Below are 72,089 nucleotides of genomic sequence, written 5' to 3' on the forward strand. Positions count from 1 at the left end.
AAGATGCAGCAGACTTTTCATAGCAGGCTCTCAGAGCATCACTCAGAAGCCTGAAGAAAAGTGGGAGGAAACAGGAGTTAGCTGTATTTACTCCAGCTCTTTAGACTTGAGTTTGAAGGGGAGATGAAAAGGAAGTGGGTTGGGGAGATAGGGTGGCTGGTAAAGTGCTTGCAATTGTGATGGCTGAAAGTCACATGCCTAGGACCTGCATAAATGCTGAGGGGATGTGGTGGCTCATCTGCAATCTCAGCATGAAGGAGGCAGAGACAGGATTCATCACAGCAAGCTGGCTAACCAGTGTAGCAAAAACAGCGAACTCTGGCCTCAAAAGAAACCGTGCTTCCATAATACTAATTAAGTAGAGAGCAATCAAGGAAGGTGCTCGAAGTCAACTCCAGGCCTCTACACACATGAGTACGCAAATACATCCACACAACACACAAACACACATACATACCACACACACACACATACACACACACACACACACACACACACACACACACACAGAGAGAGAGAGAGAGAGAGAGAGAGAGAGAGAGACACCTGAAAAAATAAGGGAAGGGGAGACCCTAAGTGTTCACACTATCTTTTTGACTGTTAAATTAACATTAAGTCTGACGTTGGCTACTGCACAATGGCACCCATAATGAATGCTTGACCACCAACAGCACATACTCAGTTTCTGTTTACCTCATAGAACAATGAAACAGGTTTCCATTAGAATGTTCTGGAAATGTGTACTGGGACTGTGCTGAGGTGGCCTCAGAATTCAGAGGCAATCAAAATCTAGTTAGCAATATCTGCTATTGGAATCATGGAGTGGCAACTAAGATTACATCTTCAGTCTGTGAATCGAAGTGCCTATAAAACAAAAACAAAAACAAAAAAGTACCCATGCTAAAAATTCTATAATGCTGATTGATTGTGTAAGAATATCTAGGAAAGACACAGGGATCACCCAATGACAGAGAAATGGATGAGATCTACATGAACAACCTGGATGACAGTGGGAGTAATGAAGGGCAAGGTTTGAGGGAAAGAAAGCTTAGGGGAGCAGGAGATCACAGCTGGATCAAGAACAGAAAGGGAGAACAAGGAACAACATACCATGATAAATGAAGACCACATGAGAACACGAATAGGCAGAGTGCTGGAGAGTTCCCCAGAAATCCACTGTAGTTGGAGTTTTCCTGCCTGGCCCAGTCAGGACAAATCTCTTACCCGCCAGTCCCACAGTCGCTCAGACCCAATCAAGAAAGCACACAAAAACTTATATTGCTTACAAACTGTATGGCCGTGGCAGGCTTCTTGCTATCTGCTTCTTTTATCTTAAATTAACCCATTTCTGTTAGTCTATACTTTGCCACATGGCTTGTGGCTTACCGGTGTCTTTACATGTTGCTTTTCATAGCCACAGCTGGCGGTGTCTCTCTCCAGCCTTCTACTTCCTAGAATCCTCTTTTCTCTTGTCCCGCCTATACTTACTGCCTGGCCACTGGCCAATCAGAACTTTATTTACACAGAGCGATATCCACAGCACTTCCCCTTTTCTTTTCTTTTTTTTAAGGAAGGTTTTAACTTTTACATAGTACAATTACATATAACAAAACAATTATCAAGCAAGAATTACAGTTACAATATTAAAGAAGATATCCTATCTATCTTATTTTTGTGAGTCTAAGGTTTTATATCTAACTTATCTTTTATCATAACTGAGGAAATTATAACTATCTAGTCTTCAACCACATCAAAGACCTCAGAAGGATATAATATTACCTGAGAACCGGGAGAAGGATGTAAGCAACTTTCGGGAGTCTTGCAAGAGTAGACAGAGACAGCTGGCAGCCTGGACAGTCACCTAATGTTCCTTTGTAAAGTTGGGGCATCTGTCTTTAGCCCACAGGGCTAGAGTCTCTTGGTCACTTCTCTCAGTGTCCTGTAGAATGTCTGGCCATTTCCTCTGCGAAGCAGGAACCTGAAGGACCATTTTGTCAAGCAAAGTTTAGTGGTCACCTTTCTATGGGTCCTGCATGTCCAGTCGATCAAGTAGTCCAGGCAAGAACAGTTTCTTGCCCAAATGGCTATTTTTGCCAAGGTGAAGATAAGATATGAAGTGTCTTCAATGCCCATCCTCGTCTCTGAAGTAAATTGGTGCTGCCAGGAGCAGACATGTCTCACTGTCCAGAAAGTGTAAATTTTAAAAATATTTTAAATGCCATATTCTGAAGGTCTTTGAAGTATTTGAAGATTACCTATCTATCTGAAATATCTCTATGTATACCCAGAAGACTTAACTAACATGGCTATGAGTATGATTATCACAGATGATTAATTATTAATCTATTTTTAATTATCCATTATAATTTTAAATGAGCTATACAAACATAATACCTTAAACAAGAGTAGAAATATACACACAGTATAACAAAATTAACTTTAAGTTTGTGTCAATAGACTAAAATCTATACCAATGTAAAACATTTTAAACAAGTTGTTGCTCTTTAGAAATAAGTTCCTTCCTTAATATACCCTTTCATCCTATTATATCTATATCATATCCCCTTTTCTTCTTTAGAAAAAGATCGCATTTATAATCAACCTGCTTTAAAAAAAATATTGGTTTTTCTCTGTCCCACACCAGAGGGCTCTTCTGATTTGGGACACAAGAATCTCTTAACCTTTTCTTTTAGCAATATGTCTGGGTTTAGAGAAGGAGTGAGCCAATTCCATCTCCAAAGCCAGCTTGATAATTTTGGGAATATGGGCGTAGTTTCTCTTACTACTTCCTGCTGGAGTGGGGTGCTGTATCTTATGGGGATACAAAGAAAATTTTAGGATTATAGAGTAGTCCATTAGGGTGAACCTCTGAGCCTGTTGCCTTGAAACCATTCTGGATGTCAGATCATCTGGGCCATGGTGTCATCGGAGACCTTTCAGGTGGTCTTGGCTGATCAAACCTGATATATCTTAATCTGGAACAAATCCATAGCCTCTGGCTTTCTGTGGAAACAAAAGCAGAGACTCTTTTCCAAAGCAACATATCCTTATATCCAAATTTTGAAGTCAAGGTACCTTTAAAATTTGCGTATTTGTTTAACTCAACAGCTTTTATGATCAAATCTTTTTTTGTAGTTAAAAATCCCAAAGACAACATAAACCAGATTCTCTGTGTAATATCCATCTTTGTAAGACTGAAACGCTGCTGTGGCTGCTGGCTCTGCCCACCTCTGCTTCCCAACATGGCGGCGGTACAGTTAACTGCCAGCTCTGGGTCTGGAGCCATGTGTACCATCAACTATCAGAAGCAGTTCTATCAAAGCAGCGCATAGCCCAGAAACTTTCTTTTCTTTTTTTCTTTTTTTCTTTCTTTTTTTTTTAACTAGCAAAGGCTAAATCTACCACGCAGCAGAGTAAAGTGTCGCTTGTAGATTCCTCATTCCCACCACACTGCAGGTCAGACGCACACGCCAGGAACCCGCCATAGTAGCTTAAACCGGCAAGCTGCCACTAACTTGAGAGAGACAACTAGGAAGCTGTTTTTTAGCTCCGTTTAGAATCTTTTTTCTCAGGTTTTAGGTGGAAACTCTTGCCCCACGTTGGGCGCCATTTGTAGTTGGAGTTTTCCTGCCTGGCCCAGTCAGGACAAATCTCTTACCCGCCAGTCCCACAGTCGCTCAGACCCAATCAAGAAAGCACACAAAAACTTATATTGCTTACAAACTGTATGGCCGTGGCAGGCTTCTTGCTATCTGCTTCTTTTATCTTAAATTAACCCATTTCTGTTAGTCTATACTTTGCCACATGGCTTGTGGCTTACCGGTGTCTTTACATGTTGCTTTTCATAGCCGCAGCTGGCGGTGTCTCTCTCCAGCCTTCTACTTCCTAGAATCCTCTTTTCTCTTGTCCCGCCTGTACTTCCTGCCTGGCCACTGGCCAATCAGAACTTTATTTACACAGAGCAATATCCACAGCAATCCACAATGATACATCCTCTGTAGACTGCTGGCAATGGTCGAGAGAAACCCTGGTCTGACCTAGTCTAGTGATCAGATGGCCAAACACCCTAACAGTTGTCTTGGAACTCTCATCCAATAACTGATGGAAGTGGATGCAGAGATCCTCAGCCAGGACCCAGGTGGAGCTCCAGGTGTCCAACTGTCGAGAAAGAGGAGGGTCTGCAAGAGCGTGAATTGTTGACCCCAAGATTGGAAAAAGCACAGGGACAAATAGCCAAACTAATGGAAGCACAGGAATTATGAACCAACGGCTGTGGAGCCCCCAGCTGGATCAGGCCCTCTGGATAAGTGAGACCATTGAATAGCTTGAACTGTTTGGGAGGCTCCCAGGCTGTGGGACTGGGACCTGCCCTTAGTGCATGAGCTGGCTGTTTGGAACCTTGGGCTTACACAGGGACACTTTGCTCAGCCTGGAAGGAGGGGACAGGACCTGCCTGTACTGAATCCACCAGGTTTAAATGAATCCCCAGGGGAGTCTTGGCCCTGGAGGAGATGGGAATGGAAGGGAAGGGATGGGGGAAAGGTGGAAGTAGGGGCGGAACGGGGGAGGACAGGGGAACCCATGGCTGATGTGTAAAATTAAAACACAAATATAATAATAATAATAATAATAATAATAATAATAATAATAAAAGAATATCTATTAAGGACAGGTAAATGCTAAATGTCCAGATCTAAATTATCTTGAGTTATCTTTAGCCTCCTTAACTGCTACTTATCATCTATCTCCATTTTTTGACCTCATATGCGTGTGACAATCAGGTAAAATACTGTTTGGAATGTACACACAGAGCACCCATTACCACCGACTCAGAGGGCATCTGTAGCATCTTCAGACAGCATCTGAAGCTTGTAGCAAAGACTTCCCTGCTCTGTTGTAACCCTCCTATCTACCTGTCTGACGTTTTTAACCAATGTATCTGAAAAACAGCTTTAATTTTGACTTTCTTTGTTCTGTCATTATAAAAAGTTCATGAAATCATTATCACAACGGAACTTAAGGTAAGATGAATCTGTTTCCCCAGCACATGGCAACTTAGATTTGGCTTCAGAATAAACTCTCATTTTATCTTTCAAGTAAGAGCTCTGTTTTTGCATGGACAGTTTTAGCACCTGAACATGAGAACTCAAGGATGATCCATTTTCATTGGAAGAGTCATGCAAACACGTGTGTGTGTGTGTGGGTGTGTGTGTGTGTGTTCGAATGTAGACTTCTTAGGGTGAGTTTTTACTGTTCTTTTAAAAACAGGTTTTTCAAGATCCTTATCTTAATCAGACCTAGTTAAGATATAACTCTAGAGTATGGGAACTAAAGAAAAAAAAAAAAACGGTCATTTAAAACCCTACTTAACCTACATAAAGGCTTACAAATGTATGACAAGGTTTACAGTTGATTTTAACTTGTTTTAATATTTCATAAATGTTATTTTTCTTTTACAGTGTATTTAGGACAATAACTAATCTCCATGCCTTTAGCCTTAAGAAAGGAAAAACCACTTGAGTAGAATGCTATTAAATGACTAATATTCTTACCACAAAGTTAGAAGACAGCTGACTTAAAGCGAAAGAGATGAAAACTGGGTAGAGACAGAAACGCCTGGTTCAAACGAGAAGGACCCCTCCACCCACACACCTTTTACAACAACAGTAACTTCTAAATGTTGGTTTTAATAAGATTTAGATGTTTAAGAAATAGTTCGTTGGCCAGGCGGTGGTGGTGCACGCCTTTAATCCCATCACTCGGGAGGCAGAGGCAAGTGGATCTCTGTGAGTTTGAGACCAGCCTGGACTAAAGAGAGCATTCCAGGAAAGGCGCAAAGCTACACAGAGAAACCCTGCCTTGAAAAACCAAAATAAACAAACAAACAAACAAATAACTAATTAATTAGTTAATTAAATGAATAAATAAATAAATAGTTTGTTTAAACTTGTTAAAAGAGCACAGAAAAGGCTCACTGTTTTGCCTGTATTTATAACTTCTAGATATTTAAGATACAATGTATATATTTTCAGTTGCTGTAATTAAAGGCCGTTAAAAATTCCTAAGGTCAAAATTCTATACTCTGTAGAACTGGTACCTGATTCGTTATTTAAAACAAGCATGCAAAAATATTGGTTTTTCTCTTAATAATATTTACAGAAAAACTAGCTTAGAGAACCAAGGTTTTATTAAATAAATAATTTATTTAAAGATCTTAGATTCATTGATTTTATTTTCCAGGTGTGTTGCCTGAATGTGCATGTATGTACCACAGAGGCTAGAAGAAGGTGTCAGATCTGCTGGAACTGGAGTTACAGACAGTTTCGAGCCTCTATGTGGGTGCTGGGTACCAAAACCAGGTTAAGAACATCAAGTGCTCCTAGGCATTTAGCTATCTCTCCACATTCAAGGCTTTTATGTTTTATCCTTTTATTGAATGGTCCATTTAAAACTTGATTAGATTTTATCCAAATGTGATGCTTGTATGTTTTCCTATTGAGTAAAGCTGGATACGCACTACCTTAACAGTAGGAACATTTTTATTTAAAAAAAAAAAAAAGTTCCTTTATATAACAATCATGTTATTTTGTGAGCAAATGCTTAAATCTATTTGTAAAATTTGGACTACTGCACAAAATTGTTATTGTGTTTATTATCTTAAATTTTCTTCGTTGGTGGATAAATTAAACAAATGTCACTAAATGTCTATATTAACTAAAGCGTTCAGCTTCCTTAGCTGAAGACACTTCTGAGGAAGCTAAGATTTACTCCCCTTTTGAAAAACGTCCGTGTCTCCTGATATAATAAGTACTGGGTAGCCTATACATTTTTTTTTTTTTTAAGGAATCATGAGTCACCGATATTAACAGGAGACATCATAAAATGTTATCAGAGACTTCAAGGTGATCCCTGTGAACTAAAAGATGAAGAACTTGGAAAATGAACTATGACTAAGCAAGTTAATCAATTTGTTAAAAATAAATACATAACATCAAGACCTTCTTTAGCCTAGAGGGGGAGGGCTGTATTGGGCACTTTTTTTTGTGAAAAAAAAAAATGAAGACTGTATTTTTTTAATCTGTGGAACTCAGAAGTCTGAAAGCAAAGGACACAGTTATCAGAAGAGCAATTTCACCATTTATGGTGAGAGTTGCAATATTAGAATAGAATTAGGTCATGTATAGTCAGAGTCCAAAAGAAACGGATCTTCAGGAAAGTACAGCACAGCATGGAAATTTTATGAAAGAACACACTTGAACAAAAAGAACACCATGCAAACTTCAAATTTAAGATTATGGGATGAATGTTTGTCAAGAACTTTAAACGCATGCTCTGTTCAAATACAGCTTTTTCTTACATGTAACAAGATGCATCTGTGTCTGCTGTATGAAGCAATTAAACCTACACAGACAAATGATTTCAGATATGTGCTAATTTAAATATGCACTCTGGATTTATCATTTTTCTTTATCCTTGCCACAGAAGGAAGAAGAGAAAATAGGCATTAAATACATCGCAGTATTTAAAAGCTAAAAGGGACAAATGAATCTTTCATCATATGTAAACAATTTAAATTCTTCAAAATACGAAGATGTATATTTCAACATAAACTCTAAATTCACAATTGTTCCTCAATTTCATAAGCATACCTAAAACCAAAGGGAATCCCTCCTTCCAATGCCTTTTGATATGATAGGAGTTCACAAGTGTAAAATTTTAATATTTAAACAAGCAACCCCATGGCCAAGTATGATATCACAGCTGTGACAGGTATGACTTTACAATTACCATATGTACTATATATGAAATTAAACTAGCAATAAGTATGCTTCCACAATTAAACTGTGAATGATAGAACTGATGATGTTAGTGAAAAAATACAGTCTTTAGCTCAAGAAGATTCAGAGGAGGACAAGCGGATGGGTATTTTCTAATAGGAAAGGTCATTTTTGACAGAAACATAGAAAGCACTCTTTTCCCATTATGTGGGAATGCTATGGAACATTTATTTGAAACAGTGACAATGGCAGAACTAGGTATTCTAACTCCACTGTAACACTTAAAAAATAATACAAATACAGATCGCCCCTGCAGCACAGTGGAAGATTGAAATGCAGTTTACCAAGGTCAAACAAAACCTAGGACCTGCTGCTACTCTGTCCAACCCTTCAGTCCTACCCAGGTCAGATCCAAATATTGGTGGTCCCAAGAGATTCACTGAAATAGATCATTTTGAAATAAAACATTAAAAAAAAAAAAGACAAATCAAGATGCTTCAGTAACCATATGTCCAACTCAGTCAACTTAAATGGGTTTTATTTGCTTCCCACTAACAAATCTTTATTTCCATTTGTGAGAGCAGTAAGTCAACCATATTCAGCTTCCTTGCCCAGTAATTCAAAGTAAAACCCCCAAAAGATTAGTGAAGAAAAATGTAGAAATTAACACCCCCTAAATTTTTTAAAGATATGTTTAAGGTTGAAAAGGCTTGTACTTCCTAGTAGGAAAACACTATCTGAATGAAGACCCTAATGGCAACCACTGTAAAATGCATCAGCCACCTTTGATGCAGAAGGGTAGGGAGAATCTTCGAAGCACCCCAGCTCTCCCAATGAGGTCAGAGGTACACTGGTTTGTATTATTGCAACACCCCGTAAGTGAGCTAAGCTGTTCTTCATTCAGCAAGGGCTCTGTTTAACATTACACTTGACCTCCAAACTTGGCTGACAATTTACTGATGAGATTCATAGCCTTTGGGTTGCTCTGATATTTTGACAGATTTGCTGGGTTCTGGGCCACGTCCTGGAAAGCCACCATGACTTCTGGATCCTGCAGGGCTGCAAGAATCTCTGGATCACCGAGGATTTCATTGAGTCCAGGCATTCCTGCCATTCCAGGCATGCCCCCTCCCATTCCAGGCATTCCTCCAGGGGAATTACCAGGCATTCCCCCTGGAGAACCACCTGGAAAAGAGCCATATTGAACTCCAGACTGTCTTCTGGCTTCTTCTTCCCTCTGGTCTCTCTCATTCTCTTCTCGAGCCTTCTTCACCTTTTCTATCCTTTTCTTTTGTCTCTCACTCTTCACGTTTTCTCTCATAATTTTCTCCAATGTTCAGCAATTTTTTGAGCTGGAGGCTGAACCTCTTTCAGCATTGCACTGGCATACTCGTTGTCATCCAGTTTACAGGCAAGGGCAAGATCCTGAGCTGCTTCTTCCCGGTGACCCAGGAGTCACTGTGCTTTCCCTTGCCATTTGTATGGTTGAGCTGCATCAGGGTTTATTTCAATGGCTTTGTCCCGGTCTCGGATGGCAGCATTTGGCTCCTGTAACTTGGCGAACACACTGATTCTCTGGGCATATAGGATTGCCAAGCGAGGATTTAGCTTGATGGCATCAGTGAACAAGTCAATGGCTTTCTGCAGCTCACCGTAGTTTAGGGCTTCCATGGCTGCCCACTTCTTTCCATTTGCTTGATCCCTCATCTCCTCAGTGATCTCTGCATTTTCCTCTCCCATCTCTTGAGGGGCATCTGTGTCAGGCTCACACCCTCACTGTCAATTTCTAGATCACTCTCCTCACTTGATAGTTCATCCGTCTTTATGTTTTCCTCTGTCTTAGTATCTCTTTTTTCTTCCTTGGTATTTTCTTCTGACTTAGTTTTATGAGTAGCAGATGGTACTTTACCCCCGCCCGCCCCCATGCTCTCCAACCACTCCCTAGGAAACGCATTTCCTCGGTGTGCAGGACACTCCACTCAGATCCTGCTTACACATCTTCACACAGGCTTGAAGCTCGCTCACTTTGCAGGGATCTGTGATTGGGAAGTGGGAGGCTGGAGGTGGTGGGTGGTGGTGGAGGCCTGAGACCTTTTAACTAACTTTTGTGCTGTAAAACTTTAAGAGATAAATTCATAGACTCATATGTCGCACCTCAAATTGTGCTAATTTCTGAAAACAGATCCACAGAGACCTCAAAAAAACTGAATGACACCTGTCTTCGACTGTACTGGCACATTCTTGTTAGAACTGATTATTTGCTGGACCTCTTACCTTACTAGAACAATGTTATCATGTTTGAAAAGACTCAAGTATTTTCACTGCCTTTGTAAAATAGTGTCTCTCATTATTCAGTATAATTTGGATTTAAATTTTTAGTCTATTTTTTTCATTGATAACTTATTTTAGATCTTCCATTAGGAACTCTATCAATGTAAGTACCTCTGTTTTGACTCAAAACTCTTAAATCAAATTCTTCCTACTTAAGAAAAAAAGAATACTAACTTGGTCCAACTAATTGGATTATAAGTTCTTAGTATTGAGATAAGACATTAAGATAATACAAACTGAACTTAAAGCATTAAGATACGACTCGAAAAGCCCTGCAGTATTTTCAGATATTTGATTACCTTGAAATAGCTTCAACTTTTAAAACTGACTCCTGATAGACATATTTGGATTTAATATGTATTGTCCAAATTACAAAAAAAGCAATCACTGTCCAATGGCACAATCTCTATGGTATTTCATACCTCAATAGAGCTCCCCTTTTTAATGTTATACTTCTATTAGTTCTTTGAAAATTTCACACTGTGCCTTTTGATCATACTCAACCTCTACTCCTCCGCCGACTTCTCTCAGATACACGCCCTCCTCCCCATACTCCTCCACTTACTGTTCTCCTTTTTCTTCCTTTTTGGAAGTCACTACTTCCTACTGTCCGAGCCCTCTGGCTCTTGCAGCACCCTGCTTCCCTCTTCTGCAGTGTCCTCCGATCCTTAGGTATAAGTGTTGTGTTGTAGATGCATCAGCGGGGGCTGGGCACCCTGCAGTCAGTTGTTTTCTGTGTTTTGTCCAGTTGTGGCTTTCTGTAATGGTGTTTATCTACTACAAAATGAAGCTTCTTTGATGAGGAATGAGGGTGACACTTACCTGGTTATATAAAGATAAGAATTTAGACTTCAGTTAGAAAACAGAAAATGTGACTTTCCATTTCTTTTCCAAAACTGTTTCTGTCACAATACCAAAATAATAAATTCTCCTTAGGTTCCATGGCTCCAGCAGGCATGGGTAGTTGGCCAAGTTTATAGTATCTGGTGTGAATTCTCTCCTATTGAGTGAGCCCATTAGGTTGCTGTTGAGTGTCGCTATTGGACCTTTCAGAATATCTTGCAATGATGACCACTGTGGTTTGTAGTTCTTACAGCTACAGAAGATGACTGATTGCTTTCTTGGCATCTTTCATAGCTTCTTCCAGTGCTGGAACAGCTGCTCTTCAAGGTGGAAGCTTTCAGTTCAGATCCATATCAGTTCCTCCAAGTTCTGTGTCCAACATGTGTGGTATCTTTAGTAATGGTCTTACCTTCTTTTTCTGGAAGATAACTAAGGCAACAGCAATAATCTATGTCATTTGGGGTGTCTCTTGGACTCTCCTAACAACACATTTTTGAATAGATGAATATTTAAGGTATCTTACAGAATAATTAGAAAGGGATTTTTAAAACTGGAACAATATTTTTTATTTTTAAAATTTTATGTGTATGCAGTTTTTGCCTGTACATATGTAAATGTACCATATACATGCAATGTCCACTGAGGTCAGAAGAGGGCCTCAGATCCCTCGAAACTGGACTTCCAGCCAGTTATGAGTGGTCATGTAGGTGTTGGGAATAGAACCTGGGTCCTCTGGAAGAGCAGCTAGTAGTCTTAATCACTGAGCTATTTCTTCAGCCCCCCGCTTTAATATGGTGGAAGTTCTGTGAGTTCAAGCACTGCTTGGTCTACCCAGAGAATCCCAGGTCAGTCAGGGCTGCACAGTTAGACCCTGTCTCAGGAAAATTCAGAACACAATGGCCTGGGCTGCCACATTCTGGCCTCACACTCAACATGACTGTGCAGAATTTCCCACGTACCTTCTGTTTTTGCCCTCCGGAATAAAGGGGAGCATGAAGCTACTGAGTTCTTATTTCTTTGTGGTTAGTAGACAAACAGTCTTGATGCAAAGAATTTTTCTGAATTAACAAAGCCAAGCTCAGACTATCAGGTGAGAAATGAACTGCTCAGAAATAAAAAGCTGTCACTGTGCTCTGAGCCGCACAGGCCTTCCGTTTTCTGCAACATTTACTCCAGGGTCTACAAAAGTTGTGGTTCTAGGTTCCATTTAGCAATGCTCTGTACGTCAGGTTTTGGGACTGGTCTCCTAGATGACAGACAAAGTGGGCTGATCCTCGCTAATGTAACCATCTTAGACCACCGGTGACACCCGAACAGGCCCCAAGCCCACCCAGAAGTGAACCTCAGACATGAATCATGGCTTAACTCCTCATGACAATGTCAGAAGAGCCGCACGTGTTCAGACTGGGAAAGAAAGCAGACGTGTGACTTCCCTCTTGTTGGAGGAAGTGAAATTGCTTTTCAGCACCACAGACGCATACCTTCTGTGGAAGAATTGCCTCTCTCTGCTAAAGGTCAGAGTGGTTTGCCTCAGCCCTTCACTCCCTCAGTGGAGCAATCTGGAGAGAACATGTGTTTACACGCATATTTCAGTACGAGAAAAAGCAAAGAAAGTTGTTGGTGGGAGTAAAACGGAAAAATGGGAGTGAGGCACAGCAGTCAAACCCTCCTCTGCCCATTCCGAGCCCCGTGCACTCCCCAGGCCTGGCACAGAAATGGAGGCTGTGGCTTAAATTCTCACCATTTCGCTTCTCCTTTCCTTGTTTCCCACCAGCTGACAAGAGAACTTCCTCCAGCAAAGGGATCATAAAATCCTGGTTCAGCCACCCCGGCACAGGAAAATGCTAAAAGTGATTTGATGCGTCAGAACAAGGACATACCAACAGGTTGTCCAAGTGTCAAATGGTCATCCCCAAAAACATAAACACAAGTAACATCATACGGATTGAGCAGGTTGTATTTAGGAATATATATGTATACACATATACATATCTGCATGCAATAACAATTAAAAATAACAATTTTTATGAAAAAAGGAGGCCATAAATTTGAAGGAGAGTTGGGAGAAGTATATGGGGTGGTTTGAAGGAAGGAAAGGGAATGGAAAAATGTTGTAATTATAATCTCAAATTATTTTACTTAGTACAAAATGATATCCACTGTTATTTGGTACTTAGTAAATACTCAGTAAAAACAAAACAAAACAAAGAAAAACCTCAAATAGATAAGACATTCTCTTGTTGAAAAATCAAGAAAACCAAAGAACCTCTGGAAAATTAAGAGTAAAAGAATTATTTAAAAAAAAAAAAACAACAACTCTATTGAGCAGATGTAATTGCTGTCAATGGGCTGGTGTTGAAACCTCTAATTTTATATATTTGACCATATCTGGAGTCATGCTGAAAGCCTATTATTGTTTTTGTACATCATGATAACACAAGGATTTCTCACTAACTCAAAATTGTTTGAAAAAATTGTTAGCTGTAGAATATTCTGTCATATAATTTCTCCAGCTGTATGTAATATTAGAGTGGAAAACTGTGCCAAAAGTAAAAAGAAGCAAGGTGATCATTTAGAAAGACTTGATGTAGAACTGTTTACTTTGCTTGTTCTCTCGCTTCAGGACATCAAGATCTCAACAGTGTGTGTGTGGTGTGTGTATGTGTGCGTGGTGGTGGAGGTGTGTGTGTGTGTGTGGTGTGTGGTGTATATGTGTGAACGTGTGGTGTATGTGTGGTGTGTGTGTGTATGTGTGGTGTGTATGTGGTGTGTGTGTGTGTGTGTGTGTGTGTGTGTGTGTGTGTGTGTGTGTGTGTAGTGTGGTGTGTGTGGTGTATATGTGTGAACGTGTGTGTAGTATGTGTGTGGTGTATGTGTGGTGTGTGTGTGTGTGGTGTGGTGTGTATGTGTGGTGTGTGTGTAGTGTGGGGTGTGTGTGTGTGTGTGTGTGTGTATGGTGTGGTGTGTATGTGTGGTGTGTGTGTGTGTGTGGTGTGTGGTATGGTGTGTGTGTGTAGTGTGGTGTGTGTGGTGTATATGTGTGAACGTGTGTGTAGTATGTGTGTGGTGTATGTGTGGTGTGTGTGTGTGGTGTATATGTGTGGTGGGTATGTGTGGTGTATGTGTGTGTGGTGTAGTGTGTGGGTGTGGTGGGTATGTGTGGTGGGTATGTGTGGTATATGTGTGTGTGGTGTAGTGTGTGTGTGGTGTGGTGTGTATGTGGGGTGTGTGTGTGTGTGTGTGTGTGTGTGTGTGTGTGTGTGTGTGTATCTGTGTAATATGCAGGTGGATGTGTTGATGAGCTCACCCATGACAGCACATGTGAAGGCCAGAGGTTGCCATCAGGATCTTTTCTGAATTGCTTCCCCACTACAAGCTTTTGAGACAGGGTCTCTCTCTGAACTTGAAGCTTCCCATCTTAGCTAGACTCACTAGCTAGCAGACTCAGGGATCCCCCAGCATGAGGCTACAGGCATGCACTGCTGTGCCCATCTTTTAGGTGGTATCTGATGATCCCTACACATAAACACTGCACACTCCCAGCTCTCAACAGGATCTAGAAAAGGAGAAATTGCTAGACTTTCTTCAGATGAGTGTACATGAAACAGACAAACACACACAAAAAAAGAGTGTAAATATTGAATTATTCCAAGTACTAAAGGGCATTCAACTTTCAGCTTTTTAACTCTGGACTCTCTCCTGAGGTATGAATATATAACCCCCGATTATTTATAAACTAGAACATTCTCTGCAGTGGCTGGGCTGTGTTCTCCAGCTTAGGATAGCTTGGACATTGTTTGAAAGGCGGGTGTGAGTTGTTTTCTCCAAACACCTTGGCATAAACAGACCCACAGCAAGGCCTTTCTGGTTTTACAGATCATTACTGGGGCCTGAAAAGAGACTAGGGAAACTCAGTCTGTGAAGGGCAGCCTTGCTCTTTCTAAAAAATGTTCTCTGGTGTTTTGTTGACAGCCTGAGATAATTCAGTTCTTTGGGATCTTCACAGCCTGTGCACAGGTGACTGTGCAACCTGTGGCTGAAACAGGATTCTTTTTTAAAAGTCTTAGCTTGCATCTTGCTCATAGAACCATCTGGGGTGTCATGAGGGTGCCATGTGAAGCTTTTTAATCTGGTATGGAGTCCCTGGCTGCCAGTAAAATGTACTGAGACCACCCCAGTTGTTCCAACTACATATTTCATCTGAGTTCCCTTAATCCTGATACTTGATCACTGGGAAAGAATACATCGCTCTAAATTATAAATCTGAAGGAGCTAGCATCACTAACTCCCCAAAGGAGGGGAGAACAAGAAAAGAAAACTCCTAAGATTAAGTTTTCATGGCAATATAAGAAATGAATGTTAATACTTCTAACCTGAGTCATAAAGAACAACTTTCTTGATTATATACACTAAATAAAGGGATGGAAAAGTTAAAGGCATGGTCAGTTATTGCCTACTTTAAAATTGTACACCTGGGGACGACCAGACAAGTGTGTGGACACATGCATATACCATTCTGAGCCACTTCATGCTTTGAGTGAAACAAAATTTATAGTGTGGCTTTTGTCTTTTCTGGAATATTTCTATCTGAAAAACAGTGTGGAGCCCTCACACAGGATGCTCAGGACAATTCAGGCTGAGGTTTCCCAGCATATGGCAAATGGAATGTTTTTCTAGATCGCTGAGTTCAGCTCCTGATAACTCCATATCCAAAGCAGAACTGTGAAAACTTGTAACAGTGAGACCTCACAAAACAAGTATCCGAGTCTCTTTACTCTTTCCGCCTCAGAGGACAGCCAATGAGATACCTAAGATTTGTCCTTGACACAGAGTAGCCTGCTTAGGGGAGGCGGGGTATGTAAATAAGGGCAATGTTGCTACTAACTACTGCATTTTCAGTAAAAAGAAACTAGTAAGGTGATTCCACAAGAGAACAGTCATGCAGTTTTGAAATCAGTCAAACAGAGTGAACAAAAAGCGAGACCAGAGCCTTCTGACAGAGACACGGTAGGTGTTGGATCCATGTTTTTACTGGATATCTGCCACTTTGGCAAAAGAAGGGCAGGGTGGAGGTCACAGGGGAGCAAATGGTAGAGAGTCTGTGTTGCCTATTCAGTGTAGAATCATTTTTACAAGGACCTAATGGTCCCTAATATTCCAAACAGCATTCACTTCTCTGTTTTGTAATTAGAGCAGCATGAACAGGAACTGATGGTTTTAGGAGAACTGTAGAAATTTCTGTTTGAGCAACCGCTTTCTTTCCCTTCTTTCTGTTGGCTCCAGTCTAGTCAGTGACTGCTTGGGGCTGGAACATGGCTGGAGCTGTCTGTACCGTGAACAGGTTCATGGCCATGGTCATCATCTGGACCATGACAGCACATGCTGAAACAGACAAGCCTCTTGGAGAGACGGCTAAGGCTGGATTTCAAACATGCAAAGACGCCTTGAAACTACCTGTCTTGGAGGTCTTACCAGGAGGGGGCTGGGATAATCTGAGGAATATAGACATGGGCCGTGTGATGGACTTGACGTACACCAACTGTAAGACCACAGAAGATGGACAGTACATCATCCCCGATGAAGTCTTTACCATTGCCCAGAAAGAGAGCAACCTGGAAATGAACTCAGAAATCCTGGATTCCTGGGTGAATTACCAGAGCACCACCTCATTTTCCATCAACACAGAACTCTCCCTTTTCTCCAAGGTCAATGGCAAGTTCTCTACTGAGTTCCAAAGGATGAAGACCCTTCAAGTAAAAGACCAAGCTATAACCACCAGGGTTCAGGTAAGAAACCTGGTCTATACAGTCAAAAACAGCCCAACTTCAGAACTCAGCTTGGGGTTTACAAAGGCACTTATGGACATCTGTGACCAGCTGGAGAAAAACCAGACAAAGATGGCCATGTACCTGGCAGAACTGTTGGTTCTCAACTATGGCACACATGTAATCACTAGTGTGGATGCTGGGGCTGCACTGGTTCAGGAGGATCACATAAGGTCCTCCTTCCTCCTGGACAACCAGAACAGCCAGAACAAAGTGACTGCCTCTGCTGGGATTGCTTTCTTGAACATCGTGAACTTCAAACTTGAGGCAGACTACACCTCCCAGAATGCTTTGACCAAGAGCTATATTTCTAACAGAACCAACTCCAGGGTGCAGAGCATGGGCGGGGTTCCATTCTACCCAGGCATCACCTTAGAAATCTGGCAGAAGGGCATCACTAACCACCTGGTAGCAGTAGACCGTGCTGGCTTGCCTCTGCATTTCTTCATCAAGCCCGACAAGCTGCCTGGCTTGCCAGGTCCCTTGGTGAAAAAGCTCTCGAAGACAGTAGAAACTGCTGTGAGACACTATTACACTTTTAACACCCACCCTGGCTGCACAAATGTCGATTCCCCCAACTACAATTTTCAAGCCAATGTGGATGACAGCTCATGTGATGAGAAAGTAACCAACTTCACCTTTGGTGGAGTTTACCAAGAATGCACTGAACTGTCAGGGGATGTTCTTTGCCAAAACCTGGAGCAGAAGAATCTGCTCACTGGTGATTTCTCCTGTCCCTCTGGATACACCCCTGTCCATTTGCTGACTCAGACCCATGAGGAGGGTTATAGTCGCCTGGAATGTAAGAAGAAGTGCACCCTCAAAATCTTCTGCAAGACAGTGTGCGAAGATGTGTTCCGAGTAGCCAAGGCTGAATTTAGGGCTTATTGGTGTGCAGCCACTGGCCAAGTACCTGAAAACTCAGGACTTCTCTTTGGGGGAGTCTTCACTGACAAGAGCATCAACCCCTTGACAAATGCACAGTCATGCCCAGCCGGCTACATTCCACTGAGACTGTTTGAGAACCTCAAGGTATGTGTTTCTCTGGATTATGAGTTGGGGTACAAGTTTTCAGTACCCTTTGGTGGGTTCTTTAGCTGTATAATGGGGAATCCCTTGGTTAATTCTAATGCATCTAAAGATATAGGGGCACCATCTCTGAAAAAGTGTCCCGGGGGCTTCAGCCAACACCTAGCCATTATCAGTGATGGATGCCAAGTGTCCTACTGTGTCAAGGCCGGAATCTTTACAGGAGGGTCTCTGCTCCCTGTAAGGCTCCCACCTTACACCAGACCACCCCTCATGAGCCAAGTGGCCACCAACACCGTCATAGTGACCAGTAGTGAGACTGCCAGATCCTGGATTAAAGACCCCCAGACCAACCAGTGGAGGCTGGGAGACCCACTGGAGCTGCGTAGAGCCATGACAGTCATCCATGGAGACAGCGGTGGTATGTCAGGAGGAGAAGCTGCTGGAGTCACTTTGGCAGTCATCGTGGTACTAGGGGTAGTCATTGCCTTGGCCATCTACAGTACCAGGAAGTACAAGAAGAAGGAATACCAGGCAATTGAGGAGCAACAGAGTTTGGTTGGAAGTTTAGCAACAGAGGCATCAGATCCAAGTCCAGCTTAATTGTCTCCAAAGGAAACAGTCTGTGTCATTTCCAGCCACAGCTTCAAGCACGTTTTTCTTAGTTTTCTGTTTCTGCCTTCCTGAGTACTGAAGTGAAAGTTCCAACAGAAAGCAGGTATTACAGCTGTGGGACTTCTTGTTTAGGCCTCTGCACCAGGAAATTAAAGGGAATGTTTTAAGGAGGTGTGGGGGAAGGGGATGATTCATTCAAAAGAAGCTGGACTGGGACCAAGGCGCGAAGGGGGTGTGTATCCATTCTCATACATGTCCTTACCCAAATGCATGTGTATGAAAAGAGACTGGATTTGGAGATTAGGAATCTAGTCTGAAGGGGTTTGTGCTTTAAGCACCTCATTACTTCTATTTTGTTGTTAAAGAAGCTCTTTGGGTTCCACAAACCAAGAAGCAGACATGACCCTGCAATGCCACAGGAGGCCACTACTCTTCAGCTTTAAGGGCTCTGTGTTGATTTACAGACTTTCCTCTCACAGAGTCATTTCCAGGCATGCAAGGGGCTTATACAAATTCCACTTTTCCCAACTTTCCCACAATTGGGACTTAGTCTAGATCAGTCCTTGGCTTCTGAACAGTGTTAACACGTCTTCAGAAAATATTTTAACTTGTAACTTCCTACTGAGTGAAGGATGAATGAACTGTAAGGAAGTAAGTTAACAAATGAAGGATAAAAACTGGGGCTCTGGAGACGATGCCTCCATTCCAGAACTGAATTCTTAGATCTGTCCACTAATAGCATTATAAATGAGGAACTGAATGGAGCTGTACTTTGGGTAGACCAAGCATTATGGTTTCATGCTTATGTTTCAAAAATATAACCCCTTCCTCTCTATCCTTCATCCTTCCTTTCTATCTCTTTCTCTTTTCTGTATTCCCATCATGGGTGTTCGTGTAGACACATGAACACTTCCTATATTCCAACAAGAAACTTTTACTTTCCTAGGGGTAAAAAACGCAAAAGTCAAAGTAAGCCCCCATTTGAGAATTACTTCCTCCCTAAAACTAAAACTATAGAAAACTCCATCTTCTGTCCCTTTAGGCTTTGTTTTTTTGTTCTTTGTTCTAATTCTAGAAACAGGGCTGATATGATTAAAAACAAAATTAAAAAAAAAAACGTACATCATTAGCTGGAAAAGGCATCCAGAACCACCTGTGACATTTATTTCAATTGCAGGATGACTTCCTTGGGGCATCTGGCAGTGTACACGATTGACACCTGGCAATAGTTGGGGTTGTGCTCAATTTTAATATCTGATTTAATTCTCAAAACACAGAAATTCCTCCACAGCTGCTGTAGAAATTATGTATCTGTTCACCATAGCACATCATCAATGGGCTATCTTCTATGAAAGATAATGTGTTCTCTCCTTAATGTTTACAACTAAGGGCTTGTGCACACAGTAGGCCCTTCTCAAGAGCTCCAAGTTTCTGCCTTTTGGAATGTGGGGAAAATTACTCATTCATTTCTAGCTGAGATAGAGAGAGGAGTGAATAGCTGAATTTGAACTCTGCCCTCCCTACTGCCCAGCCAAGAGGGCTGTTTACATGAACTCTTCAACCAATCCTGCCCCTTTCAGTAGTCAAATGTTTTCTGTGCTCTGTGGGTTCTGACTGAGTTCTGTGTGTTTCAGGCAAGCTAACTTTTCTTAAAGTTCCAACTTTTCTCTGTAAATTCTTTAAGGATTATGGAGTTTACAAAGCAAGACACAGCAGGAGACTCCTAGACCTTATTGCACAAGCTTCCTATTGAAATTTTTTCATATTTGTTCCATAAACATGTAGTTCTACTAACAAAAATGTATGCATTAAAATATATATCCAGCAACATTATGTTTGGGTGTTCCTCTGTATGAAGTCACAATGTTGGGGTTTCCAGTTCATGCTCAAGGCACTTCACCGAGTACTGAGTGGGGCTCCAGGGCTCTGCTGGGTTCTGACTTTCTATGGCTGGGTCTACAGGAAGATCAGGGCTGGTTTCTGAGGAAGCCGCACTCCATGAGATATCAGAGATGGAGACACGGTTTGCTGACAAAGGAGGCTGGACATTTGCTTCTTATTTGTGTGTTCCTAGGATTACTCAGTTGCTCAATAAAGTACTGCTACTTAATCATGAGAATCTAAGTATATGTCCCCAACATCCATGTAAAAGATGTATGGTGGCATGAACCCGTAACCCCAGCACTGGCAGGTAGGGGCAGGTGGCTTGTGGGGCTCATTGGCCTATTAGCCAGCCTATCCTAGTCAAAATGGCAATTTTCAGGTTCATTGAGAGAAAACCCCGCTTCAAAAGGTTGAAGAAAATAGAGGAAGATATTTGATATCAACCTTTGATCTCGGTATGTGGGTACAAAGACCAGCACATCTTCACACACACATGCACCCACCCCCACACATCTTCTCTCTCACACACATGCATCCCCTCACACATATGTACCTCCTAGATACAACCCCTCACATACAATGCATTCCCTCACACACATGAAGCCAACATCCATGTTTTTCAGGATCACCCTTTCTCCGCAAAGTTCATACACTTATTTCCCTTGCCATGTGGTCTTTCTCTTTGGGAGGAATCTAGAGTCAAGCCAGGTCAAGTGTGTGGGTAGAAGCGATGTGGAAAGTTTTAGAAAATAAAAAGGGAGTTTCCCTTTATCTCGCTATTTGGATTGAGGTTGCCCACACATAGAGGAAGTAACCCACATGCTTCTGAGACAGGTGCCAGAGCACTTCCACAAAAGCAGCCCCTCAGGAGAAACAACAATTTGTGCTTGTTCATTTGCAGTTTATTGTTCTGCACATACACCTCATGAGCACCAGGGGGCGATGTCCTCTCGTAGAACAACACCAAGAACTTCAAATCACTACAGTTACACACAGAACACCTGACATCTGGACATTCACCAGCCCTCTCCCAGACACCCCCACTGAGACATAGGTGACCACCAACAAGCAAAGGGGGCAGTGGTTGTTTCTTGAGCCAAGCTAGCCTCCTCCCAATCCTCCTATGCACACAACAGTGCAGTACCAGGGCGAGGACTTCTGACCAAGTTTAAAACCACAAGAAATCTGAATGTTACAAAAAGGGGAGGGGAATGGACACGCAAAGGCACAGCCAGCCACAGATACACCACGTAACTTCAAGGGATCAGCATCTCCCAAGGTGTGTCTCCAATCCCATTTGTCATCTCTGGAGTCTCGGAGAGGGAGGACATGGCTGCTGGTGCTGAGACTGTGAAAGGAAAAGCATGGGGTCCCCTGCTTGGCCCAGCAGAACACACTGAGGCTTCTCTTGGGAAACACCCTGGGTCAACGTAGCTGGTGCCCAGGGCCTAATCTCATTGAACTCAATTCCGTAACTTTTGGGGTTGGCACAAGAGAAAGAGCAGTAGTAGCCATTGCTTTGACTGACAGTACACTCTTTCCAAGGTTCCTTCAGCCAGAAAGTTGAAAGAGTGAAAGATGAGGGTGAGGTAGCCCCTCAGAGCATCCTCGGAGAAGAGGGAGATGAGGCACAGACATTGCAAAGTCCTCTGCAGAAATTCTTGAAGCCATGAAGACTAACTCTCAAAATGTTTTGTTTTGTTTTCCCTGGAACAATCACTCCCTTGGATGTCCCCTTGGGTCCTTTCTTCTGCCTTATGCTACCCCTTTCCTCTGCTTTGTGAGAATGTCCCCTGCTGTCCATTTCTACATCTCAGAGCCTGTTTTCCATTTCTTTGCTCCCCACTGCCTCATTTTCCTACCCATGGACTCCCATCTATCTTCTCATCCCTGTTACCAAGGAGCAGGGCAGGTAGGTAACAAGGGTACTGAAGGCAAAAATGACTGTAAGCCCTCAATGAGGCTCTGATAATTTCTGAAATGTGTTAACTTGATAAAAGGCATGGGTGTGACTTTAAATTCCATGAGATACGCCTTCCACTTAGTTCTGATGCTTCTTTCTCTGTTGTGGCAGAAGCTTTGCCCGGGCTCAGTGAGCTCAGCAGTCTCCTTGTCAGCTAGTGAGACAAAATGGCCTCTCAGTGAAAGGAGAGCTTGGATTAAGATGGCTGAACATTGTCTCCTACCACAGCTCCCCCTAGTGGGAAGCAATTAAAGGTCCATTAGTCATCTGTAGAGAGAAAGAAGACTCAGCACCAGCATGTTCCAGGGAACTGGATGGGGGACACTGGAGTGAGTCTACTGGCCACAGCAATATCAACAACGCTGGAGGCCCAAAAGGAGGTGTCTCTGGAGCAGGGTGTTGTGAAAATGTAGACTTCAGTTCTAATGTAAGTACCATTGTGGAAGGTTGTTTTATTCCTTTTTTTAAAAATTTCAAGCATCAAAACCTTTCAAATCTTATACATATCTGTTTATATATGCATATTTATGTGTATATATGTACATATACACATATATATATGTATGTATATATGTATATATGTTAAACCCTCAAAACATGAGGTATATAAATTCAAATTAGTATCCAGAGGAACTTTCCCCAAACACAGTTCAAAGAACCTACTTCCAAAGGGGAAATGGTTCCCTCTTGACTCTTCATTCTCTCCAGACACCTAATCCATTCTTTAATGGAGCCAAAGTTGAGAAGGTGTTGGGGACAGAGTGGATCCTGGGACAACACCTAGATGCAGGTTAGAGAAGACTAGAATTTGTTTCTAATCATGTTAGGAATGAGCTAAAGAGGTTTCCACCACCATACTTTTGGTCAATCTGTACTAGATGGGGGCTGGATAAAGGGAGACCAGTAGCATCTCTGGCCTTGAATTAGCAAATATGCATGGAGATGAATTGAGCTCTCATATAAACAAGACTGGATAGAGGTTGGCTCCGATCTAATATTAATAAGAAAGAGAAGGGTCAATCTAGCTCCCACATCAACACATCTTCCCAAGTCCAGGTCTGTGACATCAGGGTCCAAGTCTGTCATGAGATGGGCTGGCAAAGGGTGAGAAAAAATCAAAGGACCACACATTTACTATTGGATCCACAACAGAACTGGGATTTGGCACGTGAAACAGAATTCAGAGACACGATGGGATTTTCCCAACAACCTAGCCCAGTGATGCACACACAGCCACACAAACATATGCACAGATGACACAGAGCCCAGTATGGGCTCCAACTCACAGTGACTTCATGAAACTGAGCTGGTCTGAGATGAGTTGGGAAGAAGGCTATGGGCTCCTCTCCCTGAGGACAGTGCAGATGCTCAGTGGGATGCAGGCTCTGGTTTGATCAGAGAGGGGTTGGAAACAGCATCACGGGATGCTACCCCAGAGAGGAATCCCTGAGTCCTTCCATCCACTTGAGACAACCAGATGCCTATAGACAGGTCAGTGGCATGAAGGGGAGAGGAGGGCCCAGAGAAGCCAGGGACTATAATGAGAGCTGAACATGCTCCCAGAGGCTTTTGACTGTGACCCTCTTAGCAAGAAATGCTTCCTTACTTTACACCAAGGCATCTGATTTCTGTTGTCACAGCAGTCTACACCTCTCTCCCCAATCTTGCACAGTGAGAGCTCCCTGACTCTAGTGGAGGGGAAAAAATGCAGAAACTCTGCTCCCCAAGCAGAGGGGAAGCAGCAAAAAGCCAGATGAGGCAAGGGATCTCAGTTTCACAAGGCCAGGGTATGGAGTACCTCAACACTGCCCATACCTTAAGTGTGCTGACCATATCCCCTACTTAGGGGAGGGGACAGGAGAGGTGTAGGTTCTTGCCAATTCAGCACTGAAAACTCCACAGGGACAAAAAGGGGGTGGTCCTCATCCCACATCCTGCTTGTGTTGGATAAAATTTATGAATGACATCACTTTAATCTAGTCCCCTCTGTGACTGAGAGGGATGAGGGATGGAGACAGAACAAGAAGGGAAATGAGGCAGTCAGGAGGTATGGCATCAACGTCCACCTCGACTCTCTCCCCTTCCTGTCATGACGTCCCCAGTGCCCCCCCTCAGTCTTTTTCCTGGGCAGTGCTTTCTTCAGAGATACCCTGGGCAGCTAGTTCAGCCAGCACATTATCCAGGTAATTGGCATCTGGGTAGCCATGGCCAGTGAGATTGGAGCCAAATTCTGTCTTGTGGTGCACCTCGTTCCAGATGACAGTGTCAGACTCGCCCGTTGTGCTGGAGGTTCCAATGGCAAAGATGAGACGGCGATCCCAGGCCACCAGCAGCAGCTTCAGAACCTACAGCAACCAAGTAGAGACCACAGGCAGTTGTTCAGGACTGGTCTTTAGATGGTGGATTCATCCCAAGGTCCCCAACCCTTCCTTTATCATGATGCTCAAAACAACCCAGAAGAAGAGAAAGAGATTTGAAATTGGAGTCTGGGCCCTACAGAGTGAATCTTGGCCCTGTCACTGGGTAATTGTGTAACTTCTGACTACTTCAAACATCTTTCTGAGCTTTAATTTGTTTACTTATAAAATGGCAGTTGGATCACACACCCCAAAGGTTGTGTGCATGTGTAGCATAGCATATGCATGTGCACATGTATGGGTGCACTCAACTGTATGTGTGTGCACTTGGAGGCCACTGGATGAAGCTGTGTGTTTTACTGGAGTGCTCTCCACCCATTTTCGGTTTTTGGAAACTGGGTCTCTTCCTGATTCATCGTTAATAAGTGGTAGCACTAAAAGTATGATGCAGCTTCAAAGACCTTGTTTTTATTATACCCAGCCTGCAACAAAGCCCAAGGATAGGGTCATGGACCTGTGGATATGAAAGACATTTCTTAGTAATGGTATTGCTAAGGGGATTGTGGAAAGGAGATGGTTTAAACCCATACTGTAAGGTGGAGACTTTTTATGTTAAGCCAAGACAAGTACAGTTTGTAAAGGAGAAAGGGCAAGACCATTGAAACATCTATATGTTACTTTAAAATTTAATTACTTTTAAACAAAGGGGCTTGATGCCAGAAACTGTGTTTTGGGATAGCGGATGTGGTGTTAGGACAAAGATGAAGCAGGCTCCTGGAGGATTAGCAGAGGATTAAATGGCTTGGGAGGCAATGCAGGGAAGAAGGAGCTGAGTGTATCTGGTCACTGAAGGCAAGAGCTCAAGACGGTGGGTTCCAAGGATTTGGGGTCTGTTGCTATATCAAGAGGAAGGTCTAGAAGGAGCAGCCCTCAGCAGCACGAATGTAGTCTTGTGTTGTGTGAGACAGTCTCATGTATCCCACCCTGGCCTCAAACTTAATAGGTTCAGTGCTGAGATTATAGGCAAGTGTAACGTGTTGAGGATGGAAGCCAGGGTTGCCTAGATTCTAGGCAAGTGCTCTACCCACTGAACCACTCCCCCAGCCCATGACTGCAGTCTTAACAGGAGACTTTACAGTGGAGACATTGAGCTGCAGATCTTGGGCTGAGTGAGGCACAGAATCTTGTCTCTTGGCGGAAAACAGTTGCTTGCCTTACTTTTCACTCTCAATTTGAGAAAAGGGCACTAGTGCATCTTTCTTGACGTTGTCCTTGTTACAAACTCTCCTTTTCCTTCCTGGGAGGACAGAACACACCCACACCCTGTGACACTGAAGCAGTATGGAAAGATATGGCATATTATGAGATATGGGGAGGAAATGGAAGCCTCCACTTTGGAGTCTGGTTGAAATCTCTGGCCATCTGAGAATCAAAAATTCCAGGACAATTTACATTTGATGTAAAGGTTGCACAAACAGATATATTTCAAATAAGAATGTTAAAATAGCAACAAAATAGGCTTAGGGTAGATGACCTGGGGTAGGAATCTTTTCCTGACTATTTTCTGGGAATCTCAAACTGCTAATTTTGTTTACCATGACGACACCCTGCCTTCCTGTATCCTTGTGGTCTAGAGTTTTCCTTATCAACTGGAATTCTGTCATATGCCCCAAAGGACCACCCGATGGTCTCATTTACGTTTCTTGGAAACCCTGCAGTCTGGCTTCAAAAGCAAGGGCACATGGCCAGTCTGGGGGTAAATGCTTATGCACCGCCTAAATTCATGTCAACTTTTCGCCTCCTCCAAAGTGAGTATTAGAATATGGAACTTTCTGAGGTTCATTAAGTCATGAAAATGAGTGTCAATGAATGAGATCCACACTCTTATAAAAAGGGACTGGGAAGAGAATTCTTGCCCTTTCTTCCTGGCGAGAGAAGAGGCTTTGTCTATGAGCAGGAAGTAAACCCTTGCCAGACTCTGAATCTGCCAGCACCTTGATCTTGGACCTCCTAGACCCCAGTACTGAAAGAACTGTTTATGAACCTCTCTGTCTATGATCTGTGGCAGTTTGCTGGAACTCAAATATGCTCACAAATGCTTGAACTTCGTCTCCACGGCAGCAGCAACAAAGCCATTCCCACTCAAAATGCAGAAAGACAGACATTTGTTGAGTAGGCTTCTCAGATCTGGAAAGGAAGCTGACTAAAAGCATGCCTCTTGCATTTCCCCAAAACATCCCCAAGACTAATGTTCTTAGTCCTCTTGACATCAGGCAAGATACTGAAAACCCAGTCATTCCAATTAGAATATTTAGAAGTCTTGATCATGAATTACAAGGAATCCAGAAAACCAATAAAATAATTCCCCATAATTAAGATCCCAGAACACTCTGCTCCTGCTTTTGTGTGTATTCAGATTGATCAACTAGGCATCCTGAGAGGATGGAATGGGCTCCAGTTCTGAGTTTCTATTAAGCTCTTAGGAGTCAGCACTAGTGTTTCCCCAGGCTCATCATTAAACAGAAGGCTCTAGATAAGGATACTAAATTAGGTGAATTATTGCCAATATACTCTGAGGAGAGGGAAAAGCCATTCCACTCCCAATCACCTGATTCTAATCAGGCTGGTGAGATGGCTCAGTGGGTAAAAGCATCAGCTATGCAAGGCTGATGACCTAAGTTCAGATCCCAAGAACCACGTTAAAGTTGGATGCAGTGGTTCACATCATAATCCAAGCACTCTGGTGGGGAGATGAGTGGTAGAGACAGAAGAATCACCTGGAAGCTATCAGGCCAGCTAGTCTGGAGTAGGTGATACATCAGCAAGACACAAGAGAGGCCTTGCCTCAAAACAAAAGGTGAGGACTCACTCCTGAAAGTTGTCCTCAGACTTCCACATGCACTGTGGTACAGGCGTGCCTGTAATCCCATGTAACACACACATACACACACTGAAAAAAAATCAAACAAAACAACATCGTAGTAATGATACCAATTCTTACCTATAGTTGACTCCGATATGACCTCATTATGGCATATACACAATTAAAAGAAACCAATTCCCTCCACTCTGTTCATTGCAGAAACAAAAATCAATCCCTATCCCTACTATAAAACATCTGCTCAGGCCGGGTGGTGGTGGCACACGCCTGTAATCCCAGCACTCGGGGGGCAGAGGCAGGCAGATCTCTGTGAGGCCAGCCTGGGCTACCAAGTGAGTTCTAGGAAAGGCGCAAAGCTACACAGAGAAACCCTGTCTCAAAAAACAACAACAAAAAACCCAAAACAAACAAAAAACAAAAACAAACAACAAACAAAAACATCCGCTCTTACTTTTCTCCCTTTCTCGCTGTCTGGAAGGTAGCAATGTCGTGGGAAGCCACGGGCGCTGAAGCTCTTCCCGGGATTTGGGTGTTCTGGTCCCTGAAAGCAGAAAGAAAACAAAGGCATCTTGCAAAACATTTCTGATGAGAAGCTAGTACAGGCTTAGTGGGACAATAACAAGAGCCACAGAGTTCAGACAGAGGACAAACAGAAAAAAAAATCGGTCTAAGTTGTAACACATCATGTGACCTGAGTCTGGACCACAGCTGCTGGCTCCCTGCTGGATCCTATGGAATTCCCCTTTCTGACTCACCTGATGGGGTGTCACCAAGGCTCAAGGAACTCGGTGCCCATATTCGGGAAGAGTACAGTAAATTTTATCATCTGTACCAACACCATCTAGTCTACTGTTTTATGAATGATGAATAACCACAGCCCACAGAAGCTAACAGGCTGCAAAGTGTTTGGCTTTGCCAAAACTAACTCAACCCAAGGTTTTCTGAGGCCTGTGCACTGAACTTTTAAACCAATTACTCAGAACCATAAAGTTCTCTGAGCTACAAGCTATGCAGCCAGAGCAGGATTCTTACGGATTTTCTTCTTTGTCTCCACGCGTTTTGCTTTCTTAGTCAACTACACAGAGTACAATGTTCAGGACAGAGAATCTTGTTGCACTCGAACTAGCTTCACCCAATACTTTCTTACACAAGCCATCTCAGGGCACTGAGTGGGGAAGGGCATGAGAGGGGAACTGAGTCAGAACCCAGGTGCCATGCTACTGGGAATGGTTTGTCCCTCCAAAACTCTCATTGGAATTTGGCTTCCACTGCAGCCTTGTGGGCAGCTGGGGCAAGTAAGAGGCAATGAGGTTGTCAGACTGGATGAATGCCTTTCTTCAGAGAGTTCTCATCTTGTTCTCAAGGGGCTGGGTTTGCTGGTGTGAAAGCATGCTGCTTACAAAGCAAGGCCACTCCTTGTGTTCTCCTCTTCTGAACACATCTGCTTGTCTATTTGCTGCCATGAGCTGAGGTACCAGGAGATCCTGCTGGACTTCCCATCCTCCAGAACCATGAACACATTAACCTCTTTTTTTAAATTACTCAGCTCAGAGATTCTATTATAGCTATAGCAAAAAAGAACAAGAAACTAGGCTTCTCAATTGGTGTTTGTCTTAGTCTTGTTTTTGTTAATATGGCAAAATAGCCCCAACAAAAGAACTTAAGGGGAACGGGTTTGTCTGGCTCATGATTTCAGGTTAGAGTCCGATCTTGTGGAGAAGTCAGAGTGGCAGGAACTTGAAGCAGACAGTCACATTACATCCAGTCAAGCACACAGAGCAGTGATTTAAGACATGCATGACAGACTCACTTTCTCCCCTCTTACATATTACAGATCCATCCCCCTTTCCTAGGGAATGATGTCACTCACAGTGGGCATGTCTTCCCATCTCAATTAATGTATTCAGGAAAGTCCCCCAGAGTCATCCCTATAAACCAAACTAATCTATACAATCTCTCATGGGATTCTCTTCCTGGGTGATTCTAAATTGTGTCACATTGGCAGAGCTATCACAGACCTCAATAGATTCACTGGTCCCTTTGAGAAGTTTATGAAGGTTGACTCAACAACTTTCCACCTATACAAATGCTTGTCTATAATTTCTGAACATTCCTGACCCCTTGGAATTAGACCCTTATTTAAAACTCTTTGTTTTTAAGTGCAAGCCATATAAAATTGACAATTCTATGCAGTTGTTGGTACATGCTCTCCCACAGATCAATAAATTCATACCAGCTACGTAATAAGTGAGCAAACAAATAAATGGATAAAAGAGAGAAATTAAACTCATTGGCTCAAAAAGAAGAAGAAGAAGAAGAAGAGGAGGAGGAGGAGGAGGAGGAGGAGGAGGAGGAGGAGGAGGAGGAGGAGGGATTGCTGGGGGCAAAGATTTGGTAGGCGAGTGGCAGGGGTGTGAAAATCCTCAAACTCAGTGTATACATGCATAAAACTGCCAAAGAGTGAAACTACTACAAAACTTCAAAGTATATTTTTATTTATTCTTTGAAAATTCTACATGTGCACACAGTATATTCTGATGACAGAAAAAAATGTTAGAAGATATACAAATGTCACTTTGAGCTAAAAGAAGCGGTGAGATTCTTTTGGAACAAAAGAATCCGACAGTTGTAACTTCCCATTCAGACTAAACCTCTACAAATGGACAACATTCCCATGGCCACACTTCTCTAAGGCAGTCTTCAACACTGAGGGGCCAGGCCTGACCGTAGCTCCAACTGCTTCTCTGATGCCTGGGGTTGCTGGGTATGTGTCCAACTCAGCCTGTCTGGCAGTGACCCAGTAAGGCTGTGCATTCTGGGCCTGTCGCCAGGCAAAGCAGTCACGACTCTGCCTCAGCCTGGCCCAAAGTGTCTCCCAAGGGGACCCACTCTCTGCAGTGAAAGCAGAGTTTGAAGACCTGGGCTCACCGAAGCCCAGGCCTGCACCGGCCCTGGAGCTTCAAGGGACATAGCACTGATCATCTTGCCACTGACTCACAGTAATGAGTCTGCAGAGCACCTGACTGTTTAGAGTTGTATTTCCTTCCACAAGCCACAGTGTTGCTGGAGGGCCTAGGGCCCTGCGCAGGGGCACTGGCCCCTCTACAGAACAGTTCTCTGTTCCTTAACTCTGGAGGCTTGAAAATGTGGACTTCTTCTCAACGGGTGCCCCACCTTGACCTTTAGTTCTACTTTTGCCCTTCCTGGACTTTTTTCCTTTTCTTTTTAACAGTGTGTGTGTGTGTGTGTGTGTGTGTGTGTGTGTGTGTGCGCACATGCCACAGTGCACATGTGGAGGTCAGAGGACAACTTGCAGGACTCAGTTCTTTCCTTCCACTCATGGGTTTCAGGGATTGAACCTGGTTTATCAGGAGTGGCTCTTAGCTGTCAGGACTGGCAGCAAGCCTCCTTCCCAGTGAGCCAACCCTCCATCCCACTCCCACATTTTCATTCTCCCGGACCACTCTAGAAGCCACCCCAGAACCATTCTACAAGTATCTCCTGAGCAGCAGCCAACCACATCTTGCTTTCTTACCCTGCCCTCCCACTATTCAGGTGCCTGAAATGCTGCAGTGGTCTCATTTCTGCTCATCTCCGGTTCTTAAGCCACACCAGCTTCGTAAAGCATGCTGTCAATTACATGATGTTTTATAATCCTCATCGGATGAGTGATCTCCAGGGCTCTCCACAGCCTAAGTCTCCATGCCTGGCCTTGGCATTCAAGGCCTTCTCTGACCTGTCCCCTACATGCTCATCATGTTCTTTCTTCCATGCCTTCTGCAGGTCTCAGCTCCCAACCTCCTAATTGAGTACATGCTATTGTCATACAACTTTTTCAACAACTGTTACCTCTTCCAGCTAGATATGTACTCTGCATTTTTTAATGTCTTCCATAGCTTTACCAGAGAGTGTCCTGCACCAGAAATTCTCCTCCCACCTTCCGGATAGACCACACAACTCTTCCTCACCCTAACCTATCCGCCAATTAGAGCGCAGGAAGCAAGGTCCTGAGCCCTTTGGTAGTGGGCCCTGAGATGTGCACACGGATTGGACCTCCCACCCTTGGCTCTCTGCCTAGCAGATTCCCAGCAACACAGATGGAAAAGATGCAGGCACCTTGAAGACAGGAAGTGGGACCCAGGGTCATAAGACTTTGAAGCCCTGCACTTCCCTTTGTCTGCTCACTTTCATCAATGGTGCATATCCGTTTCTGCTCTCCAGATTGGAAGCAAAAGGTATTTATCTTCCTCTGCCTCGTTACCAAGAGCCCCAGGGAAGACACATCGTTTATGAACTATCACACTTTTCTGTTTTATTTCCTCATAACTTGCTATTATATGGAAGTGCTTTGTCATTTATTTGCTTATCATCCTCCTGGCCCCAGTGGGGACTTCAGGGATCAAAGACTGAGCCAGTTCAAACACTAGTTTCACCAGAACCTAACACACACCTGGGCATAACCCACATGCAAACATCTGTCAGAAAAAAAGACAACAGGAAGACGAGAGGGTGAGCTAACCAACGTTTGCTAAGGGATGAGTCCAGTCTGCTCCCGAGAACACCTGGGAAAGGCTCCACTGTAGGAGCGAAGTGCTACATTGCACTTACTCACGGGATTATTATTCATAACGTTCCTGAGGGCTGTGTGTCTTTCAGAAACCAGAGAGGAAAGAAATGCCACCAAAGACAGAGCCAAGCATATTCATCCATTTTTTTCTAAATGCAAATAACTGACCAAGAATTTCTGCCTCCAGGAAATTATTCTACAGACATGGGCACAGGCATACTAGGTTATTACTAGGTTATTAGTGATAACATTATCTGCTCTAGCAAAAGATTACAGTCTCAACAGACAGCTAATGGAGGTGTTGAATTAAATTACACACACACACACACACACACACACACACACTGGATTATGACACAGACATAAGAAAGAACAGGACATTCTATATGCTAAGGTCCATACTGTGAGCTGAAAAGGACAGAGTCTGAAACAATGTAGCTCTTTGTGCAACTGGGAGGGAGGCTGCAGTGTGCACTGAGTATACACAAGGGATGCTGCAAGGGCACAGAAAAATTAGAACAATGGCAGTGAAGGGGGGGACACATGATGGGGACAGGGTGGGAAGGAGGCTTTTTCTGAAGTATAACATTTTACCCACAGACATTCGAAGTTGAGATAATAAACGTCACCACCCAAGGGTGGGCTCACCTGAATACCAGGTGGGATACTGTAGATAATCCGGATGGTCTTGCAATCCGGGTGGCCGGGCAAGGAGTGGGGGATGAGGTGGTACTCCATCTTCCCTGGAGGCTGGGTGCCTGTCTTGACGCCATAAATGGTCTTACATGTTGGACACTGTAAACTCCCATCCTAAGGAAACAAGTTCCAGGACAGCCAGATTAGGAAACTACTTAGGTCATGACCTTTCCCTCAGCCCCCTAAAGCACCAGAGACCAAGGTCTGGAGACAAAAGTCACCCAATGGATAACAGACCTGAAACCCTCTCAGGCTACTTAAGCCGTTTAGGCTTTCTCTAAAACAGCAGGAAGAAAATGACACACAAGTAGCTGAGGCGCATTGATGAGACACCCCGTCCTTGAGAGGAAGCGCTAACTAGAGACAGGGAACTGCGAGTTAACCAATACCCACGTGGGCGGAACACACAGTAACTGCTCAAGAGCAACAGCTGCCCAGCCGCGGAGCCCCAGACTCACCCAGGAAACTTACTAAAATTAAAGACCTCCAGAGCCCACATCAGGCCTGCTGAGTCATAACTGGGAGCCTGAGAAGTGCAGAGAGAGGTCCAGAGTGTGAACTCTAAAGTAAAGCTGCCTAGAGGTGACTCTCAGCTCACTGATGAGCTTCTCTAGAGTGGCCAGATAAGGAGGACTCAGACCTCATCCGTAGATGTGGTGGAGTGATGTGATGGCAGCCAGGAGGAAGGAAGAAAAGGAGGCGGCGACAGAGACAGGGAGGGGGAAGGCGGGCACACACAGAGGCTACATGATACCCACGCAGGGCTTGCCCTTAGTGATGGACTTCCTCCATTCACACCTCATGTGCTTGTTGCCCACAGCAAAGAACTCTGTCAACCACAGACTGTACCTCTGAAATGATGAGCCAAAAACAAACAAACAACAGACAAAAACCAACCCATCCCTTCCTTTTCTGTTGTTTTCTCACATGTTTGCCATAAAAACGGACTTGAATGTGGGTTGTGGAGACAGTAATGCAAACAGTGGTAGTTTCACGGAGGAGCTGGTAGGGCTGATAATAACCTGCAAGAGGCCCCAGACAGCGAAGGAAATTCTCAGCTTCAGAGAAAAGGAAGCACGCGTGGGCAGCAAGCACGTGTATGCAGGATGCAATGCTGCTCAGCTGGGACCAAGGCCCTGAGACAGACACCTGGGGGCTTTGTAAGGAGGGGAGATCCTCTTAGGGCTATTCGGGCATGTTTCTAGCCAAGCTTAGCTCGTTTGAAATAACAGCTCATGTTCACAGTCACTGCTCTCTGAAACCAGGGCCCTGCTTTCTCCACTAGCTTTAATTTGCTTCAAGACCTGGGGCGAATGAGTCTATTTCTCTCATGGTTTTCTTCGATGTGATTACGAGAATTAAAAACGCTTCAAAGCACTGTTGAAAAGGAGAACAAGGGACAGAGGCTTGAGAAACATGTTTGGAGCCCTACAGACATATTCGTGGAGTTACAGGGCAGTCTTGAAGTGTCAGCAATTCAGCCCTATGTAAAGAGGAAAGGGGGAAAGGAGAGCCATAATAAAAAGGAGATACCGTTTTTGAGTAACAACCATCATAACATCTGTTATGTAGCCACTGGTCTGGAAGGATGGCACAGAAGGTAAGTAGTTTGTTTGCAAGCATTGAGTTTGATCCCTAGAATGCCGTAAGTGATGGCATGTACTTGTAACCCTGGTGCCTGAGAGATGGAGGCAGGAGGATCCCTGGCACTTGGTGGCCAGCCACCCCAGACTAATTTGTGAGCTATGAGATGTCCTTGTCTTGAAAGAGGTAGGTAGTGTTCGAGGGTAACACCAGAGGTGGTTCTCCAGCCTCCTCTCAACATGTGTGTACAAACATGAACACACACACACACACACACACACACACACACACACACACACACACACACACACATGGACGCAGGGAGCAGCAGCTACTGTTTCATCTCTACTTTTGAAATGGAAAGTGAAATCTTAAAGAGGTTGTGAGTCATTCAGCTCCTAAGATTTCCACACAGGCTGTTTCCTGTCATGCCTCCTCCACTCTTCCCCACTACACAAGACATAAGGAGCAGTCCCCAACGCCCAGACATGCTCCTGGGTAAGAAGCTCAGAGACATCATGGAAGTCTCAGACACAAAGTGAGCTGAGTCCAGAGACATGAGTAGTACTCAGACTCACAGAGAAGAGGGTGAAGGTGGTTCCAGACATGGGCAAGAATGCAAGTCAGTGACTTGGAAAAGCCCAGCTACTGAAAAGGGAAACACCCAGATTTCTGAAACCAACTATGATGAGGGCAACCTATGTCAGTTAATGGAGAGAGGCCTCATATCAGCCTCCAATAGTTGATGCTAGGGCCAGGGGTTGCCAGCTACTTTGACAATGCCTTTGCAGGGACAATCAAAGGTGTTTTGACTTTGTCCTGAGAAGCTGAATTTCAACTTCAGCTACTGGCATGATGAATAAAGCTACTGAGAACCCACTTACAGTGTCATGAATCATCAAATGTTCACTATGGATGCAGCACTGTGGTGAAGGCCTCCTTCACTGATGGGAATCCACTTCTCTTAGCAGTGGACCATTTCCCTCAGAACTTTCATGGACAAAGCTCATTTCTGCTAGACCACCATACATACCCAAACTAGATATGAGGAGAACCTGGCCCAAAGGAAAAATGAAGACAGATTTTGCAATGTGGGGGCTAATTAATCCTGAAAACACCAAAGATAAAAACAGTGAAAATGCTCATTCCTGCTGCGTTGATGTGAAGGTTAACCTCGACTGTCAACCTGATGAGATTTAGATTTACCATGGAAACACATCTGTGAGGGAGTTTCTAGATTGGGCTGTAGCAATCTAAATGTGAGCAGCTCCATTCTATGGCCTGAAGTCCTGAACTAAATAAAAAGGAGAATGCGAGCTGAGCACCAGTGTTCATCACTCTCTGCCTCCTATCTACATATGGATATGACCAGCTACTTCAAGCTCCTACCACCACCATGACTTCCTCACCATGACAGGCTGTCTTAAATTGTGAGCCAAACTAAACTTCTTTAAGTTGCTGCTGCCAGGAGTTTGCCACAGCAATGGGCAGAGTAGCAAACATACCTGGAGTACCGGTTACACGTTCCAAAGCATTTTGTGGGAGAACAAGAACACCTAGGAACAAACCATGGCTGACCACCACCCTGTCTCCCACCCAATGGACACTCACCTTGTTCCCATTGTTGTACATGGCCACCAGGCAGTAGATGTGGTAGATGTGGCCACACCTGGACAGCTTCCCCACCAGGTCAGGCTTGACTGTGGGCTGTGGGCCCTTGTAGCCAGAGGGGGCTGTGAGACGTTCCATACAGATGGTACAGTCCTGGTAGATGAAGAATAGAGAGGGATCAACTCTCACCCAGCCAGGGCAGCCAGGGCAGCCAGGGCAGCCAGGGCAGACAGGGCATGAAATGTTCCTGCATGATGGCAGGCATCAGAGGAGTGGTTCACCCCTCTTCTAGAAAGTCCCCAAATCAGGGGTGCCGTGTTTGGGGGGATTCTAAATATAGTGTTGTCTTGCTTTACACAGCAGAGAAATTCCTTAAATAATTCCCGTACATGCTAACTTGGACTCACTGACTACATTATAATCTTGACATGACATTGCCTTTGCTTAGGGTCTTTCAGTTGCTTGTCAACCATAGCAAGCTTCGCTTATGCTGCACATCTGTAAAGGTATTGTATTTCAAATGTATTAGAGGGGATTTGTATCTAAATGAATCTATGGCCTATTTCCCAACGTCATCACTGTTGACACTGTGGTAGGGTAATTCTTTGCTGTGGATACTCTTCCAAGCCTTATGGGATGCTCAGAAGTTTCTCTGGTGTTTACCCACTAGATGTGAGTAGCACACTCCCTAGGCAATCACCACAAACCAGAGAATCCCCACTCAAGGCCACATGTTCCTTCAGGGGCAAATCATTTCAGATGAGAAGCACTGGTCCGTATCAAATCCTTTCTAAAGGGAGTTCACATGGCTTGGCACACTGTTTTGCTTAAACTCAGACAAGCATGGAAGGTAGCTTAGAATCATTTAGAATTCTGCAAAATAGGGCAAGTTAAACCGTGACTGCAGCTTGAAACTTTGAACCTTGAAGTGAAGGCATCAGCTAAATCTGCTCTGTGCCAGCCAGGGCTTAGAAAGCATCACCTGCCACATCCTGCAGAGACAGAGGACGCACTTGTCGAAGGAGAAAGTGAACCTTACCCTGTATCTCCTGAACTCACCTCTTCTGGGGGATGCCGGACCTTCTGCAGATATTTCTTTAGCACTTCCTCTGGGGCTTTACCTATGGAGACAAGAGAGTCACCGTATCACCTAGGCAGAGGAGATGGGATCAACCAGCCTTGCCATCCTATGTGTCAGAGAGGAAAGTGAGAAGCAAGTTCAAAGAGAACAGGGGCTGGGAGGCAGCTGAGTCAGGAAAGTACTTGCCTTGCAAGAACAAGGACCTAAGACGGAGCCCCAGAAACTAAGTGAAAAGCCAGTGCAGTGGAGCATGCTTATAATTCCAGAGATAGGGAATTGAAGATAGGCAGATCTCTGGGATTCACTGACAGCCACTCTATCACAACTGGCAAGCCTCAAGCAACTGAGAGACCCTGTCTCAAAAAACAAGGTAGATGGCATCTAAGGAATGATGCTGAGGATGACCATTGGGGTCTCCATGTGCAGACTTACACACACACACACACACACACACACACACACACACACACACACACAGGAGGTCAAATTATATGGCAATGATTTAAGGAACATGGATGAGAATAGAGGTTCTCCCAGATCAATCTGAGTGGCCCAAGGAAGGATGAGATGCTCCTGTCTGCCTTCACCTCTTCCAGCCCACTCTCTGACATGTCTGCCCATTTCAGCAAACCTGCATTTTAACTGAGATAAACTGAGTTTCTCCTCCTGATAATCAAAGAGCCTAGACTTGCCTAAATGATCCCTTGAGAAAATAGAAATGAAAACACTTTGCCCTGCTCCACAAACATCAGTCGGTTGGTCTGCATTCCTTTCACAACTTGTTAAGCCCTAGCTCAGCTTTGCAACAGGGTGTCACAGTCAAATTATTTTTATGGGAAAGCAGGAAGTTGTGACCCCCTGTTTCAGGACAATCCTCCCTGGCTTTAGATAAAGCTGCTGCTGCCAGCAGATGCAGCCCAGCAGTAGGGAAAGGGGAAGGCTGTGGGAAGCATCCTAAGAGCCAGAGGAATCGAGGATCTTCCGGAGCTGGATCCTTGGGAAGTAAGCTAACCCGAAGGCATAGGATAGGTTCACATGAGTTTACAAGAGGCCCTGGGGCTTAAAAAGACTCATGAAATCTTGGGCTGCTCCCCTGACTTCTCCAAGCTGTTTTCTTACCCATAAAATAAGGACACATTGGTAGTAGCACTGCAGTGGGTGCTTTGACGACTAATTAGCTGATGGGTGTACAGCCCGATCGCACTCTGCCAGATAAGGAGACAGTATGCGCTATTAATAGTGCCAGGAAGAGGGCAGAAGTCAAACCCCTGCCTGACCACTGGACGGAGAACAAGGCACATGAGTTCACTGAAGCAGGGAAATCGAAATAGACAGGGGAAGGAGGGCAAGGGTTTGAGGAAATTTAGCGGACAAAAGCCAAACTCGGAGATCAGGCCCTTCCCTCCTAATGCCCCGCCTCTCTTGAAAGAAGCAGGTTTCTATTAATTGAGAGCTCATTACCTATTGCCAGACCCTGGGCTAAGTGCTACACACACACACATACATTCAGACTCCAATTTCATGAGATGTTTGTAAGCTGAAGGCTGGGGAGGAAGCAGCAGGTCGTTTCATAACCAACAGCAGCAGAGCCAGCCAGGCCAGAGTCTCTGGGGTCAAGGGAGGTACCCTTTCCCTTAGTAGCTGGATGATGGACAGGTACACAGAGAGTTCATGGGGTCAAAGGTCCAGAGAGACCTAAGACAGCGCTGGCTTTCCAGTTGTCACGGGCACATTCCAGGATGTACCTGCTGGTCACGGGCATTACAAAGACAGGAAAGCAGAATCTGCACCCAACCAGCTCATGACAAAGTCAGGACTTCTTGGTTCACAGCGTCTGTTCTGACACCAGTTCTGTTTCTCTCCTGACACGCTGTCCTTGCTCAGCACTTAACACTTGGATGCCTCTGCCACTGTGGGCTTGTGTGTTCATGTGTTTCCAGGTAGTTCTTTCTGACCCATACCCAAACCACTTTGGTAGACTCATCAAAATCTACGAGGGAAGCCTGCTGAGCGGACGGGGAAGTGACAGTGCAGGGGGGTAAGCCACGGCTTTGACCTTGGTGCAGGCAGAGCCTCGGCTGGAGGCCCAGCCTTTCACTCTAGAGATCTAATCAGAAGAAGAGGCCTGTACCTTTCTTGGCCTGTTTTTTGGTGGTCTTGCGGCTTGTGTTAGACAGCCCTGGGATGGACTTTATTTCACTCTTGCTGACAGGGGGTGGGTGGAGGACCAACTTTGGTGGCCGAGTGAGGCATACAGGTAATCCCGCTGCACTCATGAGGATCCCGGTGATTCCTGGAAGGGGCAGGGCAGGGGTGAGGAAGGGCTGAAGAATGCGCTCCCAAGATTTCCTCCCTCCCATCTGCCCATTCTCCTCCTCCTCACAGACAGTTCTCATAATTCATGCATTCTCTACACACACATATATATGCAGTGGCATGCTTGGGTGCATGGGTGGATGGAGGCTAGAAGACAGCTTTTTAAGTTCTTCCTCGGAAGCTAACCACCTCACTGAAACGCCCCCCCCCCCCCACAAAAAAAAAAAACAACTATTAATGAAACGTACTTTTGCTCTAACTCTTACCCTGTTAACTCCTCCCTTTATCTCAAAGTCTCCACATTCATGTCTTTCTGTTTTGTGAATCACTAATTTTGACCAGGGACTTGTATGTGACCATAGGTATGCAAGTAGCAGTTAGAGCTTGGTGGGACCCATAACTGAAGGCAGAATCTATCAGTCGCCACCAGTTCAATAGGGGCGTACAGGGCGGGCCCTCTGAGGCTCCTCCCAGTCCATGCCTGACCAATGGCCAAGCCATTCTTCTTTAGGCCCAGTGTAGGCAGCCAGACAATGTAAGATCATGATTAAACTATCTGCATTATATTGACAGCGTGGAATTTTACAGCCCTTATCCCTATCTTTCACATCGTATATGCTTCTCAACCCCTCCTCCATGATGTTCTTTGAACCTCAGAGGGGATGGTCACCTTGCTTTTTGAGTCAAGGTATCATTTCATTGGCCTGGATCTTACCAGGAAACTGGTGGCCAGAAAACTCTAGAAATCTGCCTATCTCTGCCTCTCAAGCAGTGGGATTATACACACACATAACTATTCCCAAATCTTTTCTTTTCTTTTTTTTTTAAACAGGGATTCTGAGATAGAACTTTTGCCCTCATGCTTGCCTGTCAAACACTTTATTACATGAGCTATCTCCCAAGTCCCCTGACATGCTCAGCTTTTAGCACCACCCCAAGTCTCCCTGTTCAGCTCCTTAGATCTCATTTTCTTCAGTTAGCACCCAAATTCTCTCCTCTTTAGAAATAAGTGTTAGTTAGTTCTTACCTGCCAAGGCAGGGTTGACAGGGCTGGACCCATTCAAGTTTTTCACAGGCACAGTGGGGACCCTGTGGAAGGAAAGGGCAGATATTAATGTGGCTTTGACAAACAGAACAAAATGAACCCATGTTTAAACCTACCAACGTGCAGTAGGTTCTTAACACATCAGTGGGAGGTTAAGAGGTTCAAAACTGAACTCAGGTCACAACACCCTCCACTAGAACCTAAGAAAGCAGAATGGGCCCAGTCAAAGCAAGGGCTCCCGGCCCTGCATGATCCGCCAGTACCTCCACTCTGATTTCCTTACCCACTGCCAGTCTCTTCTCAGCACTTTTTTTTTTACTCTGTTCTTGCTGCTCCCAGCACCTGCCAGTCATGCTCCCGCCTAAGCCCCTTTATAAATGTTGTTTCTTCTACCTGAGATGTCCTTCCAAGTCACTGCCCATTTCCACCTATTCTCCCTTAGTGTTGGCTAAAACACAGATCAGAGTCATAACCCTTCCCCACAAATTCATGCACCACAGGAATCTGCATCCCCCCAGCACCCTCCCCCACCCCCCCCCCCCCACTTCTCAGAATGGAGATGTTGCAATCCCTGATCCAGCACTTGGAAACCACTGCTTGAACAGCTGTCACCTATCCTTGTACCAGAGACTTATAAACACAAGCCCAATCCCCTCCCCTCCCTGTCCTCCCCAGCTCTGGAGAGGAGCCCACACAGCTGCCTGGGAAAGGCTAGGCCGCCCACAGCGAAGGCACCAACGGAGAAAATACAGGACACGTTGAGATGAGACTTGTACCATTCCAGTATTCTTCTACCCAGGCTTCCACAGCTGGCTTGGAGAAGCCAGTAGGACTAGTGATAGGTGCCTGGGAGCTGGGCAGCCTGAGAATCCAGCTGGGCTAGGGGCCGTGATGGGAAGTCAAAAGTCAATATTTATTGATTCATCTATTTGAGAAGAACTTGTTGAACCCATGTTGGGACAATTATACTTAATGTTGGGGGTGAGGCTGTGAACATGACACCCCACGGCTCTTACTCTATGGGCTATGATTCACAGAACTCAGATTTGGCTAGGGGTGACCACAACTGCCCACAACAGATAAACCCAGCCAATCCTCCCAACAATCTATGTAAGAGGTGCTATTGCCAATCTCACTGCATAGGTAACAGCGTTGGGGCACACAGAGGTTAGGACGAGGCCCAGATGGCAACTAAGGGTCCAACACACAGTATCCGGCTCCAGGGTCCTTCCTCTGTGCCTCCCATGATGCCAAGCTCTCCACTGCCCCATGCTGTAATGAACAAAGCCACCATTAGGACAGAAGAGAGGCCTAAGAACCAGGCCCGGTATGATGAGACTCCTTTCCATGACCACAGAAGCCATGAAGCTCATAAAAGGATGTTGTGTTTATCTATCTGGCCAAACCAAAAGGCTACTTTTCTTTCTGAACTGCTCCCTGAAGAAAGCAAGACCGGATGTGGGCAGGGAAAACGATGTCTTTAAATAAGAGTCGCCAGACCAAGGAAAAAGGAACAGTCTTGATTCCGGGTTCTGTAACTGACCAAACACTGCAAATAACATGAAGTTGGCCAAGTGCTTGAGCCTCAATAGTGTGGGGCTAGAATGTGTCCCCTTGGCAATTTCCCATAAAGCTACTTGAGAGGAAGGTGACTCAGAGGCCCTGGACCCCCTCCAGGGCAGATTCACCCTCCAGACTCCACCTGAAAAGGCTTGAAGAGGCTGCCTCCTGTAGTATGTTCCCTGGCTGCCCACGGGGAAAGCATGAACAGAGCAGCCTTGCACCTGCCCCCTTTCACCATCTCCACAGCCCCCACCTCAGCTGATAAAACACTGTGATCTGAGTGACAAAGGCCACCTTTGTTCCCACAAACTGGACTGGCAGGTTTCCACATGCTATCTGGTCAACCAGGAAATACTCCAACTCTCAGAGCAGCCCAAGAATTGTGGAGTGTGGGGGGTCTAGAGAGACATAGGGAAGTCCGCTTATGGAACCCCTGAACACTTAGGAAGATTGGGGTCAACTGGTGGGACCACCCTGCCCCTGTGTGTCAGGAAGGGGGCCATGTGGTCCCTAGTCTGTAGGCAGGAGTGGAGCTCAGGGCAGTCCAGGGCTGTGTGCTATACCAAACACCAAACACAGAGGGAGAAATACAAAGAGCCTGCCCCATCTGTACTCAGCCTGCTTTGCCTTTGGTGGTGCTGGCCAGCTCCTCTGTATTCTGTGATCACATCTGCCTGCCTTTACCCCAGCTGTAAACAAGACCTGATAAATGTCTGCTCCCTCGGGGTCCCTGTGAGGCTGTAGCATCTAGGTCAAGTAGCTGGTAAACATCGGAGCCTTGTGCAAATTTGGGCAACTGTTTACACTTTTATTTTCCAATTGTTGAAGGACTTCATTTCTGCCACTTCCTGCTTTAATAATCCGGTTTTCTCACATTCTTGAGCACAGGGTATCAGGTATAAAGGGCAGAGTTGAAAGCCCCAGCAGTGCTGGGGACTGTGAGCAGACAACACCTGCCTACCCTTCCCCCACAGTCCAGGTTAAAATGACAACCCCAGAAAACCTGTCCTCTGCCCTTGGGGCCTCAGCTATCTGAGCATGAGCCCCTCCTTCTAGGACACAGCAGTCCAATTACAAGCCTGCTTCTCACATCCTCCAGGCAACTCAGCCAAAGCCTTTGGACCTAGTCATGTGCAGGCCAATCCGAAGACAGCCCTTCCCCCATCCTATGGACTATTACCAGTTATGGGAGGGTCGGAGTTTTTATTTCCATTGATAAAATAAAACTGAGGAAAGAGAGGAGCTAACACAGTAAAAGGAAGGGGCCTGAATGGGGATGGGGGGATATCCCTGCAGACCCCATGGTGAGAAAGCTGGTGTTTTCTGAGTTATTCACCAACCCAGGAAGCCTCATGAAGGACAATGGCCTTGTCTCTAAGGCAACCAACAACCATGCCTAGCCGAGGTACAGAAACCTGGACTCTGGGGGGAGATGGGTGATTGCACAGACCTCTCTACCCCTTTTAAGAACCTCCTGCATGTGTCTCTGAATAATTCACTGCATCTTTTGTTCCCTGCCAAGACTTCCTCTTCTTCTCACATTGCCTGATCTTCTTTTTTTTGCCCCCTGTGGGAAAGTTGCCTGAAGAGGTCACGGGCAGAGAGGATGGGACTGGCTGTGTAATGACAGAAGGTTGATGGTGATGCCAGACAAAGGGGGTGACACACGCTCATTAGTGGCTAAGAAAAGCTGGAAGAGATGGCAGAGGGGTGTGGGAGTGGAAAAAGGTGAGAAGAAAGGGCTGGAAGACAGGCAGAGATGGGAGGGGCTCCCTTTCAGGAAGACAGAGCAAAAGCGACTCATTTCTACAGCCCCTTTGAAAGTGGACTGCCCCACTCCTTCCTCCAGTTTAGGAGAGGAATAAAAGAAAGAAATGAAGCCTGTTGACTTCCTCGGACTCACTGCAGTTCAAGGGGTATCTGTCTCCATGATGGCACAGGTCATTTATCAAGGGAGACAGAAGTGAGGTGTAAATTGATCAGTTCAGCTTTGACTTCAGGTCAGTAACAACACAAGTGTATAACCTAGATACATCATCATCTGTAGCTAATACCCACTGGATTCAACACAATCTCTAAACTGAAGGCCTCATTTAACCCTCGTGACAGCCCTAGAACTGAAGGACTATTATAATGCCACTCAGCAGCTAAGAACACTGAAGACAGAGGATGCAAAACTCACTCCAAGTGGCACAGCAAGGAACTTGGGTTCAAGCCCAGCAATCAAGGGCTCCTCTTGTGTGCCAGCAATCACCCTGGAACTCTGCTAGAGCACCCAGAACTCTGCTGTGATCCAGAGTAGAGGAGCAGAGGAGCAGCAGGATCCAGGCACCTCTTCCACCTGTGTCCTATACTTCACCATGGAGGAAGTCATGAGCATACCATGCCTCTGACTTGCGTTATAAGCTGCCTTCACCGTCACTGAGGCTTTGGTCAAAACAATGATGGAACACTGGACAAAATCTTGTGTCCCAATTTCTCTGCACCACATGAGCTAGGTGACCTGCCCCCCAAGACAAATCTTAGCAAAGTGCCCATCCCTAAAATACATCAGCAAAATCAAAGGGGTAATATGGGCAAGCACATCCGGGACTTGTCAAGGAGTCAACTCTATCCATGGAGGTTTTTACAGTGTTCCCATGAGGAGTTTATGGAAACTTGGAATCGCCCTTTGACACACAAGGACACTGATCCTTGCAAAGATCCTAGGGCTTACACAAATGAGAGGCAGGAATAGAGGCTGTTCCAGCCTAGAGCTCCCCGCTCCTTCCCCCCTCCCCAGCTGCATCCTTTCTTTCATTTCCTTTCCCTGTGCTAAGATATTTGCAGACCCAGCTGAGTATCTACCGCACTGCCTCGGGCAGCCTGGGTTTTCAGTCTACGAACCCATTCCAGCTCTAATGCCATCTCAACCATTTGGAGCACAGGGCAGCAGCAGCAGGGCCAGCCCTCTGGGGACAAAAGGAGGGCAGTTGGGGGTAAGGGGTTGACAAGAAGCCCACATGTCAGGCAAAGGCCGCTGCAGGCACTGCAGGGCCCAGGCATTCCCATTTGGTGGATGAGGGATATCAAGAACATAAGAATCACTAATGGCACCTCCAGCAGCACCAGCATGTCCTAAGAATGCTAAGATGGGGCATGGGAGAAGAAATCCATGCTTGGCACCTACTGTACTGACATAAATGTCTGGTAGGGAAGGAGTACTGTAAGACCGGACTTCTATAACATACCTGATTTTCTTTATCTGTGAAATGGGATAATGTCTCCAGCGTCGTTTTAAAGATTATAAACGAGACGATAAAACCATTAAACCAGAACACAGTGGAAACTCAACCAGTGCTGACTAAGGCTTCCTAACATGGTCATCTGTCCTCACTCGGGTATGTCTGCAGTGTTTACTAATGATGGAGTCAGAGCTGCTTCCTGTGTGGGTCTTGCCTCAGATCACATGCCAACTAAGAAGCAAAACCTCAGTCATATCCAGACCTCTTGGTACCCCAATGTGAAATCCCTCCCTGTCCACACCCTGCTGGCTCCCACCTGCCAGGGGCAGCTCAGCCTTAAGAAGACTAGGTATGCCTGCCTTAGCCAGTCCCTCTAGCTGTCTGGCCCAGAGTGAGTCACATAGTATCTCTGAGGTGGGTAATTGCTCTGTGGCATCCATATTAACACCTACCCCGAGGCAATCAGCACCCGGGACTGGGCAATGGCCAGTCGCTGCAGGCTGGACCGATTCAAAGTGGCCAGTGCCACCCTTCCAGTCTTCCTGTTGCTTCCTTGTGGGCTGGCGGGGGAGCCTGTAGTCGCCCCAGCTGGTGTATTAGAGACTTGTCTCCGGATCACCTGTGATGGGGCAGACTTCCCTGGGCCCCGGATGGTGCCTGCAGTGTCTAGTGGCTTTGCCCCAGGGCCCGGTGGTGGGGGCAGCTTGCCCACTCCAGAGGGAGCCATGTTCTTGCGTGTTCCTGGAGGCTGAAGGGGCCCAGTGCTTCCGTGGACCACAGCTGCCTTGACACTCATCACCAACACACATTGCGGACAGGAGCAGGGTGGTGCAGGGGGGGAAGTGGCTGGTCCAGGACTGACTGGCCAGGACTGAGCCTTAGGCATAGTGCCTGTGACCATGGGGTAGATGAGGTCTAGGCGGCGGCGGACACGGCGCTGGCGTTGGGTCTGCCTGTTGATCTGGCCCATGGTGCTGAAGTCAATGATGTAGCTGAAGCCAATGGAAGTGAGGTCGATCCAGGGGTGCTGCTGCTCATAGGCATGCTGGATGGTGATTCCCACTTCCATGTCATAGGGCGTCCAGGAACCATTGTCATTCTCCCACTCCCACACCACACCCTTCCCAGGGGCGGAGGATGGGTCGTAGTAGTTGCGGCGAACTGGTCGTAGGGTCCCTGTCAAAGCGAGACAGAGGAGGGGTCAGAGTTGGTAGAGAACAGCAGTGATTTGTATTAGATTCACAGGTAAACATAACAACAGTCCTACTGTGTGGTGGGCCCTGTGCTGCCTAGTAGGAGTTTGAGTAAGAGGTCGACAACCTCTCCAGAGTAGAAGCAGATGAAGCCACATGGAGGGCATGGGAAGCATTGCCAAGCAGCAGAACACACCTCCAAACTCAGGAATCAGGTGTATTAATTTGCAGACCAATCAATTCACCTTCCAACTAATAAGGATACTCCATCAACTCTTGCTCAGAGAAATGGGGTAACTACTCCCTGGGAGTTTTGGTAAACAAACACTAAAGAATGCATAGGAATTCACATGTCTGGTAACTCTACTTGGCAAAGAAATGACCTCACATAGAGAACTGCTCACAGGCCATCTCTGCCTCTCTGAACAGCCCTGCACTCAGGGCTATGCAGGAAAAGAACCCAGAACCATCCCAGGCCAGAAGAATGGAGGACAACTTTGTTTCCATCTAAAAGGCCAGAGGTTATGGCAATTAAGCTGACCATGGCTCTTTTGGAGCATATTAAAAAGAAGGAAGAACTGAGATGATGAGATGGCTCAGCGGGCAAGGGAACTTGATTCTAAACTGATGACCCGAATTTGGTCCCAGGTATTCACATAGTGGAAGGAGAAAACCAACTCCCACAAGTTGCCCTCTGACCTCCACACACATGCCATGGCTCAACCCATCCTCTACCCTGCCAAAACAAATGAATGTAAAAAAAATTAAGATGAAAATATGTTATTGGAAGATGGGGCATCATCTTGAGAGAACTCTCACCCATTTCCCACTATTAAGTCTTTTATCAGTAATAATATTCTCAATGGTGACGAGAATCATTTCATAATTATCTAAGGTTTTCTTCCAAGAAACTCAACTCTTCTAAAGATAGCATCCTCTTCATTTTAATGGTCTCACTATGGGTTTGGAAGAACCAGGGAGATAACAAGATAATGGGACAGCACAGATGACCCAGCAAGCCCACAAGAGAGATGGACTACAGAATTGCTGCCTCTTTTTCCTCTACCCACCCTAGTCCCAAATTCTGTCTCCAACCAGGACCCATTGCATGGCATCAACATCAAGGCTCAAGGTTGAAGAGGGCTCTGAGCTGCTGGGGGTCCCTGCATCTGCCAACTTAAGCTCTATCTGAGGAAGTGGTGGGAAAAGGCTCCCCTTTCCTGGCCTCTGACCCGCCCCTTCCCACAACCCAGAGGGAGACACCATGACTGGGACAGAATCCCATTCAAGGGAGAAAGAAAAGGAACAATGGTTATTCAGGCCTTTGCCAGGGTCATAACCTACTCCCCACCCCATCTCCAAGCCCCTTAATAACCCAAAACATCAACATTCAGAGGCACAAGGGAGAAGCAGAACAATTCTCTATTCAGTGCCAGGACCTCTGTTGGGGGCCCTGGGGCATCAGGACGGAGGGGGGAGTGCCAGAGTTAGCCTCCATTTCCTTCCTCAGCAGCAGTCTGGGGAACAAAGCCCAGGGTCCATGGGGGAGGCTCCATTCTTTCCTCAGTGGGAGGAAGCCTCTTTCCTCCTCTCTTAAGTCTCTGTGTAGCTGTAACAGGTGGATTTGAAGACTGAACGGAGAATCCAGTGTAAAACTCCAAATAGGAACCTCTCACACAGCAAGTGCTCTCAATCAAATGGTGATTAAGATTGTAGTTCACCCTTGGGACGTTATAGGAAAAGTGCAGTTAGAGGGCACAGTGTGCGTGTGTGTGTGTGTGTGTGTGTGTGTGTGTGTGTGTGCGCGTGTTTGTGTGTGTATGTGTGCGTGTGCGTGTGCGTGTGTGTGTATGTACAGGTGGGAGATACGGAGGAAGAGAAAAAATACATCACCCCGGAATATTTGCAGTCTTTACTCTTGGTTGCTCACAGACACCCATTCTGTACAATTTCCATGGCAATCCTATAAAACACCTTTTATAGATAAGAAAATTAAGTTCCCTCTAGGGAACAGGGGCAATGCCGTTGACTAGTGCTTACAACTGTATTTACAAGACATTTTTGTTTGAGCAACTGGTTTTTAGATAATAAAGTTAACAGTCCTGGAAAAGTTTGAATATTGTCTCTGAACTTTCTAGACCATGTCCTGGCTACACACACACACACACACACACACACACACACACACTGCTAGTTTATTTTCTCCTATCCTTTGCATTTTCCACTATTTCTGTCAAGTTCAGAACCCCTTAATTCTCATGTATTCCTAATTATATATCACATCTCTACACCACAACCTTTCCACTTACAACTCCTTGTCATTTTCACTTACTGAAATTCTCTTTTGGGTTCTTAGGCCACTTGTTCACCCATTTTGGAAATGTTTTAGTCCCAGCCTCACCCCTCAGGAAGTTTTAGGTGCAGAACTGTTTTTAGATGTCTAAGCTTACCCTTTTAGGTGCTGAGTGGGGGCAGGGATACAGCTGTGTGGCTCTTTGTATCCCACTCCCCAGCGCATGTCTGGCAGTTATAAAAGCACCATAAACTGTGCAATGATTGATTGAACACTCTGGCTACTATCATATTTTTCTTATTGATCACATATTGCTCAGCATCCCATTAGTTGCTATGGAGAATGTAAAACTCAAGCATTCTTAAGCCGAGTGCAGTCTCAAAAGGAGTTAGAAGGCAAATGTGTGAGTGGTTGTTGATGATGCAAAATGAGCCAAAGGACATCAAAGAAATGCAAGCTGTCGGAAAATTGACTGGACCATTCTCTGCTTAAATCTTCCCAGAATTTTTTTCTTCGGCCAGGACCCAAATGCCCGGCCTCGCCCACCTCCACAGCTCCTTCCCCCACATACTGTGCATACATTTCTTTCACACTGGCCTCCAGTCTGTCCTGTTAATATTCTCTGACTCTGAGACCCTTCACCATGCTAGGTGCCCCCTCCAAATTAACAGCTCTGATCTCAATGTGCAGTTTGCACATTTATCTATGTGGCTAGTTAGAGGAAGACCTGCCTCCCTCCCTAGATCCTCAATCCGGTGACAGTAAGCATAAACTGTTTACCCTATCACTGTCCCACAGGCCTGATATTTATTGAGCCTGAGGGGCGGGGCCCAATAAGTAGTGATTAATACCTGAAGTGGTGCTGGTTTGCAGAAGTTTTGAAGAAACAGATGATAAGACTTGAAAGATAAAGAGAATTTCAATAGTCAAATTGAAAGAAAGGGCATCTCTTTAAGAGGGAACCATGTGAACAGGTAGGATGGAGAAAACCTCACAACTACTGGGAAAACATAAGGCACAGAGGACCAGCCTAGAGCTAGGGCATGGAAGGCCTGGAACACCAAGCTGTGATGGCATTGTTTTTGAGTAAGGAAGAGATAGTGAAGGGTGTTAAGTATAAGTGACAAGACCAAAGACGCTCTCCCAATCAGTTCAGAGTGGCAGATGGATGTTAGATAAAGCAAAAAGAGAGGTGGGGAGATCCTACAGAGAGGGCGAGGAAGGACTTGAACTTGGGCAGCTGGATTCTCTGAAAATGATGTTTCAAGGCCATTTTGTTCACAACCCCCAGGGGCCCAGCAATGACCTCAAGCCCCAAGAGCCTTGGTCTGGGAATCCAGTTCTCTTCATGCACATTGAAATTTCATCTGAAGGGCTACACATTTTACAATCCTGGATATATTAGCCACCCAGACCCTCAATAAGAGAATGAGTCAAAGAATCTGCAACTTGGCAGCAAACAGAGGAAAGCAAAGATGAGCTAGTCTTTTGGAGACAAAGTTACTGAATTTAGTTCAGCCCTACAGAGTAGTCAATAAAAATACACAACCTCAGAACCAAAAATTTGGGGGAAGAGAGAAGGTAAGATTGTATTCCTAGAGACTACTCTATTTGGAATAGTCTAGCCCTGGGCTATTTTAGAATCAGGACCATGGGTTAGACAGTCTGGAGAAATTCCATCTTATGCTATGGTGTGGCAACCCAAGGAGAAGGTTTCCACTATGGCAGGCATAGAGGATGTTCACAAACCAAAGAGGAAGGAAGAGAAGGAAAAATGAGTTTCTCCCAGCTACCCAGACACCAGCACCCAAAAGCATCAAAAAAAGTTTTGTCTTTTGGGAACTAGAAGACAGTGCTCTGGGCACAGGCTGAGGTCTGTGACGTGTAACACAGACCTGTGTTTTTACAGTCTACACTGTCAAATCCTCAGCTTCTCTTACCAGCACGACTTCACCTCACCCTCAGCGCAGAGAGCTCCGTGAGGGTAAATGCTTGGATGTTCTATTCCCAATAGGCCCCACACACCTGCCACTGCACATGAAGTCAGTCCACAGTGTTCACAAATGCAGGAAGCAGACAGGGGACACTCCATTGGACTCTTAGCTATGTCACTGACAAAGTAACTTGAACTCCTGAGCAATTTAAGTTCTTTCAGCTCGTTCCTTTTTCTATAAAACGGGAATAATTAGTCTTGTATAATCCTTATGAAAATTGAATAAGACACTATGAACTTGCTTGGTATGCCATAGACACATCTCCTCTATACTGGAGCATCCACATGGTAATCATAATGTCTGCATCCTCCATTCCTGTGTCCACACAAGGTAGGAAGCAATAGGAGAGATTTTGTCAAATCTTGTAATCCAACTCACTCCACTGGATCCTTTCATTTGAAGATAAAAAGAGACAGGCTAGTACTAAAAACTGGAAACACTTTACTCTTGCATCCATCTGTTTTCATTAGCATTGTTGTTGGTGCAGGGGGTCTGGGCCATGCTCCTACAGATGCCTATGCTGGAAGAAAGGGACTCTGAAGGCTTTTCTTCAATCTACAAAGGAAAACACCTGAACCATTATGGGAGGGCCCCACAGCAAAAGAAAAGGAAAGTGACAGTAGAGGACTTTGGACAGAGAGGCTCCACTAAGGCGTCCAGACTGGTCCCGAACCTCTTCTCTCCTTACCTTCTTTAATATTCTCCAGGACAAATGCCGAGAGAAAAGCAGCCTAGAATGTAAATCAGCTCTTATCTGCAAAAGTCTGGGGAAGGAGAACCCAGGGCAAACAGAAGCAGGCAGATGGGTGTCTGCAACCTCCCAACCATCTCCCTGGAGACAGTCTGGATGCAGTCAAGAGCTCTGAGGAATGGAGAGACCAAGCTCACTAGGTATCCAGGCATACAACTCTGAAAAGAGAAAGCTCTCATGTCAAATGCCTATAAAACAAGACAACCAAAGAGAGAGGAATTGCCTCTAGGCAGGGAACTTCCAGCTTGTCTGTCTCTATAGGTTTTTTTTTTTTTTTTTTCCTGGTTCCCAGCTTTACAGTGTGGCTTGGGGACAGTGAGTAATTTAATTAAACATTGCCGGGGCTTGGCTGAGGTTGCCTGGGAGCTGGTGGCTTAAAGTTCCTACCATGTCACAGTCTCATCAATGGTCTATATTGAGAGGAACCGAGCTCTTGTATGGACGAGGAAGGGGTCAGAGCTGACATGAAGGGATTCTGATCTGCATTGACAAGCTCCTTGGCAGGCCCAGCCTTTCTAGGAATTCAGCCTTATGTATGCCTTCAGCATCCCAGCCCAGCACTTGACATGGAGGAGAGTGGTGCCTAGGAAAGTGATCTTGATCCAGGAAAGAGGAGATGAAGCCAAAGCAGCGTGGACATGACACCCACGAGGCAATCTTTAAAAGGATTCAGGCTGGAGGAGGAGGGGCATGCCTGTAATCAATGCTTGCACTTGGGAGGCTAAGACAGGTAGTTGGCTAGTTTGCGGCCAGCCTGAAGCAGAGACCTAGATCATATTTTTTAAAAGGCAGAGGCAGAAGAAACAGTTCAGTGACAGAGTTTTGCCGAGGATCATTGTTATTTCTCAGCCTCAGACACAAAACAGAAGACGCTCCAGTGCTGAGTAATCTGCTATAACCACTAGACAATAAAGGTTACTGCCTGGAGAACAGCCGCCAGCAGACAGACCCTGGGAGGAGATACAGTCATTCACCCCCGGTTCTCTAGAGCTTCACTTTTGTCAAGAGCAACGTCTAGGTCATGACTGCTCCTAGTTCCAAGTCCATCTTAAATAGCTCCAAATGCAGGTGAACCCTCTGATGTCCTACCAGTGGGGTAGGGATGGGGGCTGCCCATTGCTAGAATGGCGCTCCATATGCTGCGCAGACCTAGTCTGAACCAGAAGAGCTAAACTTGCTGTTTTATTTTGAGCAGGCCTGGAACTCCCTGTCAGGTGGTCTGCTGATCCCACCTCCACAGCTCAGCTGCTTCCTCCACACACACCTCACACATGCTCGCTCGCTCCACGCCTTACTTCCACATCCTGTACTCAAATGCACAACTGCATCTTATATTTCGACTCCCGGGCCACGTTTCATTCTCTTTCCCCACGTCCCTTCATTCCTCTGTATTCTCTTCCTCTCAGCTCCCCCCCCCCCCCTCTGCTTTCTCCATCAAGGCTCAAGCCTGCCAGATGCTAAAACTTCTGGAAAATTTTTCCCCAAAAAAGTTTTCCTCCACTGGCCAGGGTCATGCAGTTCTTGGCAAAGTGATTGTTATCAGAGTTATGACTACAGATTACAAGAGGAAGGAATAGACTTCTTTCCCATGACAATTCCAATTAGCACACAGGATGTGAGGGTTTTCCTAGGACTTTCAGAGGACCTGTCCAGCAGCTGTTCCCTGGGCCACAGGGCCCTCCTCCTCATACCCTCTTCCCCCTCCCCACCACACCTGCTTCTCCACGCTCTGCAGTTACACCCTTGGGAAAGGCCAGCCAGAATTCCAGAAATGACCCCCAACTGAAAAGATTACTCTCTGGAGACACAAACTTATCCCAGGTCACCTGTTAAACTTGAGCACACTAAACCCAGAGAAGAGAACAGCTGCTTTCCTTCTCTCTCCAGTGGCTCCCAAGCCACACTCTAACCTCTGCAGCTCCATTCCTGGCTGGGATCTAGAAGGGCTGCACAGCTGGGAGCTTGTAGTGGTCCTGCTGGCAACTTGGTTTTTATGTAAAGACAAGAGGTTAGTGCCTGGGGAGGCCACAGTGACCCTTGTGTGCTACTTTAAGAAAAAACCTGGGGACAGTTTCTTCTTAGCCTTCCTCCTCCTCCCTCCCTCCTCCTCCATGGACAAAGGGAGCAGCTTCCCTGGCAGGCATTCCAGAGCCCCATCCTTCCCCCGCCTCTCTCCATCTGCTCTGGCCTGTTGCTTCAGTGCTTGAAGGATACAAGCAGAGGCATCTGTGGATGCCACCACATCCAGGGTGTTCCAGCCCTGGAACCCCTGGCTCCATTCTCTCTTCCCAATAATGTTCCCACACTTCCACACACTAGACTGACTGTAATTAAGGCAGCGGATCCCTCTGCTCCCCAAGTCTTACACCCAGGAGCAGGCACTGGGAAAGCTGGGTCCATAGAAGAGAGCCAGAGACAGTAAGGTTAAAAGGGACATGTGGTAGCCCCAAGGGTGCTTGAGACAAAGCAGGGTCAGCCAAGGTGTGAGCAGCCAAGGGGCTCCACAATGTCTTGCTTGCTAAGCATTGCTTGGGGGCTTAAAGTCCTAGAGTTCTTGCACAAAGGGCCACTAGGAGCAGAAAGGGGGTCTCCTGCTGCTAGGCTGCAGCTGGGTTTGCACAGTCAAGTCACTTGGATCAACTACTTGGAAGGACATTTATTTGGAGGTGGTCATGGGATCCTGAGAGGATCTAGGGATGGGCAACACCTGCCCTCAACACTGATCGCCGACACCAGCAAAAGAAACTGCCCAGGACCCACCACCACGAGGGCGGTAGCTCTCGGGATAGACGAGGGATGTGGGCAGCTCACCCGTGTCTTGACGGAACTAGTTCATGGACTGCAGGTCGATGATGTAGGGCGCGAGCCGGCTGTCCACCTGCCCCAATACCACGCTGCCCCCGGCTCGGGGACCCGCGCGCACCACCGCCTCGATGTGGTGGCTCACGGCCGGGCTGTAGGGACGCCAGCGGCCGTGCTCGTTCAGCCATTCCCACACCACCACGGCCGAGGCCAGGAGCATGGCGAGCCCGGGGCTGTGGCGCGTCGCTGCCCGCCTCCCGGGCCCGGCCTCCTGCGCTTCCTCCGGCGCCGCCGCCTCCGGGCCTGGACCGCGCCCCCCGCCCCGCGCCCCGCCGCCGCGGGCAGCCTCAGCTGCGGCCCATGGGGGAGTCCGTAGCCGCGCAGGCACCGGGACGCGGACCCCGGGGCCGCCCGCCTCCGACCTCGTGCCGCCGGGCTCCGGCGCTGCTGCCGCTGCTCCGAAGGGTCCAGCGGCTTCATGCAAAGGCCCGGCCCTGAGCACTCGCCGCCCCGCCTTGCAAAGCCACCCGGGGGCGCGCGGCCCGAGCGACGCTGCACCCGCCTCGCACCAGTTGCGCCTCGGGCTCCACGGGCGCCCGCGTGGATCGCGCAGCACGGTCACGCCCTCCGCCCTCCCTCCGTGCGGAGCGGGGCGACCGCGGGGGCACAGCTCCCCCTCCCTGCGGCTCGGCTCAGTGGCTTCCAGAAGGAGTCGCCCCTCCCCGGCAGTGCGCCAGGGCGAGCTCGCGCCCGCGGACGCTTCCCTAGTCCCCGGGTGCCGAGAGCACGAGCGCCATCCCGACCCCAGCGGCCACGGCCGGGCCTTAACTTTGCAGTCTCTTTAATAATGGAACTTTGGTCTGTCTTTCTGTTTTCAGCGCAGAGCCGGCCGTGTCCATGGTGCGAGCCACGAGGCTCGTATTTCTCTCCGGCTCGCGCACGCACGGACACACTCACACGCATACACACACACTCACACGCATGCACACACACTCACACTCACACGCATACACACACACACACACACACACACACACACACACACACACACACGCACGAGCAACCCCACGCCCTCCTCGTTCTGCCTGCTATTACCTCATCCTCGCCTGCATCCTTCCTTAGCTGTCCGTCAAGGATGCAGAAGCCACGCCCCTCTGCCCGCTCGCACCAGAATTCTAGAGTTTCCCCGCCCCCTGCTGGTCGGAAACCTCATGTGCAGGTCAAAGGCCACACACTGGTGACCACTGAGTTTATTTAAACTACCTACTCAGAGAGCAGAGAAGTTCTTGTCCTTCCATTGTTAGAGTTAGAAGGCACAGACTAAACTGGTTCATCCTGCAGTGTCTCTGAGTAAAACCACGACTCACTTATTTTGATCATTAATGGCGAAAGAAGAAAATAATCTGAAGTACATTCTAAGTGCTTTGAAATCTGGATTGCACATTATTGCTGGGCATGGTATATCACACTTGTATCTTCGGCACTTGAGAGGTTGAGGCAAGAAGATGAGAATTTCAGGCCACATATCCAGAACAGGTCTCAAAAAAAACCCATAACATTTTTAAGAGAATTACATATGAACCTCGACAGGGAACACACACTTCGTTTATCCGTGGGTGAAACCACACATACAATGAATTCATTCTGATAAAGTGAAGACAGAATTTGGAATAATTTTATATTGGTAATGAGATTATGAATCTTTTTTAGAATAGCTTTTTCAGAGTTTCATATGCTCTTTTTACGTTTGAGGAGACAAGCAGAAAAACTGCTCCTGAGCCGATAAACTAGGAATTCCAGGGTGGAGCAAGCTTAATCTAGGCAAGGGGGGGAGTATTAAGAAATATTCAACTGACTGCTTGAAAGATAAACAGGAAGAAACAGACTTCTACTTCCTGTGTCCATGCTAATTTTGCATTTACTCTTCTCGTGTGCCATGCTAACAGGGCAGGTTATTATAGCAGAATTTAAATGAATAATCACACAGGAGAGCATTTGCAGCCTGGGTAATTTGCTAGAGGGAGTGAATATACAGGCAAATGTACACCAGTAATTAGTTGTTAATGTTAATTGTTGACCTGACAGCATCTAGAGTCACTCAGGAGAAAGGCTTCCCAGCATGCCTGGGAGGACTGACCTAGCATCCACTAAATACGGTGGGAAGACCCACCGTAATTGTAGACAGCACCATCCCAGGGGCTGCAGTTCTGAGTAAAAGGGAGAATGAGAGCTGAGGGCCAGTATCCATCACTGTTTTCCTCCCTTGTCACAGCTCGACCACTCCCCCAGTTACCCCCTGATGTTAGGAACTGTACCCTTGAACTATGAACCCCACAGCAGAGCTTCGGCCATTCTTTCAGATATTTTATTGTAGAAACAAGCAACTGACACATCAGCTATACTTACAAAAATATGCATTTAAAAAAGCCATGCTAATTTATAGTTCATAAAACCATTTTTTAAACAATAATTTCTTTGTGGTTGTTGTTTTATTCATTAGTATTTTGCCATGGGTTTTGGATCCCCTGGGAACTGGAGTTACAGACAGTTGTGAGCTGCCATGTGGGTACTGGAAGTTGAATCTGGGTCCTCTGGAAGAGCAGTCAGTGTTCTTAACCACTGAGCCATCTCTCCAGCCCTGAAATAATAACCTCTAATTTTAAGTCAATAATATGGATATGTCAATATCTTAAAAATACTTCAAAGATATCCCAAATTCAGCTAATCTGGCCACAAACCCCTAAAATTCAAACAACATCCCACTTGAATGCCCCAACTATATATATCACTGAAATTGTGTCTTATTGTCATAAGTGGTATATATGACATACTTATATCTTAAGCAAATGACAAATGACATACTCAATATGTAATTTGGAGTTATGGTTGTTATAATGAAACCTCCCTGAGGTTTAATGAAATGAAACCAGGCTAGAATGGTTCAATTTGGTGATGCTTTTTACAATGCCATTGCTCCCACACATTTCAATAAAGATACATTTCTCTTTTTCCATGGAGTATTCATAGCAAACGTCACCTTTTCCCCATCATCCATCAGTGTATAATAAACCACTCTGAAATGAGTGACTAAAAACAGCAGCAAGCGTTTCCTTCACACCAAATCTGCAACTGGGGGGGCTTCTGAGGACACTTAGTCTGGCTCACACCGAGTTAGCTCCAGGCAGCTGGAAGTCAGATGGCTGGGACTGGAGTTGTCTAGGCTTGCTTACTCACAGACTGTCATCTGATTACTCACATAGAGCTCTCGAAGCTCAAGGGCCTAAGCAATGCCTATGGCATCCTCACTGCAAAGAAGCTGTGTTCCAGCTATGTGAGACCCCAGATTAAAAAGCCATATAGAAGCTGAATTACCCATTTGTTAATTAAATTTTGTTTGAAAAATCACTCTAAATCACCTTTGGTTGAAAAGACAGAGAGATTCCATGTATCCCTTTCCCCTTATCATCAAATTATAAATATCCAAATGCTTACAAAACTATAATATACATTATTACTGATATCCACACAATTAAAATACAGAAGTTACTCCATGATCCTTTACTGGTCTATCTTTGTGTTATACATTGCACGCTTTCTGTTTTGCACACAATATGCGGCAGATCCCTCATGCTGTACTTCTTCCAGTTTGCAGTGTTCAAACCACACCCACTTCTTTCCCACGGTCATCCTGTCTGTGACTGTCAACACACTACACTCTCCGTGTGTATGATTTTGTGATTTTTAAAAAAAGATTTCATTTCATTAATTTTAATGATGTGTAGGGGTGTGTGTGTGTGTGTGTGTGTGTGTGTGTGTGTGTGTGTGTGAGTGCAGGTGCCCCAAAAGTCTGGAGGCATCTGATCCCCAGAAGCTGGAGTTATAGACAGTTGTGAGTCACCTGACACAGGTGCTGGAAACCAGCTAAGGTCCTCTGAAAGAGCATCAGCTGCTATTAGCCACTGAGTCATCTCTCTAGTCTTTGGTTTTGTGTTTTGTTTTGTTTTTAAAAAATGTTATGTAAATGGAAACTTGAGTACCTAGTCTTTGGGGAGCTGGATTTTTAAACTAAGCTCAATTCTCTAAAGATTTATTTGAGTTATATTTATCAGTTATACACCTTTTCATTGCCAAATACTGTTCAATGGTATCAGTATGTCAGTTTATTTTTCTATTTATTCATGCAAGAACTTGTGAATGGTTTCTAGTTTGGGCTGTTACGAATAGAACTTTTTCGAACATTCTCATACATGATTTTGAGTGAACATTAAATCCATTTTCTGTGGTAAATATTCAGGATTATAACTCACAAGATAATAAGGTAGTTGCACCGCTCATATATATTTTTTAACATTGTCAGTTTTCTGTTTTGTATTTCCTCTTAACAACATATTTATAATGCCTCTACATCCTTACCAGTATCATTCAATGCCAGTGTATTTTGTTTTAGCCTTTATGATAGGTATGTAACTTCTGCAACCCCTCCCCATGTGTGTTTAATAGTAGGGATATTTAACAGGCCCTGTGTGACTATTTACCATCTGTATAGTTTCTTTGATGAGATGTCTGTTCATGTCTTTGGCCCTTTTTTGTTTGCTTTTTACTGTTGAAGTCCTAGAGCTTTAGAAAATGTTCTAGATTTGAAAAACGAACAGATACATGGCTTGAAAATACTTATCAAACTGTAACTTATCTTCCACATTCTTTATGGAGTTTTTCCCAAAGTCAAAGTATCACTTAGATTTTTAGCACTACGCTGAATCCAGCATGATAATGGGCTTTTCCTTAATTTTACAGTGGTAGCAGCTGGTCTTTCATCATTAAGAATTACAGTAGCTGTGGGTGTTTCTTTTAGATTCTTTTTTTTAATCAAACTGAAGAATGTTTTCTCTAGTCTAATAGTTTTAAAACCATGAATAGGTATTGAGTTTTATGACATACTTGTTACATTTATTAATAGAATCATGTGACTGTCTTTGATATGATTGCTTTCCAAATAATGAAGTGTAGATTTGCTTCTCTGGAATAAAACTTATTTAGTCATAGAGTGTAATTTAAAAAGTATTACTGAGTTCTGTTTAATATTTTACTAAGGAGTTGGGGAGCATACAATTATGAAAGATACTTTTCTGAAATTTTTTATTTCATTTTTTTTTCTTTTTTGTGCTGCCTTTGTATGGGTTTACGAATCCAGGTAATATGAGCTTCATAACATAAGTTGGGAAATCCATGATCTTCTAATTCCTGGAAGAGCAACGTGACTTCTTTAAAATATCTAGGTGTGTGTGTATATTTCTTTTCAGAAACATTTTAGTTATGAATTAAATTTTCTCAATTATTATAATATGAATTGTAAAAGGTCTTATAATAAAAAAAACCTCAGAGCCAGATATTGGGGTGATAGCTGAAAGATCAGAGAAAGAGAACAAGCCAGTCACGTTCTTACCTGTACGAAATCCTCAGTCTCCAGAGAGAGAGAGAGAGAGAGAGAGAGAGAGAGAGAGAGAGAGAGAGAGAGATCCTGTTTCCTCACGCCTTATATACCTTTCTGTGTCCTGACATATTATTTTCTGTGTTTAAAGGCATATTTCCTTCTCAAGCAATGGCATTAGATCTCAAGTGCTGGGATTAAAAGTGTGTGCCACCACACCTGGCTCTGTGTCTAATCTAGTGGCTGGCTCTGTCCTCTGATCCCCACACAAGCTTTACTGGGGTACACAATATATTACCACAAGTTGGGTAATCCAAGGAGTTGTCTTGGATTGTACATTTTAAGGACTTGGTGTATTTCCTCAAAGTTGTGGAAAGTATGTGTGTGGAGTTTTTCACAGTCCTTCTTTGTTATATGTATGATGTCTTCTATGCCTACCATGGTCTTCCAACTCATTCATGATATTGGCATTGGAAATTCATATCTCTTAATATATTTCCTATCATCATCATCATCATCATCATCATCATCATCATCATCACCATCCAGGAGCAGGAGGAGAAGGAGAAGTAGTAATAGTAGTTCATTCTTCATATATCCATTTTGTTATTTCCCCTTTTCCAAGCTCTGTGTATGTGTGCATGTTTTTGTTCCTTTGTGAGTGTGTGTGTGTGTGTGTGTGTGTGTGTGTGTGTGTATGAGATAGATAGATAGATAGATAGATAGATAGATAGATAGATAGATAGATAGACAGATAGGAATGTGGAGGCCACAGGCTGATTTCAAATATCTTCCTTAATCATTTTTTTTTACCTTATTTCTGGACAAAAGTTTTCTCACTAGCCCTGTAGGCCAGCTATTTGGCTAGGCTGCCTGGTCAATGAACTTCAAAGATCCACCTGTGTCTGCACCACCACTGCTGCTGCCCATTGCTGCTCTCCACCCCCTCATTGCTGGAGTCATTTTGTGTGTCATCATGCCTGACTTCGATATGGGTGCTGGGGATCCAAACTCAGGTCCTCAAGCTTGTTTTACCCACTGTGTCTTCTTCCCAGCTACTGTTTCCACACAGGCAGTTCACTGTCAAATCTGGGAAAGGGGAACCCAGAGAGACTCACAGACATCACCTGAATAGCAGTCACATCCTTCCCAATGTCACAGCAGCTCCACATCCTACTTAGGAGCTGGGTTGGTAATCTGCTGCTCCCCAGATGCTAAGTCTGTGAAGTGACAGGCAGAGGCTATAGTTTCTAGAGTTGAGTGACATCTTTCCGTGTCTCCTGGTAGAAGTGTTGCCCTCTGCTGGGGGCCAGGACCTGGCACCCTGCAGATCTCTGCACGAGGGTATAGGAAGAAGGGCCAGGAGTGTGTCACCACAAGCAAAGATAAGTGAGTCTCTCCTGTCTTTGTCTCTGGTTACCCAAGGATATGTCAGAAATCTGATGTGGGCCTCACCAAGCTAAAATAAAGATAACTGATGGTTACATTCCCTTCTGGAAGCTCCACCATGCTTATACAGTGCCCACTTAGCTACCCAAGACTATCTGTCTTAAAGTCCACTGACATTGTTAATTTCACTGGCAACCTTATTTCCTCTTTTCTATGAAGCCTAACATACTTGCAGGTTCTAGGGATCGGGTGTGTGTCTTGAGCATCTCCTCCCATATTCCTTATGCAATTCACTGGAGTCTCTTGTGCTGCTCTTGTTCAGGGCTGAGAGCTCACTGTCCATCTTCTAAGAGATTGTGTTTTGGCCATTCCTGACATTATGTCTTGGTAAATCCTGCCACAAAATGTGTAGTTCTGCATATGTAGTCACCTGATTTCTCTTTGTTAGGTGATTCAAACCAAGCCTAAATACCCATGGGTGCTGATTTGGTTACCCTGTAGAAAAAAAAAATAACCTTGCTTCAAAATCCCAGGAATCTGCTTCGATTTTTTTCCACTTCACGGTACTCTTAGCAACATCTAATATAGTTTTAGTACCTACAGAGCAGCCAGGTTGCATGACCAAAGCAGCAGGGCTGTCTCAACCAATGCCTCTTCTGAAGAACTCCTTTATAATGTAGGTCCAACTCAGTTCCAAGAGCTGTGTGTGAACCTGCAAATGGATGTGGCAGCACCCCCTCCATGAGCTATGCTGCTTCCAGACCCAAAGAAGCCAATCAGAGGGCATACCTCCTTCTCCCCAATGAAGTATATTCTTCCCCCTTCCTGGTGGGATACGCAAGATTTGATAGTTTATAGTTTGCTATGGATAGGCGGTCCTAACATGTCTCTGACTTATTGAATTTATGATTATTCTTGTGGTTTGCTTCTCACCTGTCCTGAGGTGCATGCAATTTGAGGGCTCTGGTGCATTCTGTTAACAATATCTGAGTAAAATAAAGAATAAAATTTCCTCCAGAAAGACAGCTGTCTTTTTGTTTTGTTTAAACAAACAATTCCAGGAGCTGAGCTCTTGAGTACATCATCTGCAGTTAACTACCAAGGTCTTTTGGATGCTCCTTTTGCTAGTTGGTGAGTCTCAGTTAATCATACCAAGAAAAGAACGCATGGAAAAAAAGGTTTCCTAGGAGTCGATTTCAACAGGTTCTAAAGGAGGGTGGCTTTTTGTAAGGATGTACTTGCTGGTTATCTCCCCCAGGGGGAGATATTGTGCTATAAATAACCTGTGAATACACTTGCTGCCTTTAGGTCTAAGCACAGCTGGACTTTCCAGTTCCTCTTTGTGACAGATTGTTCTTTAGAGTTTACACAGAGAGGCAGTGGACGATCCATACATCCACAGGAAGCCGATGGTAAACAGGAGGATGCCTTCTGAGATGGAAAAGTGAAGCACATAACACAATATCCCACAACAGCAGCTTGAATCCATCCATGTGGCCCCATTTGTAAGATTCCCGTGGTTTTCCTTCCCTACTGCAAATTTCAGGTAAGCCAGTTGATTTCTAATCCTTTTCCCAAACTGGGTCACTGGGAAAATCAGAAACTTAGAACAACACCCCTGCACAGGAGCCCAGGGAATGCAGAGATGCCGGCAAAACACAGCTAGGGTGCAGGAGGACAGACAGCAGAGAGGGACAGAGTTTGATTACCAGCTTCTTTTCTTCCTTAGCTCCTTGCTCCAGAGGAGCAAGCATCCAAGCACAGCATGCATTTCAGACTTTCAATATTCTCAACATATGGAGGGTTTATCAGGATGTAATCCCACCTCTACTCCATTCTCATTAATGACTTCCTCCCTCTCTTTTGTTTTCCCTGTACTTGAGAGGATGCTTGTGCTGAGATTTAGAGCCACACACTTAATTCGTGATCATCTAATTTCTAGATCCTCAATTATATCTGCCTTGTCCCTTTATCTAAATGAGCTCACTTATGCACATTTGATGTTGGAACATGGTCAAAAGTATTATGCCTTGGAGAACTGTGAGAGAGGCTCCAGGAAAAAAAGGCAGAGGGCCTTTCACATCAGGTGTATTTGTTCCCTGGACTGTTCTTAGATGCGATTTGGTTCCTCCTCTAACAACCATTTAAATTCAATTTGTAAGACATATTTATTCTTGTTGGATGTCGGAATATAGCTATAAAGCCTGAATCTGGGGAGCCTGAATCTGCCCAGATATAACCTATTGTAAATGCCAGGCTGTTGTCTTTAAATTGGTCTGTCCTGAGAAAGTTCTGGGGAAGGGCTACTCTGTTAATATTTAGTATGTGCTTATGATGTTTATTTACATGTTTTTCTGAACTCCAACAACTTTCTTTGGATCATTACTTTCTTTGTTCCATCCATGTATAAAAGCACACTGAAACTGAAGTAAGGTTGTCTACAGCATTAGACTGCAGTCCGCCCCATTCTTTCAGGTCCTCAGATCCCAGGTCCAGCAGATAAAATCTGCATAGGTCAGCCAAAAGTGGACAGTCCTGAGTTAGAACTCTGAAAAACTTCAGAGGGGGTATGATTCTTGACAATACAATCCCTTTCTTCCTACTATCTTGATTAATTTATATATATATGTAAATATATATTTTTCATATATTAAGGTTTATTTCTATATTAAGGTTTATTTTCTTTTTAATCATGTGTATGTGTGTGGAACTGAGTGGGTATGTACACATGTGAGTGAGTTGCTCCAACATATATGTATTTCCCTATGAGGTAGATAAAAGTAACTATTTTGTTAGGAACACTAGGCAAAATTATAGGATTATGCATGGAAACCACTAAACAGTATAATCATCAACAAAAACATCATAAAAATGCAATGAATGTGTTACAAAATCTACAAGGAGAAGGACAGCTGTTCCTAGTCAGAAGAAGTTATAATGTGGTCTTGTTTCATCTCCCCTGGGAGACTGTAATAGGCATCTCAGTCTTCAGTTCTATTTGTAAAATTTCAAATGAGGAAAAACACCAAAAGAAGGATTTGATTTGGCTGATTTTAGGGAATTTAATTAATTAATTAAGGTTAATGTTAGGACATGAATAAATTTGAAAATATGGGATCTGAACTGAAAATCCCAACTATCAGCTGGCTGAGATGCTACTTTTTGGGTTCTGTCTAGCATTTCATGAATTGCCACAGTGGTTGCACTGTATTTGAATTGTGCTCCAAGAATATACCCTCTGGTGATGAGAGAGCGTAGGAGAAGCATCTCATCATACACTAGCAGACACTTTGAAAATAAATGGAACTGTGGGAAAGGAGTCTGTGAGCTTGTGATTGCTTAAGTCTTATCTCTTACCCACCTTACTATACCCTCTTACCTACTCTCCCACTTTCTCTAAGGTTTGCAAACGAGTAGCTCCCTCCGTGTAAACAAACATGCCTTCTGAAGCTTTATTATGGTTGTGAGATTGCTTCCGGATCACACATTGTTGTTAGAGTTTTCCTGCCTGGCCCAGTCAGGACAAATCTCTCTTACCCACCAGTCCCACAGTCGCTCAGACCCAACCAAGAAAGCACACAAAAACTTATATTGCTCACAAACTGTATGGCCGTGGCAGGCTGCTTGTTATCTACCTTTTCTATCTTAAATTAACCCATTTCTGTTAGTCTATACTTTGCCACATGGCTTGTGGCTTACCAGTGTCTTTACATGTTGCTTTTCATGGCGGCGGCTGGTGGTGTCTCTCCCAGCGTTCTACTTCCCAGAATTCTCTTCTCTCTTGTCCCGCCTATACTTCCTGCCTGGCCACTGGCCAATCAGAACTTTATTTACACAGAGCGATATCCACAGCACTTCCCCTTTTCTTTTTTTTTTTAAGGAAGGGTTTAACTTTTACATAGTACAATTACATATAACAAAACAATTATCAAGCAAGAATTACAGTTACAATATTAAAGAAGATATCCTATCTATCTTATATTTGTGAGTCTAAGGTTTTATATCTAACTTATCTTTTATCATAACTGAGGAAATTATAACTATCTAGTCTTCAACCACATCAAAGACCTCAGAAGGATATAATATTACCTGAGAACCGGGAGAAGGATGTAAGCATTTTTCAGGAGTCTTGCAAGAGTAGACAGAGACAGCTGGCAGCCTGGACAGTCACCTAATGTTCCTTTGTAAAGTTGGGGCATTTGTCTTCAGCCCACAGGACTAGAGTCTCTTGGTCACTTCTCTCAGTGTCCTGTAGAATGTCTGGCCATTTCCTCTGCAAAGCAGGAACCTGAAGGACCATTTTGTCAAGCAAAGTTTAGTGGTCACCTTTCTATGGGTCCTGCACGTCCAGTTGATCGAGCAGTCCAGGCAAGAACAGTTTCTTGCCCAAATGGCTATTTTTGCCAAGGTGAAGATAAACTCCATATGAAGTGTCTTCAATGCCCATCCTCCTCTCTGAAGTAAATTGGTGCTGCCAGGAGCAGACATGTCTCACTGTCCAGAAAGTCTAAATTTTAAAAATATTTTAAATGCCATATTCTGTAGGGCTTTGAAGTATTTGAAGATTACCTATCTATCTGAAATATCTCTATGTATATCTAGAAGACTTAACTAACATGGCTACGAGTATGATTATCATAGATGACTAATTATTAATCTATTTTTAATTATCCATTACAATTTTAAATGAGCTGTACAAACATAATACCTTAAACAAGAGTAGAAATATACACACAGTATAACAAAATTAACTTTAAGTTTGTATCAATAGACTAAAATCTATACCAATGTAAAACATTTTAAATGAGTTGTTGCTCTTTAGAAGTAAGTTCATTAATCTAACCTTTCATCCTATCATATCTATATCATATCCCCTTTTTATCTTTATAAAAAGATTGCATTTATAATCAACCTGTTTTAAATAAAATAGTGGTTTTTCTCTGTCCCACACCAGAGGCTCTTCTGATTTTCTCCCTAAGAAAGCCAGACTTCTGAGAGCTCACACATGAGGACTTCAAACTGAAAGAATTTTTAGAAAAGTGCCTACCTTATAAACATGCCTCATGAGTTACTTCTTCTTCTTCTTCTTCTTCTTCTTCTTCTTCTTATTATTATTCTTCTTCTTCTTCTTATTATTATTATTATTATTGGTGTTTTCAAGACAGGTTTTCTCTGTGTGGTTTTGGTGCCTGTCCTGGAACTCACTCTGTAGACCAGGCTGGCCTTGAACTCACAGAGATCCGCCTGGCTCTGCCTCCCGAGTGATGGGATTAAAGGCATGCACCACCAACGCCTGGTAGATTAGCCAATCAGCCTTTTTTATTTTTATTTTTTTTATTATTTTTTTTAAATCATGTTTGCTGTTGTTGTGATTTCATTTGTAAATTATAGATAAAAGTTTTAAGTAATACGGGGTATACAGATTGGGATTGTTTTCAAATTTTGAATTTCAATTTTTTTCTGGTTGTCTTAAAATTGAATAAGGATAAAAAATGGCAAAAAATTAAACTTATATTACTCAGTATGAAATGTGTAGAAGGATAAGGTAGTGAAAGTAAATATTTTGAAAATAATAATGGCAGAAATGACAAATGAGAGGAAAGGTCATATTTAAAACATTTGTATGTATATTAGATGGGAATAAGCGTGGGCAGAGATCTGGAAATCAGAAAGGGATCCTTAAGAAGGGAGAGTTTTAGGAAAGAGAGTTGGGAGAGTAATAAAAATATGGTATAAGGACCCTTGGGAAGTGCTCAGCAGGTAGAAGCACTTGCCACCAAACCTGAAGGCCTGAGTTCAAACCCTGGAACAAACCACTCCCCCTCCAAGTTGTCCTCTTATCTCTACCCCCAGTATGGTATGCATATGGCTACACATGTGCACACTACTGCATGTGTGCATAATAAAAACATGTAATAGAAATAAAGAATAAGCAATATAAAACAAAAGGGGAAATATAGAAGGCATGGGGCAACTGGGAGCAGCAGGGAGAAGGAAGGGAGGGGTGTGAGGATAAGAATCAACCCAAACTTAATTGGGTGCCAAATGTAGATGTAACCGGCTTGTTAAATGAGAAAACCGAACAGAAAGTCTGTAAATAGATAGGACACACAGAAGTAGGTCTCTTGCGGAGAGTAAGGACAGCAGAAGCAGGGAAGGGTAAGGTTTTTGCTCTTGCTCTGACCTCGTGGTTTTTAACTCTGCAATTGGTTCTGTGTTTCTTATTTAACAAGCCGGTTACATCTACAGATAAGAATCAACCCAAACTTAACATGTATGAAATGTCCTTAGAAAATTTGTTACTTTGTGAAAAGAAGGAAGGAAGAAGCAGGAAGAAGGGATGGGGAGGGGAGAGGAAAGAAGGGGAGGAGAGGAGGAAGAAAGCAGGCCTTTGGAGACAGTGGGGCATATGTAGCACAGTTGGCAAGCTGAAGCCCTGGATTTGATCCCAGCACCTCATGAACTGCATGACGGCACAATCCTCCAGTCCCAGCATTTGGGAAGTAGAGGCAGGAAGTTCAGAAGTTCAAGCATTGCTGGAGAGGAAGCAGAGCGATTAGAAGTTCAAAGGAGAAACTCAATTTGTAAATCCTTGTTGTATAAGCATGCGGACCTAATTCCCACACACCAGAACTCCCATTTAAACAAACGACAAACAAACAAACCTACAAAAGTTAAGTGTCCCCTAGCTTCCATGTAATCCAAGTGCTGGGAACACTGACGGGAAATCCTTGTGGCCTGCTGGCCAGACAGTCTAGTAACATGAGCAGTTCCCCTCCAGGTTCAGTGAGGGATCCTGGCTCAAGCAAATAAGGTGAAGAGTGGTTGGAGAAGACACTGGGGCCAGACTTCTGGTCTCCTCCCCACCACACAGTATACCCAGAGAAGTTTAAGGTCACCCTCAGCTTGAAGTCTGCCTGAGATTTAGCCCCTATATGAATAAATAATACACAAATCAGTTAAACAAAATGATAAAAAATAAAATAACAAAGTCTTTAGAGTTCAATTAAAATATCTATGTAGAAAGCTATCAAAGACATAAAATAATTAGGTCGTGTATTATTTTAGTAGGAGAAAGGAAATGGATATATATATATATATATATATATATATATATTCAATATATACGTACATATTCCAATTAGAGTGTGATTTTTTTCCTTTGGTATTTTTAAACATCCTTAGTATTATTTTTTCTTTTCCTGTCTGCCTTACCTTCCCCTTTCCATTTGAAACTATCCCTTCATTAGTATTACATACTTTTCTCATTGGCATACATACACGCACACACACATACACACATACATACATATATATATATATTTAAGTGGAGTCATCCTACATAGGGACTAATGCTTCTTCCAGAAGCCATAGTTGTCAAACAAAATGCTAAATGCCAGGTGGGAAATACATCCCTCCAAGTTGGTCAGGGAGTTTCCAGAGCCCCCCTAAAAGAACACAGGCATTTGCCATTGCTCTTGGTTACCTGAAAACACTTGATAAGGCTCTTCTGCTAAAGACACAAAACACTTTGCTCATAGGACATGAAAAAACTAACTAGTGTCAGCCTGGAAGCTTAGTTCTTGGTGGTTAGCTATCACAGTACTGGAAAGTTTCAGGCAGGCTTTTGGGGGTAGGTGGGGGAGTCAGCAACTTTCTCATTTGGGTGTGAACCATGTGAGCTGCAATAATGATTGGCCTTGCAAGACATGCCCATGTGTGCAATGGTGGTATAAATGTTATAAGAATTAGCAACTAGTTTCTGGATTGGATTAAGATGTGTTTCATAAGAGGAAACTCATGCCTGGTACTGTAAATTTGACCAAGAATCTGTGGTTGGGGAAACTCATATGTCTTTGAGGAGAACTGTGTATCTTGCTAAACTGATACAGTATCAAACTGTCTTCTAAACTTACCTCTGTTCCCATAGATAAAACCAGTTGTCAGTCTGGATCAGAGAAGCTGCTTTTGACAGTGTGCAGCAGTTAATGCAGAGACTTACAAGTTGTCAAAGTGCAGAGAACAAATGTCTGTGGAGTGCTCAGCCCAAATGGGACATCTATATTATATGCCCTTCCTCCAAAGCTCAGGGTATACTGTGGAAGAGGAGCAGACAGAATTAAATGCCAGAGATCAGAGAAGACTGTTGTGAAACAATGTCTTCAGGACATGATGTAACTGTTGCCTTGATGAACTCACAACAGCTATCGTTATTTGCACAAGAAATGCACAAGTTCAAGGCAGACAATATGTAAGCATCAATGTGAGAGGGGTCCATGAACCCCTGTAGAGTTGAGAAACTGTTAGCAGTTTCTGGCTACTGGGAGAGGGGGCACACACTGTATAACTCCAGTGATAGGACATTCTGAAAAAGGTAGAACTACCAAGACAATAAAATAAAAGAATGATTGTCAGGGCTGAATGTAGATGAACAGTCTTATTAAGTGAGAAACACAGAGCCAAATGCAGAGTTAAAAGCCCAAGAGGTCATAGCAGTAGCTTAAAACCTCCTTCTTACCCTTCCTGCCGCTGTTGTTATTCCCCTGATTGAGGAAAAAGGGAAGAGAGAGATGCAAGAGGCATGGTTTTCTTCAGTGATGTAACCCTAGGTAGGTTGACCAAACTCTAGGGCAGTGGTTCTCAACCTGTGGGTCTTGACCCCTTCAGGGATTCAAATAACTCTTTCATGTATCTGATATTCTGCATACCAGATATTTGCATTACAATTCATGACAATAGCAAAATTGCAGTTATGAAATAGTAACAATTATGAAATAATTTTATGGTTAGAGGTCACCACAACATGAGGGACTGTATTAAAGGGTCGCAGCATTAGGAACATTGAGAACTAGTGGGGTAGTGGATAGTTTAAATTCATGTGCATTTTGTCAGTGCTAATTTTGGACTTGGGGTCTATGAGAACAAAAGAAGAAGAGGGGGAGGAAGAATGGAAAGAGAAGAAAGAGGAGGAGGACACATGAGGTTGTGAGAGATCCAGAAAGAGTAAAATGGGCTTGTGGGTGTGGATGTGATAAAAATACAATGTATAAACTAAACATTAAATTTTACAAAAGAAAAGAAATGTGGAAGATAGAAACCAATTATTTTTTGGAAGATTATGGATGAAGCCGGATAGGAGTTGTAATATCTGTCTTGTAAGTTGGGTCTAAGGTGGTGGCTTTGTAATTTCTGCATACATTACTAGCAGTGTCATAGTGACAAGACATGGCACCTGCTCAGACATCTACACCTCTGTCAACAACTTTCCTCCCTGCTCCAGGGCTTTGGGGTGACATCTCCTAGTCGCAGTTTTATAGAAGTTATTTTCTCCTGCTCCTCTCACACTCCAAGAGCCTCTGATTCTTGTAATGTCTATGATAGTTTAGCTTCCCTAAACTAGCCTCAGTTCTTTAATACACCTTGTAATCCTCAGAAGGCCTCCATCCTTCCCAGTGCTGTGCCTCAAATTCAAATCAAATAAACCACACCATAGAACCAGATGATATCAAATGTTGGAGATGGGGGAGAGAACCTCTCTCATTTGTTATTGCTGAAATATGCAAAATAGTAATTACTTTGGAAGAATTGTGGCAGATTTTTATAAAGCTAAATATTGTCTTAGCATAGACTCCAATTATACTGTTTGGTTAGTTGCTATTTGGCCAACAGTGTTGAAAATGTGTGTCACACAAAAACCAAAACACAGAGGTTTGTAGCAGTTTTATTCATAACACTGAACACTGGAAGCAAATGAGATCTCTGGAAAAAGAGAGTAAGTAAACAAATTATGGCAAATCCATGCATCACTATGCAGTAATGAATATAAATGAGCTATATATGCAGGCAACTTCAATGGGTCACTGACAGTCTTGAGACATACATAACATACTATTCCACTTACGTGACACTCTGGGGAAGACAGAAGTATGAGGACTATGATGAGATAGATGATTACCAGCATTCAGGAAGAGGAAAGAACAGAGCAGGGACTTGGAAGGACAGCCAAAGGACTCTGTAGATACTCTAGTAGATGTGGGACATTACACATGTGCTAAATCCACTAAGTGTCATGCTGTGAAGTTTAAGGTACACAATTTTACAAAATCATCCAGGAACTCAAAGGCTCAAAAGACAAAATGGATGTGGGATATCCCAGGAGAATTTATTTTTTTGTGTGTAACTATTCTAAATGTTCAAGGAATCTCACCCAACATGTGTAGGGTGTGTGTAGGGTGGGTGGAATACCTGTCTCAACTTTAGAAAGGAATGGCATACGTCAGATTAAAGCTAAAGGAACTGCACAGGCACATATTATGTAGTTGATAAAATGTTATTTCCCATCCAAGTACAGATGAACAATTTTGCTATATATGCTATATATCATCTATATATTTAGGCATATGTCCATGCAGCTACAAATATCTATCTATTATATGTCTTTATTGTATATATGTATGTGTATGTATGTATGTGTGAATTTATGGCTCTGAATTTATAGCTATGTATTTGTTTATCTATATCAGCTAATTATCTATGGGTCTATATCTATGTATTTATCTATTCACATATTATTTATGTCTATGTATATATCATCATGTATATATGCATTATGTAAAATCTACCTATATATGTATCTATCACCTATGTATCTATGTGATTATCTATGTAGCTACTATCTGTATCTATACTTTATGTATCCATTATCTATCTATCTATCTATCTATCTATCATCTATCTATATATTTATCTGTCTGTCTGTCTGTTTATCTATCTATCTATAATCCATTTGTCTGTCTGTTTATATAATCTCTGTATTTATATATCTATACTCTGATTAATCAATTAACTAAATGACTGAGATATGGTAAGATCCATATTTCCCACAGTTGGAATGGGGATTTATAGAGATGCACTGAGAAGAGGCAGAAATAGTCTATGTAGTTATGAATCAGATTTGGTGACATCCATGATAATTCTGTAATTTATTGTAGATATTGTTATTAATAACAAAAAATAAAAAGAAGACATGAAAGTGAGATAGAGATA

At 44.2% G+C, this 72,089-nt stretch overlaps 2 protein-coding genes and 1 pseudogene across 2 annotated transcripts; 1 reads left to right on the top strand and 2 right to left on the bottom strand.

The window, feature by feature from the left end:
• Positions 1–8,700: 8,700 nt before the first annotated feature.
• LOC118577760 lies at positions 8,701–12,760 on the bottom strand (annotated as a pseudogene).
• A 3,073-nt stretch (positions 12,761–15,833) lies between these two features.
• On the top strand, positions 15,834–20,486 carry Mpeg1 (macrophage expressed 1). Its single transcript, XM_036176217.1, has 2 exons — positions 15,834–15,959; positions 16,236–20,486. The coding sequence occupies exon 2, from the start codon at positions 16,265–16,267 to the stop codon at positions 18,407–18,409; it is 2,145 nt and encodes a 714-aa protein (XP_036032110.1). The 5' UTR covers positions 15,834–15,959; positions 16,236–16,264; the 3' UTR covers positions 18,410–20,486.
• Positions 20,487–21,185: 699 nt separating this feature from the next.
• Dtx4 (deltex E3 ubiquitin ligase 4) lies at positions 21,186–55,361 on the bottom strand. Its single transcript, XM_036206136.1, has 9 exons — positions 55,322–55,361; positions 45,646–46,369; positions 40,389–40,450; positions 39,177–39,338; positions 37,024–37,085; positions 35,965–36,117; positions 32,722–32,883; positions 27,958–28,047; positions 21,186–24,613 (listed from the first exon to the last, which is right to left on the bottom strand). The coding sequence occupies exons 2-9, from the start codon at positions 46,260–46,262 to the stop codon at positions 24,380–24,382; spliced, it is 1,542 nt and encodes a 513-aa protein (XP_036062029.1). The 5' UTR covers positions 46,263–46,369; positions 55,322–55,361; the 3' UTR covers positions 21,186–24,379.
• Positions 55,362–72,089: the final 16,728 nt, after the last annotated feature.

This window comes from Onychomys torridus, chromosome 1, assembly GCF_903995425.1.
Source record: "Onychomys torridus chromosome 1, mOncTor1.1, whole genome shotgun sequence".
Classification (NCBI taxonomy): Eukaryota; Metazoa; Chordata; class Mammalia; order Rodentia; family Cricetidae; genus Onychomys; species Onychomys torridus.

Coding starts and splice junctions, on each gene's coding strand:
- Mpeg1 (XM_036176217.1), top strand. CDS start 16,265: ATGGCTGGAGCTGTCTGTACCGTGAACAGGTTCATGGCCATGGTCATC.
- Dtx4 (XM_036206136.1), bottom strand. CDS start 46,262: ATGGAAGTGGGAATCACCATCCAGCATGCCTATGAGCAGCAGCACCCC. Junction 39,339..40,388: donor TGTCAACCCTGCCTTGGCAG/GTAAGAACTAAC, acceptor TGCCCCTTCCAG/GAATCACCGGGATCCTCATG. Junction 32,884..35,964: donor TGTACAACAATGGGAACAAG/GTGAGTGTCCAT, acceptor TTGTTTCCTTAG/GATGGGAGTTTACAGTGTCC.